Source organism: Choloepus didactylus, chromosome 12 (assembly GCF_015220235.1).
Source record: "Choloepus didactylus isolate mChoDid1 chromosome 12, mChoDid1.pri, whole genome shotgun sequence".
In the NCBI taxonomy this organism is placed as follows: Eukaryota; Metazoa; Chordata; class Mammalia; order Pilosa; family Megalonychidae; genus Choloepus; species Choloepus didactylus.
The window spans coordinates 90432408-90504496 of NC_051318.1; the positions used below are offsets into that span (position 1 = coordinate 90432408).

The 72089-nt window shown below is 39.0% G+C and overlaps 1 long non-coding RNA gene across 3 annotated transcripts; it reads right to left on the reverse strand.

The window, feature by feature from the left end:
- Positions 1–29594: 29594 nt before the first annotated feature.
- On the reverse strand, positions 29595–57788 carry LOC119507096. 3 transcript variants are annotated; one of them, XR_005211133.1, is made up of 8 exons: positions 57744–57788; positions 49864–50046; positions 49009–49115; positions 40886–41059; positions 35329–35424; positions 32865–33145; positions 32526–32660; positions 29595–30396 (listed from the first exon to the last, which is right to left on the reverse strand). It is a non-coding gene; the product is annotated as an uncharacterized LOC119507096 (long non-coding RNA). The 3 variants fall into 3 exon arrangements; XR_005211134.1 differs by having other exon boundaries at positions 35325–35424; XR_005211135.1 differs by lacking the exon at positions 49009–49115.
- Between the last annotated feature and the right edge of the window lie 14301 nt (positions 57789–72089).

Consider the following 72089-nt stretch of genomic DNA (forward strand, 5'->3'; position numbering starts at 1 on the left):
AAGACTTTCTAAGGAAGTAATATTTAAGCTCAGCTCTGAAATACAAACGAAATTGGCTCAAAAAGGTTGAGGAAGAGTTTCAGGCAGAACATGTGCAGACCATGTGTAGAAGCCTGGAGACAGAAGAGATTAAGCCTTTCCAGGAATAAGTCTTGTAGTATTAATCCTTTCCCAGGAGGTTCCCAGTCCTCAGGAAAACAGCCTGCTAGTGTGCTGGTCCCACCAGTCCCCCAGACCTGCAGGAGAGGCCATAAGGAAAAAAACAGCTTCCCCTCAAGGCAGGACTCATGCTACCCCATGTTTAAAAGATCAAGTTCATTCTTTCAGTCAGCATTTCCTGAGACCTTACTATGTACTGTGAGGCTCTAGATGGACTTCCTGCCTTCAAGAAACAACTTGTCATAAGGTGGAGGAGTGAAAAGTGTCATATGAAAATTATGTTTAATATACTATGTGGAGATTGAAGGAGTGACTAACTCCTCCTAGTGCCACTGAGAAAGAAGAGGAAGAAAAAAAAAGAAATGGCAAATGCAGACATAAGAGTTAGCACATGGAAAACGTAAGTGTGAAAGAAAGAATTACATGTTTGGAAAATGGCAAACAATTTGAGAGAGCAAACCATTTTTATGAACTTGGTTTACATGATGAACATAAATAATTTCCTCTCTTGAGCACACTCGCTTCTTCCTTAGTGCTCAGGAGACTTCTCTGTGTTTAGTGATAACTGTGATTTTGTAATTTGTGAGTTTCTCCAATGAGATACCCTAGTATTGAAGGCTAATGGGATGATCTAAAGCCTGGAGGTCATAACAGTAAAAGAGGGAGGGGCCCCTTACAGCCAAGGTGAACACAACAAAGTTTTACTCCCACTGCATTTTGGTCACCGTGACAGAGTCAGAAAGTCAACAGAATAGAGACTCCTTCTTTATCAGTAAATACAGGTCATCAGCCTAGCAGTCCGTTTGTCTCTATTCCCACAGAAAGACACCTGGCCCTTTGGAAACTCTCCATAATCCTCACCAATACCAATATTATAACATCTGCCATTTCTATTTAGAAACCTTCAAGCACAGCCCTCCCCATGACTGACTGGAAAAAAGCACTTTGCTTTTGGCCATTTCTTAATTAAAATGGCACTGCACAAAATATCTAAAAACCTTGATAACTCAAACCTGTTACAAAATGAGGAAAAAAGGAGTAAAAAAAGTAGGGGCAGGCAGAATTCTCCAAAGAGGAAGTAAAACTACGTGGAGAACTATTTCCCAACGATCCTCCTTAATCATGGCTTCCAGATGTCAGCATCAGAGACCACACCTGCGTGATAATTAGGACCCAAGCTAACTTTCTGAAAGGAGTACAAGATGGAACATTGCAAGGTAGCATTTTTTTTTTCCTTTAAGAAATGTGCTGCAGGTCCTTGATAGCTTTGTAAAGCAAGAACATTAGCATGAGGGCAGCGTGTCAGGAGCAGCAGGGGCTGGGGCAGCAAGAAAATAAGCATGGGCTTTCTCACGTCTGTCTTCAGAAGTCCAGTCACTTAAAATTAAAACACTCCAAAAGTTAATTGCTGAATTGGATCTCTCTCTTTTCCTTCGTTCAATATTCTATAACATTTATTGAATTTCTTCTATGCACTTTGCCTTATCCAATATTGAATGTGACAAAATCCTCACTCTCTTAGAGCTTTTCTTCTGGTAAGGAGACAGATGATGAATAAAAGAAACTCATAAAACCACAAATGATGTCAGTCAGTGTTATGGAGGACACTGAAATGGCATAATGCAGTGGTGGGGGAGAGGGCAGCAGGGCTGTTTAGCTGGGGGGGGTGTCAGTCAGAGAAGAGGAGACCCTGAGGAACCTGAGGCAGGAGCCAAGTGGACAACTTAGAGAGGATTCCTGGTGGAAGAGGAAACAGTGTGGGAGTGATGGAGGCTGGTGTGGCCGGAGTAGGATGAGGAGGAGATTACTAGGCAAGGAGGCCAAAGTGCTGGCTAGGACCTTGTAAGCCATTGCAAAGACTTCATATTTTATTCCAAGTGTGATGAAAAGCCACTGGAAAATTCTGAGCAGAGAGTGGCATGGTCTTACTGACACTTTAATAGAAACGTTTTGGCTGATATGCAGGAAACAGAGTGTCTAGAGGTGCGGGTGGCTTGCCCTGGTAGTAGCAGAGGAGAAATGTGGTCAGACTTTTTAGGTATAACCAAGAGAGTTTGCTTATTGAATGAATGCAGGGTATGAGAGAAAGAGAGGAATAAAGTCTAATTTCAAGTAGTAGGTCTAAACAACTGGGTAACTCCAGCTGCCATTTTCCAAGGGGGGAAAACAGAAGTAGTGGCAGGATTAGGTGATAAATTAAGAGACAGTCATGGGCATATTAAATTTGAGATGTCCATTAGGTATCCAAGTGGGGATACTGGGTAGGTGCTTGCACATGCAAGCCTAGAATTCAGTGGAATTTTGGAGAACAGAGATAGAATTTTGTAGCCTTGAGCACAGATTCACCATTATTTTATATTTCATTAAGAAATTTTAAAAATGTTGCCAGTTAAACTGACATTATGCTTTTTTATTACTTAGAATTTTTGTTTTAAATATACTAAAAGAGCCCTTTTAAGGTGAAGAATAGATTTTTATCATATAACTCTCCACCATACCTGAAAATATATGCAAAATAAATGGATTAAGGTACTCCCAAGACTTCTTAAATCCAGTCTCTTCTAATTTACTTTTTTGAACTCAAATCCACTGATGCCTGTGTTTTTACAATTAGCAGCCTCCTTTAAGCCATCAAGACCCATGGTGGGGCAATAGTCTTTAAAAAATGCTTCACTATTGTCTCCAGGGTTCATTTCAAGCTGCTGACACACATTCTGTAAGATCCTTTACTGGGAATTTTATGATATTACCAGAAATCAACAATGGAAAGTTTTCAAGAACAACTAGAACTCGCATTTCTTCCACAAATAGTCTTTAAATGGTTGGTTGATTGAGATGTCAAGGGTTTGCATTGTGTAGTCATGCCATTAGTAATAAGCGCCAATTTCCAGCATGCTCAGGCAGCAACGACTAAGTTACAATTTCTGCTGGCCTGAAAGCAATTGTAAGATGTTGTGATGGATTGAATTATGTACCCTAGTTTGGACATGTTCTTGGTCTTGTAAATAAGATCTCTTCAAGATGTGACTTCAGTTAAGGGGTGGCTCCACTGAATCAGGTTGGGCTTTAAACTGGATAACTGGAGTCCTTTAGAGACAGACTGAAAGTCTAACGGAGAGAGAAGATACAAGGAGCAACCAGAAGCTGGCAGTCAAGGAAACCCAGAAGAGAAAGAAGATGCTGCATGTGCACTGATATGTGACAGAAAAGCCAAAGAACCCCAAAAATTGCTGCCAGCCAGAAGATACTGACCCTACAAGGAACCAAGCTTTCTAGCCTCTGAAACTGTGAGCCAATAAATTCCTATTTTTAAGCCAACTCATTGAATGGTATTTACTTTAGTAGCCAGGAAACTAAAACGGATGCCATGGTTGTTAGATGCATCCTTATCTTAGATATTAAGATGTATGTGTGGGTGGGTGGGGGGGATAACGGGTGGGGGATGCATCTATTTACTAGTATTAGCTTCCTATGGCTGCTATAACAAATTACCACAAACTTGGTGGCTTAAAACAACTCAAATTTATTCTCTTACAGTTTGGGAGGCTGGAAGTCTAAAATGATTTCCTTGTGCCAAATCAAAGTGTCGGGTGGACTGTACTCCCTTTAGAGGATCGGGGGAAAATTCATTTCCTTGCCTTTTCCATCTCCTAGAGCTGGGTTCCTTGTGTTCATTGGTTTACAAACTCTTCCTCTATCTTCAAAGCCAACTTGGAGCATCTTCTTCAGTCAGTGCGTGACCTTTGTCTCTGAAGTAAAATCTCCCTCTTCTTCTCTCTTATTTGTGATTACATTTAGGACCCCTCTGCATAATCCAGATAATCTTTTCATCTCAATTCCTTAACTTAATTATATCTGAAAAACCTCTTTTGCCATTATGGTAAATTCACAGGTTCCAAGGATTAGGACGTGGAAGTCTTTGGGGGCCAACTTTCGGCCTATCACAGCATCATAAACGAAGGAATATGTAAGTATCATCTAAAACCATGAATGAGTCTGGATGACATCATCAAGGAAGTATGTCTAAAGACGGATGTGAAGACTAGCCCAGAGGCACCCCGATGTTCAGATGTCAAGGACAGGAGAGGGTCTATCAGAGGAGACTGAAGAGCAGCAGCCTGTAAAGTTTGAGACAAAACAAGCAATCATGTGTCCTTCTAGCCAATTAAGGAACATTTTTCAAAAAGGAGATGTGCTGGTTTGGAGCTGTTATGTACCCCACGGAAGACCATGCTCTTGTAATCCATCCCACCTATTGTGGGTGGGACCTTTTGGTTCAGGTGAGTTGTGACCCAGCCCATTCAAGGTAGGTTTTAATTCTTTATAGGAGTCCTTTGTGAAGAGGATAAAAGACAGTAAAAGCCCAGAGAGCAGAGAGAGAAATGCCCAGAGACATTTGGAGATGGCCATTGAAACCAGAACCAGGAGAGAAGGACCAGCAGACGTCACCATGTGCCTTCCCATGAGACAGAGGAACCCTGGATACCAGCAGCCTTTCTTCAAAGAAGCTTTAGCAAACCAAAAGAGTAGAAATATATCATTTGCATCAAGATGAAGATGTGGAATTGCCTACTGGATTTGGTGCCTTCAATGAGAACAATATAAGAGAAGTGGTGGGTACAAAAGCCTGATTCTGGTGGACTTATGAGAGAAGGAGTAGAAAAGGAGTTGCAAGAATAAGCAAAGAAACCTTGAGCTTTCTTTTTTTAATAAACATAAATGGGGAGGTGGTGGGAGGGTTGGTGTTTTGCCAGGCCTTCATAATGAAGGGACATGGGGCAAGGAACTTGAGCGTAAGAATGATAATAATTGTGGATCTAAACCTAGTAAGGAGATAAGTTGAAGACATGAAGGAGATGATAAACAGTGATGGTAGGCTGAATAAATCAGAGGTCTTAGTTATGAATAATTGTTAAAGTTACGGTGCCAGAAAGAGCATGCTTATCAGTATCATGGTCACTGTGCCAAAAATTAATTTTTGTGTTTTTAATCACTGATGTCAAGGAACTAAGACTACACTGAAGTCTCATTGTATTCAAATGATAAATTGGATACAAATCATCATTAACAACACTACATTAAGTTTGATTCCTTCTTTCTTAACATTATAGTGTTTCATTGTTTCATCTGTCCCTGAGAAATTACTAATAGCTCTTGATATGGGTACTATGAAGTCTTTTAGAGAAATCATTCTCTCACTCCTTGCTGGTTTCACAGGACTCTTCTAACATAAAATTTGTAAGTTCATTCTGAAAGAATCTCTGAGGCAAATTGTTTTCCAAATAAATGGTTACTTGACAGTAAGTAATGAGATATACATTTTTATCCTTTGAGGTTTTGAGAAAGATAACAAGAATATCAATTATTTATTAAGAAACTTTTTGTCAGTCATTTTGCAAGATAATTTCTGATCTGTGCAATAACATTACAAGAATGGCATTATTATCCTCATTTTACAAATGAAGAAGAGGCTTGGACAACATAGTCACATAGCTAAAAAGTTACAGAACCTGGGAATTTAAACTCTCTTTACTATGACTCCAAGATTCCATTTTGTTCCTGCACTCTGTCTCCGGATTTCTTCCATTTCCTCTCTGGTATCATCTGCTTGGTGGGTTGTAGCATCACTCTCTGGGATTTTAGCCTTTGTGTTGAGAGAGGACAAGCTAATAGCTTCCTATACATTAATTAACCTAATTAAAGAGCTCAGAGGTTATGTTTGTTCATTTCTTCCCTCATTCACTCATATAATATAACTGCCCTCACTACATATTATGCACAGAATAGCACTTTTCCACCAACTTTATCATGCTGTGCTCTCATCATAAATACTGCACCTCTGATATTTCAATAGCTGAAGGATTTACTCAGTTCTGTCACTTTACTTTCAAAATTTTAGCAGACACAAAGTGATTAGTATCACTTGCTTTCCAATTAACTTATCCTTTTACCAAATCACATGGAAAGATCATAGTATTACCTGATAAATGGTCATATTTTTAGAGTGACAAAGATATCTTCTAAAATTAAGTGGGATATTCATGGCTCTCTTTCTCCTACACATGTCCAAGCTGACATTGCAGGACTAGTTTTCTATTACCTTACTGTTTTAGTTTCTTAGGCTGCTCAAAGCAAATACCATGAAATGGCTTGACTTAAACAATGGGCATTTATTCACTCATGATTTTGAGGCTGGGAAAATGTCCAAATCAAGGCATCATCAGGGTGATTCTTTCTTCCCAAAGACTGGCTGCCAGTGATCCTTGGCCTCTCTGTCACATGGCAGTATCTGCTGGTCTCTTCCTTCTTTTCCGGATTTCATTAACTTCAACTTCTTGTTTCCATGGATTTTACTTTGCATTAGGTCTTTTTAGAAAGGACTCTAGTAATAGGACTAAGACCCTTCCTGAATGAGGTGGGTCACACCTTAACTGAAGTGATCTCATCAAAAGGTCTTACACATTATGGGTTCACACAGCACCGGAATGGATTGGATTTAAGATGTTTTTATTTAGGGTACTTACAGCTTCAAACCATCACACTTATCCTTCAGCATCATATAACATCTTACTAGTAATATGAGCTCATAGTTCTTTTCTTTCCCCCTATCACTTGGTTTCCAGCATGATCACATAGCAGTCATCTACTAAAAATGTGATTGTCAAGTAGTAGGTGCCCTGAATCCACGTTATTTTACATGGCAGAAGTAAAATTCTTCTTTGATATTTAAATGCAAGTTTTCATTAAAAATTACATTTAGAAAAGAAATATAAAGGTACAATTTATCTGCATTTTAAAGAATCATAGAGTAGGTTGTATCAAATCAACTGCTAACTTGAATGAAAAGTGGGCAAATAATAAAATGCAGCAATTTGAAAACATTAGGCAACAATCAAGGGAGAAAGGAATTAAGGGATAAATACCCTGGAAAGAAGAGAAATAGTATAAAGCAAGATGATGTTCTCTGCCGCGTTTCCCTTTGAGACATTTTGCCATTCCTAAGTTGTGCAGGGTGAAAGTATTAGAAGACAAACAGAAAGACATACAGAGAGGTGAAAAAGCTAAGCAAATATTGTTGGTATCATGCTAATGTGGAGAAAGAAATTAGATTTTAATATAAAACCAAGGATCAGAGGCAATGGTAGTCATTCTGTTCTTTGAGTTGAGACCCATAAAGAAATACACCCTAAAAGTAAAGGCAAGCTGGAAATAAACAAGCCCTCACAAAACCTGAAACTCAGCCTTGTTTCTCCAATTGCCAGTTGATGCAAGGTGATATGCCCCTATGCTAATTGCCTGTCAGAATAAAAATAAATCTGTTATGGAAGAAGACAACATATCAAAGCCTCTACAACTTTTCATAGATAATACCCATTATTCAATGAAAATTTCAAGGCATGCCTGGAGATGAGACCAAAGGACTGAAAACCAAAAGATCAGGAGTAAACAATATAAATATATCCACAGGTAACCCAGATAATAGAGTTATGAGAAAGAGACCTCAAATTAACTGTTATCAATACATTTAACAAAACAGATTAGTTGAAGAATTTCATTAGAAAAATGAACTCTTTAAATAAAGAATCAAATATAAATCATAGAATTGAAAAACACAGTATCTTAGATTAATAACTCAATAGATGTGTTTACTAGAAGGTCAGATAGAACTGTAGAGAGAATTAGTGAACTGGAAGCTAGACTACTGAAAAAAATTCAGAATAGAACACAGGGAGAAAAGAAGATAAACAATACAGAAAGAATGTAAAAGGTATAAGAAATAAAGTAAAAAAGACATAACATTTGTGACTGAACTTGCAGAAACAGAGGACAAAGAGAATGGGACAGAACCAACATCTGAAAAGATCATGGATGGGAATTTCTAAAATCTGATTAAACATGTCAACCCACAGATTCAAGAAGCTCTAAGAACCCTCAAAAGATTAAATACAAAGAAAAACACCCCCAGGTACAATGTAGTCAAACTGCTGAAAGCTAAAAACAAAGAAATATTTAAAGGCAGCCAGAGGAAAAAGTCCCATTACTTTCAAAGGAACAATTATAAATTTACAGGTGACTTCTAGACAGAAATAATGGAAGTCAGGAAACAATGGGATGGCATCTGTAAAGTGCTGAAATGATTGTCCACCTAGAATTCTATACTGTGAAGATATTTTTAAAAAATAAAGGGGAAATAAATATGCTTGCATACAAAGCTTAGAGAATTAATAGCAAATCTACACAATAATTCATATTTAAAATAATTCTTCCTGAAGTAGAAAAATTATCTTTTTATTTAATTTTATTTACACATAGTCCATATCCACCAAACATACACTCTTCTTTCTTCCTTCTCCCTATCTACCTCTAATCTACTTTCTGTCTCTGCGGATTCTGCTATTTCTAAGCATCATACAATATTTGTCCCTATGTGTTTTGCTTATTTTACTGAGTGTTGTGATTTCAAGGTTCTTCCACACTGCAGCATGTCTCAGAATTTGATAATTTCTTATGGCTGACTAATGTTCCATTGTGTGATTGTACCACATTTTATTTAGCCATTCATTTGGTAATGGACACTTGGGTTGATTGTGAGTAATGCTGCTATAAATACTGGATGTACAAGTATCTGTGTCCCTGTTTCCATTTTCTTTATGTATATACCTAGAAGTGGAATTGCTGGATCATGTGGTAATTCTGTATTTAACTTTTTGAGGAACCACCACATTGCTTTCCACAATGGCTACACTATTTTACATTCCCACCAAAATGCACTAAAATTTCAATTTATCTGTATCTATTCAGCACCTGTTATTTTCCATTTAAAAAATAGTAGCCATCCTTGTGGGTATGTAGTGGTATCTCATTGTGGTTTTTATTTGCATTTCCCAAATGATGTTAAGCATATTGTCAGTAGAAAGTTTACTGATCACTCCCTTCACCAGAGAAATGAATAAATTGGAAAAAGAAATTGGAATTAACTAGATGGTAACTGTGCCAGTTTGAATGTATTATGTCCCCCAAAACACCATTATCTTTGACGCAATCTTGTGTGGGCAGATGTATAAGTGTTGATTAGATTATAATTCTATGAGTGTTTCCATGGAGATGCAACCCACCCAACTGTAGGTGATAACTCTGATTAGACAATTTCCATGGATGCATGGCCCTGCCCTTTCAGCATGGACCTTCATTAGTTTATTAGAGCACTATATAAGCTCAGACAGAAGGAGCAAGCTTGCTACAGGCCAAAAGGGACACTGAAAAATGCGCAGGAGCAGCAGCTTACAGAGCAACATTTTTGGAGACAGCCTTTGAAAGCAGACTTTTGCTCCAGAGAAGCTAAGAGAGGACAAATGCCCCAAGAGCAACTAAGAGTGAGATTTTTAAGGAGCTGCAGCCTAGAGTGGAATGTCCTGGGAGAAAGACATTTTGAAACCAGAACTCTGGAGCAGACACCAGCCACATGTCTTCCCAGCTAAGAGAAGTTTTCTGGACGCCACTGGCCATCCTCCAGTGAAGGTACCCAATTGTTGACATGTTACCTTGGACACTTTATGGCCTTAAGACTGTTACTATGTAACCAAATAACCCCCCTTTGTAAAAGCCAATCCATTTCTGGTGTTTTGCAAAAAGGCAGCATTCGCAAACTAGAACAGTAACCTTGGAACCAGACTGGACATTTAGAATGACCACAGGAGGAACATACAAAGGGAGAGGCTGCTGAGAGTTCAGTGTTGGTCAGGCAAGCAAGAACCAGAGATCAGCCCTCATTCCTCAGCCCTGCAGCCCCAGCAGTGGAACCATGACCTGGAATCCAGGAGTGGTCGACTGGGCCAAGGATGGACAGAGGAAACTTGATCTTCCTAACGTTGGAGTTGAAGATCAAGAACACCACTTTCAATACTGGATAGTATATCTTGACAGAAGATCAAGAAATCTAGAGTATTTGAACAATATGAAACCAACTAGATCTAGCAGACATATACAGAACACTTCAACAACAGCAGAATACACATTCTTTTCAAGTACACATCGATCATTCTCCAGTATAAGCCATGTTAGGGCACAAGAGAAGTTTCAATAAATTTTAAAATATTGAAATCAGACAAAGTAACTTCTCTGACCACATGGAATAAAGCTAGATTTCAATAAGCTTTTCCTTCCAAGGAAGAAAACTGGGAAATTTACAAATATTTAGAACTTAAATGGCACACCTTTAAACAACCAATACGTTAAAGAAGAAATTACACTGGAAATTAGAAATTATTTAGAGTGAATGAAAATGAAAATGCAATATCCTAAAATTTATGGGATGTAGTGAAGGCAAAGCTTAGAGGGACATTTATAGCTATGAATCATTCATTTATACCTATTCATTTATTGTTATTAATAGTCTATATTGATGAAGAGAAAAGATCTCAAATCAATAACCCAACTTTGCATCTTGAGGAACTAGGAAACTAGGAAAAGAAGAGAAAAGTAAACCCAAAGTTAGCAGAAGGAAGGTAATAATTAATATTAGAGTGGAGATAAATGGAATAAAAAAATAGTAAAACAATTAGGAGAATCAACAAAATAAAAGTTGGTTGTTGGAAAAATCAGTAAAATTGGCAAGCCTTTCAATAAACTGACAAAGAGAAAAGAGAAAAGATGCAATTACTAAGATCAGAAATGAAAAAGAATTATGAGAGTATACTATGACTTATATGCCAACAAATTAGATACTGTTGATGAAGTGGAGAAATTGCTAGAATCATACAAATAACCTAAACTGACTTGAGAAAAATTAGAAAACCTCAATAAACTTGTAACAAGTACTGAGACTGAATCAATAATAATAATTAAAAAAAAAAAAAGCCTTCCACCAAAGAAAAGGCTAGGAGCAGATGTCTTCACTGGTGAATTCTACCAAATACTGAAAGAAGAATTAATACCAACCCTTCCTAAATTCTTCTAAAGAATTTAAGAGCAGAAACACTTCCTAATTCATTCTGCGAGGCCAGCATTATCCTGGTACCACAGCCAGCCAAAGACATCACTAGAAAAGAAATTATAGGCCAGTTTCCCTTATGAATATAGATGCAAAAATATTTAACAAAATACTAGCAAAATGAATGCAACAACATATTTAAAGCATTATACACCATGACCAACTGGGATTTATCCCCAGGGTACAAGGGTGGTTCAACATAAACAGAACAAAGGAAATATTTAGAAATGCAGAAAGGGCATTTGACAAAATCCAGAACCTTCATTTTATAAAAATATTCAGAAACAAGGAACAAAAGGGAACTTTCTAAATATGGAAAAGGTCTTTAATGAAAAATCCATAGCTAGCAGCATACTTAATGGTGAAAGACTTAAAAGCTTTCCCCCTAAGATCAGGAACAAGACAAGGATTCCTGCTCTCACCACTGCTATTCAGTGTTGTACTGGAAGATCTAGCCAGAGCAATTACACAAGGAAAAGAAATTAAGAATCTGCAAATTAGAAACAAAGAAGTAAAACTATTCCACAACTCCACCTCCCAGTATATTCCCAAAGAAACTATGAAAGCAGGGTTTCAAACTTGTATCCGCTGTTCATAGCAGCATAATTCACAATAACCAAAAGGTGGACATAACTTAAGTGGCTATCAACAAGTGAATGGATAGACAAAATGTGGTACATTTCCACAATGGGATATTATTTGGGCATAAGTAGGAGTGAGGTTCTTAGACATGCTGCAACAGGGAAGAACTTTGAAAGCATTATGCTGAGTGAAGTAAGCAGGGCACATAAGGACAAATATTGTATAATCTCATTTATAAGCGATACCTAGAAAGAGCAATTCTGCAGAGACAGAAAATAGATTAGAGGTTACCAGAAGATGGGGAAGTGGGGATGGGCAAGTTTTGCTTGATGGGTAATAAAAGCTAATATAAATAAAAATTAATTTAAAAAATAATAAAATACTTGAATAATTCAAAAAAAGTAAGAAAGGAGAAGCAAAGGAACAGATGGGATGATAAAAGTGAATAATAGGGTGGTAGTAGGAACTCAACAACTACAAGCAGAATAAACATAAAGAAAAAACACAAGTCATATCATAATTAAATTTCAGAACACCAAAGATAAAAGAAAATCTTAAAAGCAGCAAGAAGAAAAAGTTTCATTTATTTACAGACTCAAATAAAAGAATGTCAGCAGATTTCTTTTCAGAAGTTATGCAAGCCAGAAGACAATAAAGAAACAAAAGCTAACTTCTATATCCAGGAAAAGTATCTTTCAAAAATTAAGAGAAAATAAAGACCTTCCTAACAAGCCAAAGTTGGTATAATTCATTGCCAGCAGACCTGAAATACAAGAACAGCAGAAAGAAATGGTATTATTTGAAAATTTGTATGTTTATCAATAAATGAAGAATGTCACAAATGGTTAATATGTGGATAAATATAAAGGGATTTCTTTCATGTTTATTTAAAGATGATTGACATAAAATTGTAAACATGTGTGCCTCTACAGTAGAGTTTCAAAATATATAAGGAATAAACTGATAGCACTCAGAAAAAGAAATAGGGATAGCCACAATTATAGTTGGAGACTACAGATTTTTCTCTCACTAATCGGTCGAAAAAACTAGATGGAAAATCTTTAAGGGTAAAGAAAATTAAACAACACTATCAAGAAACTGATACAATTGATATTTATAGCACTTCAACCCAACTATAGTAGACTACACATTCTTTACAAATTGCTCATGAGTAACTAAGATGGGCCACATTAAGTGCCATAAAACAAATTTCAATATTTGTGACATAATGGAAATCATACAACATAGGTTATCTGCCAAACAGAATTAAAGTAGAAAACAATAACAGAACGGGTATCTAACAGTTCTCCTAAAGAGTTGAGAATTAAACCACATCCTAATAATTGACTGACATCATCAATGAAGTCTCACTGTATTGGCCAGGGAATCTTTAATAATTCCTTACAAGTGAATAAATCAAGGTAGAAATTATTGAAGCAATCTGTCTCTGTGCACATATTAAATTCTGGAGTTTATAATACCTGGAAAGAATTGTGAAATTTGAGGTAGATGGAGAAAACACAAAAGGAGAAGAACATCACCTAAAGTGAGACTTCTCTCCCAGAGCCAGACCCAGGTCTTCCTCTGTCAGCGAAAGAGCTTCTCTGGGCAGGATGGTTCTGGAGTATAAAGGCTGTCTCCACATTCAAGACACCCATTATCTTCTAATACTAAGTATTAAGTGTAAATTGCTCTTCTTTTAAGGGATAAGCTCTAGCCACATTAGCCTCCTTACTGCCACTCAAGCAAGCCACACATATTCTTTTTTTAAAATGCAATTTTATTGAGATATAATCACATAACATACAATCATTCAAAGTGTGCAATCAGTTGTTCACAGTATCATCATATAGCTGTACTTTCATCACCACAATCAAACTTGGAACATTTTCATTACTCCAAAAAATAAAATGAAAATTAAAATAAAAAAGAACATCCAAAACATCCCACTCCCCTCCTCCCCGCTTTGTTCATTTACTTTTTTTAATACAGTTTAATTGAGGTATAGTCACACACCCTACAGTCATCCACAGTGTACCATCAATTATTCACAGCACCATCGTGCGGTTGAAGCCACACGTATTCTTGCCTAAGGCCTTTGTACAGGTGGTTCGCTCTGCCTAGAACACTTGTCTTCCCCCATAAACCCACAAGGCTCATTCCCACGCCTCCCATGCTCAGATGCTACCTTCTCAGTGAGATCCTCCTGAACATTCACCATCACCTTCCCTGATAAACTTTGTAACTTAGTCCTTATTTATTTTTTCCACCCCCACTAAAGCAAAAGCTCCATGAGGGCAAGAATTTTGCCCAATTTGTTCACACTGTATCTCCACTACCTAGAGTGATGCCTGACACTTGGTATCAGATCAGCCTACCTTTCATTTGCTATTCCTGCCACATGGACACCTCCTTCTCTGCTTTCAGGTTGCAGGTTAAATGTCACCTCTTCAGAGAAGTCTCCCCAGACCACACTATTTAAAGTATCCCCATTCCATTTGACTTGTTCTCTCTCAATACCTTATGTTTTCTTCACATGCTTATACATATCTGAAATTATCTTATTTGTTTCCTTCTTTACTGTCAATTCCTTGCAGAGGACTGAGATCCTCTCTGCCTTGTTTCCAGCTGTAGCCTGGAAATGAACCAGGATATTGCCTGATATATACTAGGTAACCAATAAATATTTGATGCATGAATGAATGGGCCCGAGTTCTTTGTGCTTCTCCTTACCTTCTGTAATGCTCACACTAATCTACCTCTAAATCTTACTTTAGGCCTATTTGTTCTGCCTAATCCGAGCCGTAATTTCTACATAAAATATAAGCTCATATTGTGACCCGGTACCTTCTAATCTTGTAAAATAAAACGGCATTAATATAAACAGCAACAACAAAACCCTAATTTGATAATTTTACCAAAATACCCTCAGGCTAATAAAATAAGTTCCTCCTGCTCAATCTCTTCTGGTTCCTTCCACTCCTTCTCTTATATCTTTTACTTTTCCAAGTTGAGTTTCCTGAGCAGCAAAAGTGAAACCCTTTAATCTTCCATTTTGGGGCCTATGTTCGAAATGGATTAAAGAGCCAAACAAAATTAATTTTAAAACCTCCAATTTTCCAGGCCCATGGGCATTCTCCCTCTCTCTGAGAAATAAAGGTGGCTTTGAGCCATCTGCTATTTCCTATGAAACATTTCCCCTGGCTGTCACTGCCAATTGCTGTAATTCTTTTTCCTATAAGGAGAAAAAGAAAGAAAGGAAAAAGAGGACAAAAATAAAAAACAAAAAACACATCTCCTGGCCACCTGCATGTACAGTTTTGTTTCCCAGTCCTCTAGTTTCCTTAGGAGACACTGCCAAGAAGAAGCTCCATTTAGCTGACAATAGCCATTTCTCATTAAATCCCCAATTTAAACAAGACCCAGAGTGGAAAATTGCAAAACAGGATGCTTTCAAATTGCATCAAAGCAGTGTTATTAGACATGGAAGTACAAGACCCTTTATGATGATGACTCTTGGGATGAGACCTAGAATTCCACAGGAGGAATTCAGAGCTTTTGTTGCAGGACTCCTGTGGGGAGCTGGCTCCTCTTTGTTGAGTTACATATATCCTGGAGGTACGTGTGCCCACTGGCAGCAACCTGTGTCCTTCTGAGAGGTGGAAACATAGGGTGACCACATGTTCTAACGTGTCAGCAGGAAGAGTCCTATTGTTCCGGTTTGCTAATGCTGCCATTATGCAAAATACCAGAAATGGATTAGCTTTTATAAAGGGGATCTATTTGGTTACAAATTTACAGTCTGAACGCCATGAAAATGTCTTAATTAAGGCATCAGCACAAGTATACCTTAACCGAGGGATGGCCAATGGCATCCAGAAAACCTGTTAGCTGGGAAGGCACATGGCTGGCATCTGCTGATCCCAGGTTGTGTTCCAGCTCCTCTTTCAGCTCCTGTGCATTCTTCAAATTGTTGCTCTTGGGGCGTTTTGTCCTCTCTTAGCTTCTCTGGAGCAAACACTGCGCTAGCATCCCCAAAGCGTCAACAAAAGTCTGCTTTCAGCAGCTGTCTCCAAAATGTCCCTCTCAGCTGCTCTGAGGTCCTTCTGTTTGTGAGCTCTTTTATAGGGCTCCAGTGATTAAATCAAGACCCACCCTGAATGGGTAGGGTCCATATCTCCATGGAAATAATTTAATCAAACGGTTCACCCACAGTTGATTAAGTCACATCTCTATGGAAATACTCAAAGTTTTCCAACTTAATCAACACTAATACATCTGCCCCCACAAGACTGCATCAAAGAACATGGCATTTTGGGGGACATAATACATCCAAACCAGCCCACCTATATTATGTCTGTTGTCCCAGAGTAATCAACAATGTACCCCTTTCCCTCTCAACAGTGTCCCAGTTTGGATAATAAATTATACATCAATCCTAACTAAAGATTATTGTGGCTTATTGTCTTAGTCTTCCAGGCTGCTGGGATGAATACCACTGAATGGGATGGCTTTAACAATAAGCATTTACTGGCTTATGATTTTAGAGGCCAAAAATCCAGTATCAACACAGTGGCAAGGCTTGCTTTCTCCCTGAAGATTGTGGCATCTTGGTGCTGGCTGGCTGGCAATCCTTGGGGTTCCTTGGCTTGCATCTCTGCCTCACATCACATGGTGATATCTTCTTTCTCTTCTGGGCTCCTGCTGACTCCTTGCTTTTGGCTCCTCCCATTGATTTTTTCCTTTCTCTCTGAATTTTTTTTGCTTATAAAGGACTCCAGTAATCTGATTAAGGCCCACCCTCTTTGCATGGCTACAGCTTAACTAAAATAACATCTTAAGAGATATTATTTCTAATGGGTTCACACCCACAGAAATGTGGATCAAGACCAAGAACATGTCTAAACTGAGGTGCATAACTCAATTCACCACACCAATCTGTGGTAGACTGCAGACTTCTTTGGATGGCAAAAATAAATCTTGCCAAGTTTCAACCACATGCAACCAAGTATGCCCACTGATTGACCCTGGGCTAGCTGGAATCTTAGGCAACCCATCTCGGACACGTTTGGAACCGGGATTTCCAGCTTTGAGGATGTGGAAATTGGAGGCAACCAACTCCAGAGAGTAGTTTTCGATTTACTCATAAGCCTATGGGAGAACTGGACTCAGAACCTCTCTTATGTGGTTACTTCTTCCTCTTGCCTTATTATCTAGCCCATTTGTGGCTACTGAGCACTTGAATGTGGCTAGTTCAAACCGAGATTTGCTCTAAGTATAAAATGCACATCAGATTTAGTACATTTAGTACAGATTTAGTACAAAAATATACAATAGCTTTTATATTGATTATATATTAAAGTAGTAATTTGGATATATTGGGCTAAATAAAATATATTATTAAAATTAATTTCACCTGTTTCTTTTTAATTTCTCCCCCGGGAGACCCAGTGAACTGGAACTGGGGGGATAAATCAGTTCTATTTCATACTGTTGTTTGGCAATCTTTGTTTCCCTTCTATCAGGTATCTACAAATACTTCTACACTTAAGTCAGGTAACAAATATTAATTATCTGCCACAAGCAGACCCTCAACAAATGCTAGTGTCTTCTCCTTCCGTAGAGCAATTGATTTCATCTTTCTTAAACAATGATGGTTTTTGCACATTGCTAAAGTGCACTAAAGCACACTTTTTCTCAGATAATCAGTGAGGAAAGAATGCCTAACATGATTTTGTTTTATAAATCATTTATCAATATCCCTTATCTCAGTGAATACTACTAGAGGTATTTTCAGGTGATTTATTTTAACCTTTATTTATATTATTGGCATGTATGAGTGAGATACACAAATGTTCTGTTAGTAACAAAGGTTGCTGAAATTATCAAGTTGAGAAAGCTGTTATGTAAAATATGATTCATAGTCAATGATTTAGGTGGAATTAGTGAAGTAAAGAGGACAAACAAGGTTTAAGCTGTTTTTCAGGAAATACAATGATGAATTTTAGGAGAAATGGGAAATGCCTTTAAATGTGTACCCAATAAATATAGGATCAGATAAAATACAGTCAGATCAAGCAGGCTGTGGTTAACCCAGTTAAAGAAAGTGTATTTTATTATAATTGGATAATGGAAAATGCATGCAGTGATGAAAGTGGGGAAGTCAGTTAGGGGGCTGTTACAAAAAGTAAAAACAAAACAAAAATAAAAAACAAAATGTGAAGAGAAAAAAAAGTCCCCATAATTTCAGCACTCAAACACAACCATACATAACACTGAATTATACTTCTACCCAATAAATTTTCAATGCATAATTTTTGGCCTGGTTGGATTTATGTCATGTAAGAAATATTGTATGGTGCTTTTAAAACTTAATACTATTTTCAGTTATAAAATATTTCATAAATACAGTCTTTAATAGATGCATAATATTTTGTCAATAGTTGCCATTGACTACTTAGTCTCCTACTCTTGGTCATTTTAATTGCATAAAACATTTTGGTATTTTAAGTTACATTAGTTTTCTAGTACTACATTCTCAGAGTTGCATGCCAGAAGTGTAATTACTAAGTTAGAGGTTATGAACGTTTTAGGTCTTTAAGTATGTTGCCAAATTGGTTTGATTCAGAGGATATTTTTAAAGACATGCATTTTTATTACTGTAAGATGCAAGCCATAGGATGAGTAAGCTAACAAAACGTTTTCAAGTAAAATGCTTTTGGGGGACTTTATTAAATAAATGAGTTGTAAACATATGAATTATTTCACCCATTCAACTATTATCTACTTAACACCCATATCTATACCAGGAACTCTCTAGATGTGAGAAGACAAAGACTACCTGCCCTCAGGTGAAGATGTAAATCAATAATTCCAAAGCAGAAGATGTTTGAAAATGACTTGTTTCTGCAAATGTTTTAAATATTTACTTAAATTCTTACATTTTTACTTAGTAAATTATCTCTAATAAATAATCATTAGATACACTTTAGCCCTTGGTAGAATTAGGACATATTACATATGTTCCAACCCAGCTTAGCCCTAAGACTGCAGAACACACCCAGCACAGAAATGGACATGGGTTTAATTGGGACTTACGAACAGGAGATAATCCCACATTGACAGTGACCATAAATAGTGAAGTGGCCGAGAGAGAGAGCCAGGAACGCTCTTACAAAGGCTTAAGTTCACGGGGTGAGGTGACGGAGTTCCAGCAGGTCTCGCGAGATTTGGCTATTGACAGGTTCAGCACGTCTCGCGAGATTTGGATATTGACAGTGATCAGGGGAGGGAAGGGGAGTTTTAAGGCTTTGATGATGTATTCTTTCCCCTCTGAGGGGGTTTGTTGATGTTCATCGTCTGTCCCAGTCACATAGGCTGCTGCATGCAGTGACTTGCTCTCAAAATGGGAGAGGAGGCAGGATCCTGGGTTCTTTCAACATATTAGTAGAGTCAAAATTAATACAATTTACTTCTGTAAGTGAAAGTGCATAAGCTTCTGGTTCGGTCTAGATGTAGCTAGTGTCAATTTAATGAAATATGTGGATGGAAAATTAAGATTCTATGGACTTTGCATATCTAAAACCTGAGTAAACAGACAGTAGCCAACATGTGAAGGTGCTTTAGGACATCAACAGACACTGTGTAGCAAACACTATATTCAATCAACAGGAATGAAATCTTAATGCAAAAATAGATCATTTTCTCCCTTTGTGTCTTACACTCTCTTCATTTCCCTCACTTTAATTTCTCTAAGAAGAAAGATAGATTTTTAGTAGAGATTGTTATTAGAGACTAAACAACTTATGACATCCAAGTGTCTTTTTTTTTTTTTTAATTGTAATTGAAATCTTGAATTTGGTCAAGATCTAATTTACAAAAGATTATAATCTAGAAGTTTGCAAATGCATTGTTTAGGGAGGAGAACCCAGACTACCCACATCCGCACACCACCCAGCTTCCAGAAAAGCCAGGCTTTGCTGTGTAACCTGGGGTAGGGAGGAAGTAAATGTTTTCCAAGGGCTTTTTACTGATAAAAGATAAGCCCTTTCCTCTGCACACAATCCCACCTTGGGGCCACAAACTGAAAAATGAACTATTCCTCGACTTAGAAGAGCCAGCAGAAACAGGAGGAAGTAGACAAGACTAGACCTTCTTTGTACAATACGGACTGTAAAATTTATAAGCTATTAGTGGACTAGGAGTTGATCATTTATGTAAGGTCAAGTAGCATGTTCAAGGAAATCAGGAAAGCAGGGATACCAGGAAAGGAAAGGGGTAGAAAGAGGCCTTCAGGAAGAAAGGGTTGGGGTCTGGGAAGAAGATAGAGGAAGAATCCTTATGGGAAATTCCTAAAAATCTAGGACTTGTTGTGTGTTGTGAAGGAAAGACATTACCAAACCCCCAACCCCTCATTTGCTTCTTGGCAACTTTAAACCAGTGGTTTTCAAATGGGGTTGGTGGGGGGAGGGGGACGGGCTACCTCTGTTATAGATTGAGTTATATACCCCATATACCCCAACATAGACATGTTCTTAATCTTAATCCCCTTTCCTGTGGGTGTGAATCCACTGTAAATAAGGACTCCTTGAAGATGTTGCTTTTAGTTAAAGTGTGGCCAACTAAACCAGGGTGGGCCTTAAACTGTGTTACTGGAGGCCTTATAAAGAGGAAGCCACAGTGAGGATCCAGAAGCACGGAGTCAGTAGGAACCGAAAGAGAAAGGAGAGGACATCACCATGTGATGGGAAAGCCAAAGAACCCAAGGATTGCCTGCAGCCAGCACCAGTCTTCAGGGAGAAAGAACATTTAGCCAATATCTAGAATTTGGACTTCTACCCTATTGCTAAAGCCAATCCATTGTGTAGTATTTGTGATAGTAGTTCTGGCAAACTAAGATAGTTTCCCAGGGGGTGGTGGGTGGCATTTGGCAATGTCTGAAAACATTTTTGGTTGTCACAACTAATGGGTGGATGTCAGGGGTGCTACCTAAACATCCTTCAATGCATAGACCAGTCACCCACAATAAAGAAGCCTCTAGCCCAATGTCAATAGTGCCTCAGCTGAGTTGAGCTATCAACTGAACCCTTGAGTAAAGAACTGATTATGTTATTCTAAGATCTAGTGATTTATCATTTCAGGGGAAGGCAGATGAGGTAGTATTCTGGAAAGGGAGGACTCTCCTCCATGGTTATTGGCACAACCCAGTTGGAAGATAAGTTTGCTTCCCCTGACAACCTCACTGTGTACCCCACTCCTCCATTCAGCATCTAGGTGAGTAATTAGATGGATATACTCACTGTGGTTCAAAAGAAGCAGGGGGCCTACCAGGCCAGTTAAATTTCATAACACTCAGAACATATTTTCTCATCATAAAATCTGCTTAATTTATTAAGTGGTTTGGAGCTGTATGTAGCCCCAGAAAAACATGTTCTTAAACTGAATCCATTCCTACATTCCTGAGGGTGTGAACCTATTTTAAGTCGGACCTTCTGAAGAGGTTACTTCAGTTAAGGTGTGACCCAGGATGAGTCTTAGTCCTATTACTAGAGTCCTTTATAAGCAGAATGAAACTCAGACAGATAGAAAGAGCAGGCTATGGGAAGTAAAAAGCTGAAATTCAATGGAACCTGGAACAGAACTGAGAGGCCAGGAGATGCCAACATGTATGTTGCCATATGACAGATTCGCCAAGGACCAAAGACAGCCACCCCCAGAACACCACCACCTTTGGAAAATATCACCTTCATGATGCCTTGATTTGGACTTTTTCCTGGCCTCAAAACTGTAAGCCATTAAATTCCTGTTGTTTAACCAACCCATTGCATGGCATTTGCTCAAGCAGCCAAGGAAACAAAAACAGATATGGGTTAAATAGCTATGGTATAGTTTAAACAACCCTGAGAGATAGCTGAACACCCTAAGCATCACAATGTGGCCACTATGGAGAAATGTATTCCCAGTTAGCTATGGCATAAGTACCACTACCCTGAGGCTTCAGAAACCATTGGGTACCACACAACCATACTCCCTCTTCAAAGACTGATGTCACACACACCTCAAAGTCCATGACTGTTTGGTGCAGTGGTTTCCAAATGTAGCCCAGGAGTGTGCATAACAAGCTCCTATTTATATTTTTTATCTTAAAATATTAGGAAGGGATTAAATTTTTCCATTAACATATGGGTTGATGCTGGTTCCTTCACGTGGTCCACGTGTGTACATCTCACAGCAGGCAGGGCTTTCACAGCACAGAAGTGTTATTAGCAGAACCTTCATGCATTAGTGCATTTCCAGCATATTCTGAAAGTTTTCAGTTTACTTCTGCATAAAATTTTTTTGTAAGAGGAAGAGATGGTTTCTGGCTTTTTCATGGCAAGGTACTTAAAAAGAGCTGTTAAATTTCAAGATGGGTTACTTGTTTGTATAAAAAGATGAGTGGTCCAAAGTTGCTGGTCATTTCTGCCATGACAATTGGCTGAAAGTAAGCTAGTGGATGTTTTTTAAAATAGCAACATATTTATTTTAACAATGAGGGAAAACAACTGCTTTTGAAAGAAATGTATGCTGCAGAGAGAGATTTTGAAAACAGATGTTTGGAAATGTTCCCTACTTACATGATCTTGATGCCAGAAACATTGTAGACCAGCTATTAAAAATTATGTTATCTATACCTTAATAAAAATCAGAGACATACTTTTCTAATCTGTTTTAAAATCTTTCAGACAGAGAGTTCAGTGGATTTTTAAGCCCATCTCTTAAAAAAAAGTGCAGTAATTTCCAATTTATTTGTGGGAGAAAATTGACTAATCTCAGGGAAGATGGAAATTTATAGCCAAATTCCAACCCCAAACCCTTTATATAATTGTAAATGAAACTGAAAGATCATAAAGGATCCTGCAGGAGCGCAGCACATGAACCATCCTGATAAGCCCAGCCCAAATTGCCAACTGTTTTAGTTTCCTAGCTGCTAAAACAAATACCATACAATGCATTGGCCTACCAACAGGAATGCATTGACTCATGGCTTCAGAGGCTGGAAAGCTTGCTTCCTCCCAGGGTCAGAATCTTCTGGCTGGTGGCAATCTTTGGGGCTCCTTGGCTTTTCCATCACATGACAATGCACATGGCCATGTCTTCTTCCTTCTCTTCTGGTTCCGTTGACTTCCAGCTTCTGGCTGCTCCCTGTGGCTTCTCTATTCTAGCCAATCTCCTCTGCTTATGAGGACTTCAGCCACATTGTATTAAGGCCATCCGCATTCAGCTTGGGCACACCTCAGATCATAACATCTTCAAAGGTCTCCTTGACAAATGGGTTCACACCCACAGGACCAGGGGCTGGAACCTGAACATGCCTTTTGTGGGGGACAGCATTCAATCCCCAACACTGACCCACAGAATTATGGGCTTATAAATGATAGTTGTTCTAAGCTGCTGGTTTGCTATATAGGAAAGGCTAATTGATAAAAAAGTATATTCAATAATAATGTTCATAGTAAGAGCAAATGGCATCTTTTCCATTCAGAAAATTTACATGTATTATAAAAGTATGACTTAATTTATCTACATTTCATCTTTTAAAAAACTATTCCATTTGAACATAATATATGTGCAACATATAAATTCATAATATATAATAATAAATAAATAAATTAGTGTACCATATAAAGTTAATGATGGGAGTAAGCAATCAAAACATTTGGAGAATACCCTATGCTGGTGATAAGGGGCTCTGGAAGCTCAGGAAGTGGTTCCCATTCTTTATATTCTCCCAGTGCTCCTCCTCCCAACTGATCATACCAATTGTCCAGCAATTTCTTAAATATGAGATAATAAGACAGGAGTATATCATTCAGGGTGGTCAGCAATTATTTTATGCCAGAGAGAATTTCAGCTAAAAAATAAACGTGAAATCTATAAATGTCTACTTACATTTTCATTTTAAAAAAAAACCTCCTTGAGCTATCATTGTCTTTTTATTTGTAAATCTGCTACTAATTCTCATCCCATGTAAGAATTAGAATTAAGCCTTTGTATGTGAATTGCAATTCCTTCAAGCTCAGTCCCCAAAGCAGCAAAAAGTAGTCAGCCCCAATTACATCAATTTTCATATCCAATTAACATCAGTATTCTTCTAAGGAGCTCCTATTTGCTTGGCTGTTTCTTCTCTTCCAGAAATACATTTTGAATTTAAAAAAATCGGTCTCTGCATATTTGTGTTAATCATATCGTTAAATAAGCTATGAGCCATCATCTTCCAACACTAGTTGTAAATTACTCTAGTTTTTTCTAGCAAAAATGCTCATCTTGCTGTAATATTTTTAGTGTATTTCAAGCAAAGACTTTTGGAATATTGTTGTTTTAATACCAATGTACTTCATTTATATTAGTGGGCATCTACTTCTCCAATCTTATGTTACATATGAAAAAACAGAAATGTTCTGGTGATAAATGATTTATCCAAACTCCACAATGAATGAATAGCAGATTTCACAGATGGAAACTGGGCTGCTATTCCATGAAGACTTCCCTCATGTATAATTCCTTCCATATTCTGAATTTTAGCAACAAGGATTTGTAAAATATTGTTTTATTTAACTACTTTTAAGATTTAATTTCTATACAGAAGGAAGAATATTGGATTATAATCCAGAAATAACAAAAGTCAGTAATGAGTGGTTGCTGTAGCTTGTAAATAATGGCTATTTTGATAACCTTGACTCAAGGTGTGACAAATATTATAATGAAGGTTATGCTAGGTTAATTATATTTCATTTTGCAGGCATTATAAATTAGATTGCTTATTTACAGCCATTTATTACAGTTAGGAAGTACTGTCATAAAATTTGATTTAGATGGATTTTATTGACCAGGAGGGAATTGGTTTAATTGGAAAAGTTTCTATTTTAAAACACACTAACTAGAATTTTCTCTGGGTTTGGGCATATAAGGCTTGTATCTGTTATTCTTCCAATAGTTACTGCATGTACTTGATTTAATTAAATTGAGTAATGGAACACATACCCAGAATAGAAATTTCAAATTAGAAAGGCACATGAATACATGAATCACATTTGAAGACACATAATTGTAGCAGTTAGATATCAGCCTATCCTCAGACAATACAGTCGCCCACATTTAGTGATCTCATGTCTTTGAGCAAAGGCCTGAATACTGAACTATCTCAAGGGACCAAAAGAACATATTTGTATTAGAAAGACTAAAATCTTTGACTTCACTAAAGCGTGCCCAGCCATATAACTCTCATCATTTTGCATTGAGTATACAGCTCCATAGTTCCCTCAGTAGCTATTTGTTCAACAAGATGTGCTTGGCAAGGTCTAGGTACTCTTAAGAGTATTGTTTCTGCTGGTTTTCACTCATTGTGTCTTAGTCCCTTACTGTTTTGTGAATTTTATCTTCAGCTGCTCATTTTTATTATACCTTTATCAATGGAATTCTTTGAGGCTCGGGTTGAAAATCCTTTAAGAAGAATTTGGATTTGTTTTGCTTGCATCGTATACCTAGGGGCAACACTAACTTGACACCACTTTAAATTTGTTTTGTTTTTTTTTTTTTTCAACACAAAGGCATCATGAACTAGATTGCAAACTTACATACTGTAAGGCAGGCTTGTGGCTTTGAATTCTCAGGAGAGATTCCTTTCATTCCCTATTCAGTACACTCACTGAGACAGGCAGATTTCCCGGTTCCCTTCTGTATGGTGGGGTCATTCCTTATACACCTTTACAATGAAGGCGTAGCTCTTTGCATCTCAGCTTTACATTGTGTATTTCCTACTGGCTTCAGCTCCTTGTGTGGACCTTCCTGCTTTACTTCCTGTGTCCTGCATTTCACCAAGCAGTAGCTCAGGTTTCCCAGGGTTCAGCAGAAAACCTCAGAAAGAAAGGTGGCTTTGGCAATCTCTTATTCCATGGAATCCCTGCTTTCACTTTGCTTTTGGCCTCTAAGCATTCCTTCTTTATGTACCAGTTGATATATTCTATGTTTTACCCAACATTCCGATTGTTTCAATTAGGAAATCTGTCATAGTATACGTATGAAGGGAGAACCAGAAATACAAGTATTTGCTGCCATTGGTGGAAAAATTGAAAATACCCGAATATCACTTAAAAAATTATGGTACATATATAACCATGAAATGCCTCTAAGCCATTAAAAGGGATATGGTAGATGCACATATACTGACATAGAAATATCTAACACACTATTTTAAAGGAAAAGGTAGCTGACTGAATAAAAATCTGCATAATATGATTCTATTTATGTAAAAAAAAAAGGAGAAATGAATATATTTTTGAAAGGGCATGTCTTTCTATTTAAATGCGTAGAAAAAGATCTAGATTGTTTACAAAAAATTAAAGAAATTTCCTTCTTATCTATTTTTGACATTTTATAATGAGAATGTACTCCTACATTACTTGAGTGATTTTAAAAAATAAACACAAGTTTAAAGGAATAACTGCAATAAGGCACATAAAGTATAATGCCTGGCATATTATAAGAACTTAATAAATTTTCACTTGTATTATTATCTTCATTTACAAGAAAAGGTTGTTGGTGCATAGCAGTGTAGAGCAGGATGTGACATTGGTTTGTGCAGCACTACAAATCAGTAGCAGACCTCAGGTTGCAGATCTGCTCCCAAACTGTAGTTTATGGATACTTTTCCTGTTGCTACTTTCAGATATTGATAGGTACTATTCCAAAAATAATTATCCAAAAATAAATAAATAAATAAATAAATAAAAATCTGTCATTAAATGAGTTTTTAAAATGCTGAGTTACACAAAATATAACAGATTTTTGTCTGTTTTTTTAACAGTAGTACTTGTCAAAGGTATAAAATTCTATTATGCATTGTGAATCTCAAAGGAGGGCGATCTTGTATGAAGCACTCGCTAAACTTACTGAACCTCAAAATCCCTTCTCTTAAGCATCTCCAGGGAGTTTTCTTCTACTTTAGGAAATATTTCACTAAACCATAATACATGTAACAGACACAACATCCAATTTCTGACTCTGATCAAACTCTGAGTTTTTATAGCCAGGTTGTCATGATGTTTAATGGATAGAACATTCTTTTGTGTCTTTTAATTTGTCTAGAATAGATTCCAAATATAAACACTGACTTGTTTTGTACGTAAAGCAAGAGACCTTCCTTGAATGTGTCTCAGCATACAGAATGCTTCTTTGAATGAGCATTGATTAATGGGTGGAAAATATGATGTGTCTAGAGCTGTTTCACGGCATCAAATAACCTAAAGCCAAACAACAAAGGGCAGGCATGGAAAATAAGAGGAGACAAACACAAGATCCCTGATGTCCTTGTTCTTGCTGATTGTTACCACATAACGAAGGGCCCTGATGATTGGGAAAAAATAAACTGTCATCTGTAATTGGATGGAAACATACTTGTTGCACATGCTTGGATTGCATAAAGGAAAACTCAGTGAGAGCAGAAAATATCAAACAAAATATGCAATTTGTTAGCAATAAGCTAAATAATGAGTGTATACATGCTAAATACCTCCTTCCGCTGACAGTTGCACCATGTTTGGTGCAGAGAGCTTTGTCTTGACATTCTTCACCCTTTTGGAAATATGCCATTTTAACTTGTAAGCTTGTTCTCACAGCATGAACGAACCAAAGGGCAGACATGGCAAAAAAGAGGAACAAGAACAAGTCTTCTTTCATCCTTGTTTTTGCTGTTACCACCTTCAGAAAGAACTATCTCCAGGACACAAACATTTTTGCTATGGATAGTAGACTAGGAAGAGAGAGCAATTACAAACTGGGAGTGTAGAATGGGGACTTGTGATTTAGATAGAAGGAATCACTTCCATTTGTAACATTGAGGTTTAGCATAGTTTTGCTCCTATGATATGTTCGACTGGATCTGATTTAGAATATTCAGACTACGGAGGGCAGGGGGTGTTTACCTCCAAGACTCATCTGCAAAGCAGAGGACACTCTATGAGACATGATTTTTTTTTTTAAACCTTCTAGAAGGAGATGTCTTTGTTGACATCAAAAAGACTTCTTCACTCCAATCCATAGAGAAATTGAATTAAAGTGGCTAAGAAGCTTCTCCTTGGTCTGAAATTATACTATGATTTTTTCTTCTCAATTATCTAGAAATCAAAGATATGGAGATTTGGATTATTTAATTCTTTAAACATAACTAAATACTATGTTTTCCTAACTCTTGCCTCTGAGAGGTGTGATGTAGTGAAGGTACTGGTAAGAAGGAGATACAGTATATGGGTCACTGCCAGTATCCAGGAAATTTTCAGTTCTTATTAAGCTCAATTTGATCATTCAATTAATAAGTGACAGAGCCTTGCATATTTCTTCTACTGCCCTACATTTTAGCAAATATAGGAACTCATTTCATTTGTGCTTTTTTTGCAACAAATGAAAGCAACAGTGAAAAATGGCTGTCCATTAATGCAGAAGGAAAATGTAATGCAGTAATGATACTTGAAGCTTCCTGCAATGCTGGAGATTTTAGAAATCATTAATAATAAATGACCAGCAATGCTATGGGCAGCTGATAGCTCACTCCTCTCTTTGAAAGGAAAACTCCCCATTATAAAATAATGCACTAGGTCATATGTCGCAGCCTTCACAATATTCTTAGAGCTATTTTACTTTAAGACCAGTGTCACCAAAATTGAATTCAATTTACAGATGGGAAACTGAGGCTCTTCTACCAACTACCAAATGATTTGAGTCAGAATGAATCAGAATACTGCAACAGAGATTTCGATTTAGTGGATGAAGACCTCTGGCTTATTTGTTAACATGACAAGCACAAGTAGAAATCATTGGTTAATGAGTTGGGGTTGGAATGGAGAAGGGGTCCCATTAATCACTAACTCTAGGTCATCTGTTTCATTTGTCAAATTCAAGAACAAGCAACATCATGATAAATTATTAAGAGGCAGACTTGGTCCATATTTCTCAATGTGTGGTTTGAGACCACATGGGAAGTAAGCAAGTGCTCTCTTAGAGGAAAGGAAACAAATGCAAAGCTTGCTAACAGGAAGGCAAAGCACTCTCAAGTCCAAGGTCCTTATTCAACCTCTCAAGAGCTGGATACTCAGGTCATCGGTGTGTAGGAGGGTCCAAAACAAGAGCAAGTTCAAATATGCTCTGAGATGTTGCCCTCAACTGATTTCCCTCGTTTTCACTCAGCAGTTGTTCGTGAACCTGATGGCTTTCTCCTAATTACAGAGTCTGTAGGAATCCACAGCAGACATACAAATGGCCTAAAAATAGACAAAGCTCAAAGCCCATGGAAAAGGATTTTATAAAGGGCTATCATCTAGGGCTTTCTCCTTGTAATATGCCAAATTAGTATGTTAAAATAAAGACTAGCTGAAGCTCTTGGCTCCTTTCTCTCAAGAAAATTCACAATAGCCAAAAGGTGGAAGCAACCCAAGTGCCTATCAACAGATGAATGGATCAACAACATGTAGTATATCCATACAACAGATATTATTCTGCTATGAAAAAAGTGACATGCTGCTACATGCTACAACATGGATGAACCATGAAGACATCATGTGGAGTGAAGTAAGCCAGGCACAAAAGGACAAATATCGTATGCTTTCTCTTATATGAAATACTTAAAATAAGCAAATTCATAGAGACAGAAAGCAGAATAGTGGTTACCAGGAGTGAGGGGAGGGAGGAATGGGGTGTTACTGCTACATGAGAATGAATTTTGGTTTGAGATGATGAAAATAGTCTGGAAACAGTGGTGAAAGTTACACACTATTTTCAATGTACTTAATGCCAAAGAATCATCCACTTAAAATGGTTAAAATGATTTTGAAGTTATGTATATTTTACCACAATAAGAAATAAATAATTTTTGAAAAAGAAAACAGATAGAAAGGTGAAGCTCTTGGCTCTTTTCTCTAAAGCAAATTCATAGGAAGGTGAATTTCTAGATACAAGCTGTGTGACTTCTGGCAAGACATTTTCATTCTGGGCCTTTGTTTTCTTATGTTTTCTTATGGGTCAAGGCAAGGCAGGAGTGAGGACGTCATGGTAAAAATGCAAACAGTTTGAGATCTCAAATCCCAGGGCCTCCAGCAAGCGCTGGGTTATATAGCGGCTTAAGTATTTCCCTTTCCTGCTTCAATATTCTATGGTGCTTTTGTGTTAAACGGCGTTAGTGTTAAACAAAGTCATGGCTCATTGACCCATCCAGTTCCAGGCTGGAAGTACACAGCCTGTTAAGTTATAAATTCCTAAGACAAAAAGTACCACATAAAATAACAAGCTCTTGAACATCTATCAACTTTCTTCCTTTTGACAATCAAATTACAGTTAATAGCTTGTAAAAGATTTGTAGTGGTCTCTCTCCTTTTCAAGTTGTACAGTTACAGAACCCAGGACTCTATTCAAAGAAAGGAAGCAAATCTTCTCTCCAATTCTCCAACTGTTGAAACTTTAGGCAGACTCAAGAATAAGGGTTTGGGGCAAATTTTAAAATTCAAGCCCTCTTAAAAAAGAAACACATCATTTAAACCACATATAATCTCCAAATTGCATTCCAGCCAGAAAACAGAACCAAATTTCTTATCAGACCGCAAGAGAAATGAATCCAATTTCTTCTTTTGAGTTAAGCCCTATAGGAAGAAATGGACAATATGGGTCAGAAGGAGGGAAAAAATGTGTTGAACCAAAGGGACTATGTTACTGGTGAGTGTCAAAAAAATACAGAAAGAGCTGTGGATTTGTGTTTCCTTTCAATTTTCCTTTCATACTAGATGTGAATTCACTTTGCACAGGTTGTCATCTTCCTTGCGTTCTTTCTGATGAAAAGGATTTCAAAATAGTCTGCCAATAGGATCTCAACTGCTCTGAAACAAGGGAAATAGCATCTCCCTTCCTTGAGCTCTAACAGGAAATTGCTTTGGAAGACTTGATTGGCCTTTCTTTTCACATGACCTCTGATTCATATGCTTGACAGGTTTAATTTTCAGTGAAAGGAAAGCTCTTACTGCTTCTCTGGAATAGCCCTGTTTTTTGCAAACCACGTCTCTTAAGTTTGGCTTGCCCATCCTTGTGTGGCACCTCCCAAGAAAGAAATCCTGCCACCCAAATGGCCTTTGACCACCGGAGCCAGGAAAGTTTCCTGAAACATTTGGACTCTGCCTGGGTTCAGTGTCCAACATCCTGCAAGCGCTCCTGGGGATCTCAACAAATTTTCCATCTTCTCTCTTGTTTGCATTACTTCCTGGGAAGGTTCAAATTAGGCAAGTGTCAATATTTTGATGCTGCAACATGATAAATATGAACAGCCAAGGTTTGCAATTGCATTTTTGAAATGTTAGACTGGAGGGGGTAAAACAAGCAAATAAAGCAAACCAAACATCATGAAGAGAAAATCAATTAGGAGCCTTGAGAAGACATCCCATGGAATAACATCTGATAGAAAAAAACCCCTGCAATTCTAACATGTCCAAGACTGAATTCTGATCTTCCCTCCGAAACCTGGTCCTCTTCCTGTGTTTCTTCTCTCAAACAGTGTTACCACTGTTGGATCCAACTGCACAATCAAGGAACTGAAAAGACAGCCTAGTGCTCCCTCATTGACAGTCACCATGTGGAATCTTTCACCAAGTCCTGTCGATTTTACTGCACCATCTCCACTGTCACCACCTCCATTCCTCATCTCTAGTTCACTTGTAACAACTGCCAATTGACTCTGGCCTTCTATGATTCATTCTCCACGCCACAGCTAGAAAAAATCTTTTCAAAAGAGAAATTTAATAATAACATACACCTGCTTTTCCACTCCTTGGCTTCCCATTTCTTTGGATAAAGTTCAATATCCTTAACAAGGCCTGCAAAGTTCTGAAGGTTCTGGCTGTGCCCACTTCTCCAGCTTGATTTTGAGCTGCTCTCTTTCATACATACCCTGTGCTTCAGTCATCTGGCTGCCTCCCAGTTCCTCAGATCCATACCCTCTCTCCTACCACAGGCCTTTGCAGATGCCAAGCCATGCACTTACGTGGCTCTTTGCTCCACACTTCCACATCCTCTCACCTAATGAACCATTATTCATCCTTCAGATCTGAGAGCACTTGCTCAGAAAAGTCTCTCATGATCCCTCAGCCCAGGACATGATCATTATATAACACTGCCTTCCTTTTCTTTCACAGCACTCAGACAGATTGCAATTTTACATTCATTAGTGAGCTTATTTGATTACTATCTGTCTCTCTTGCTGAATGCATATTCGATACAGGCAGGGACCATGTCAGATTTTGCTCAACATTGTATTTTCTGTTTGCTTGTTCCATCATTTCATTGAGAAATATATTTAAAAGCTTTCACTGTGATCACAGATTTGCTGATTTCTCTTAATACTATCATTTTCTTTTTGCTTTATATATATTCTGAAGCTACATTATTAAACACTACAAATATAAGATTATATTTTAGTGGACTGACCCTTGTTTTCATCATAAAGGATGCCTCCTTGCCTTACAGTTTAGTTTGTCTGGTATTAGAATAGTTATGCTGACTTCCTCTTGGTTGAGTGTCTGTATGATGTATATTTCATCATTCTTTTACTTTTATTTTTCTGCCCCCCATGTATTTAGATGCTTCTCTTATAAGCATTGCATTGTTGGGTCTTTTTAGTTTGCAATACAGTCTGACAATATACATGCTAAAAATTGTTTCCATTTAATGTCATTGCTGAAATACTTGAGTTTAAATCTACCATCTTACTGTTTTTTTTTCTTACCTGTCACATGTGTCCTGTGCTCCTTATTTTCTTTTTCTATCTTCTTTTGGGTTGCTCAAGAAGGTTTTGCTATTCCATTTTTCACATCTTGATAGTTATACAATCTTTTAGCATCTCAAAGATTTAACATGTATCCTGAATTTATTAAAGTATAATATAAATTAGTATTTAAATCAATTCTTGTATAATGAAAGGATTTTTGAGCACTATGCTATTAATTGCCCTCTTTCAGATGTTTATGCTATCATTGTCATGTATTTTAATTCTACATATATTTTAAGCCCCCATAAAACATTATTATTATTGTTTTATCATCAATATTAATTTATATTTACTTACATGTATACCTTTCTTTTCCTCATCATTCTTTCCTACAATTTTACCCTTAGCATCACTTTTCTTCTGCATGAAGACCTCCCTTATATATTTCCTTTGTGGCAGATACTGGTGCCAAATTCTTCCAGAAATGGTAGCTTTCATGGCTCTGGATTCAGCTGAAGTTTTACGAAAAAACACAGAGAAGAGAGGGCATATTGAAGAGTACCCCCATGATTATGAGATTAACAAAACATGTCTGGGGAAACTCTCCAGTTCAAGCAGCCCAGGATCTTCAACAAAGTCTAAGGAAAAGAAAAGAAGGGAACACTTGTGGATTAAGAGACTTAAATGACATATCATTTTAATGGGCAAGTCTATAGTGTCTAGGGATGCAAATTTGGATGGTAAAACTATTTTAAAAACACAAGAGAGACATTAATAAAAGGGTAAGGATTACTTTTAGGGGAGGTGGTGACTTGTAACCAGGAAAACACAATCTTGGGCTTCTGGGTGGCTGGTCAAGTTCTGTTTCCCTATATTGGCTATAAGGGTGTTTGCCTTAAAATATTGTATTAAGCTATACTTGGATTTGGGTATTTTCTGAATCTGCATTTTATTTTACAATAAAAATGCAAAATAAAAAATTGGTAAATTTTATCTTCAATATCGAAGAAAATTCTTTCTAGTCATATAATCCTAGTCTGGCAGGGTTATATTGCACCTTAGGATGTATACAGTTGTCTTTGGCATCAACAATTTTTCTTAAGACATTAGCTCTTAGCCTTATTGTTCTCTTTGAAGATAATGTTCTCTCTTTTCCTCTAACTACTTTCAACATTTTTTTTTAATCTCTATCTTTGGTCTTCAATAGTTTTATTATTTTGTGTCTGGCTTTTCTTTTCCTTGTATTGTTCATTCACAGGGTTTCTTGTGTCTGTGGCTTGATAGGTTACATTAGTTTTGGTAAAGACTCTTCAAACCTTGCCTCTGCCCATTCTCTTTTTCCTTTCTTTCTGACACTACAATTACATATATGTTAGATCTTTTTACAATGTCCCATATATCTCTTACCCTCTTTTTCTCTATTTTGTATCCCTTTGACTTTTTGTGGTTCAATCTGGGTATTTTAAACTGGTTCACTATTTTTCTGCTGTAAATTTATTTAGTGAGCTTTTAATTTCAGTTACTGGATTTTTCAGTTCTAGAATTTCCTTCTGGTTCTTTTTTGTTATAAATTTCAGTTGTCTGTTGAAAGTCTTCATCTCATCATCTATTTTCTTAAGTATATTTAACATGGTATTTGAAGTCCAAGTCTGATAACTCCAGTATCTGCATAGTATCTGAATCCTCAATTTTTTTTTTTTTGGTCATTTGGCTTGCCTCCTGGTATAGTAGGATTTTAAAAAACTGAATGCTGGACATTATTATATGAAAAATGTTACAAAGATTACTTGAGGCTTTGGATGATGTTATCTTTCTTCTTAAAGGATAACTGTCAGCCAGTTCAATTACACAAATCACCTTAATCCAATTTGAACTTTAGCTGCTTAGAAGATGGGTTTTAGTTCGGTCAGAGTTGGTCTATACCCAGTTTGCCTTTACCCTTAGAGTATCACCCTTGAAGGGTTCCAACTGAAAGCCTAGTTTATTTCTAAGGGCCCCCTTCCTTGCGAGGCCATGAATTCCAACTTTGTCCTTTCAGCCCCATAAGACTGCTGAAAACATCTTCAGCCACTTATGAACTGGCAAATATTTTGAGGAGAAATCAGAACTGTATTTGGGTCTCACCTCTGTATTTACTCTGGAATTCTATCTACTAATGCCTTTACTGTCTTGGTAGGTCTCATATTCTTTCAAACAAAGTTATTTTTAAAGTATTTTATCAATACATATTGTAAGTATAATGGACAAAGCTGAATATGAATATGGTTGAAAGCTAGGGACATGTATGACACCAGAAGGAAAGCTAGAGGATAAAAACTGGGACTTTATAACATAGTAAAACATGGGGTAAACGATGATGGTGATTAAATATACAACTATAAGAAAGTGTTTACTTGAGGGAGAACAATTGAATGTCACCATTGCAAGGTGTTAAAAATGGGATGGTATGTAGGAAAAAATACAATTAATGCAAACTAAGGTCTATGGTTAGCAGTAATATTGTACTATTCTTTCATTAATTATAACAAAGCAATTTAACAAAGCCAAATGTCAGTGAGAGGGGATTTAAGGGAGGAGTATGGGATTTCTGTTGTTATTTCTCTCTGCTTTTTCTTTTCTCTTCTTCTTCTTTCTTTACAGAAGATACGGAAATATTCTTACATAGATTGTGGTGGTCAATGCATAACTATATGATTATACTGGGATCCATTGATTGTACAATTAGGATGGGTGATATTGTGCCTGAATAAAACTGTTCAAAAAAGAAACAAAGGGATACAAGTACTGGAGAAAATGTTGAGAGAGGGATGTACATACTCACTGTTGGTGCGGAAGTAAAATGGCACAACCCCTCTGGAGCGTGGTGTCATGGTTCCAGAAGTGGCTAGGTGTAGGGTTGCCACAGGATCCTGTAACCCTGTTATTAGACAAAGACTTGGAAGAACTGAAAGCAGAGACATGAACAGGCATTTGCACACTGGTGTTTATGGCAGCATTATTAATGATTTTCAATGGATGGAGGTGTCGACTGACAAATGGAAGGGCAAGCTGTGGTGTAAACATACGACAGAATATTGAGCAACTGCAGAAAGGAATGAAGTTGTGTGGCATGCAACTAGGTGAATGAACATTGTGGACATTATGTTGAGTGAAATAAGCCATAAACAAATAATGTATTGTCTCACTAATATAAACTAACTATAATGAGCACGCTCCAGGAATTGAATTCATGTGCATAGGCTATCAGGGGATAGAAAGTGGGCAGAGATTGGGCAATTGACAATTAAGGAGTACAGAATGTTCAAATAAAGCTCATTGTAAAGGTTCCTAGATTGTAAGCTCTTAAAGCAGTTATATCCATTCCTGAGTTTTAACTGTTATTTTTAACTTCTAAGATGTTGTGCTCTCTGTGTATAACCTGGTAGTTTCCTGGAACACTGGGTATCTGTGCGACACCTGAGACTCAGAGTTAGAATTCTGCAGCTCTGAAAGTCAGCATTACTCCATACAGCAGCTGTTAAAGAAACTGCATAAGAGATCAGATTCCAATTAGAGATATGAATGAAATGGACCTGGTTAGGACAAAGGTAAATCAGAATACAGGATAAAGGATGATATTGTCTATATTTTAAAACTTCAACTTCTGTATGAGACCAAAGGAAAAGATGTTTATTTGATCCAAAATTTAAATTTTCTGTATCACACTATCTAATCTAACCTGTCTGGTCAGTCTATTTAAAACAACCTAATCCATGGAACCTAGAATAGGAAATGAAATCCTGTTATTCTATACAGGTTAATGTAGTAGCCGGATACATTCCAGAGTATTTGGAGCAGAAAATTAAAAAAAATATTTGCAAAGTCCCTTTGAGGGACTGGGGGGAAATGTGGAGCTATTAAACTTCCCCACCTGGGGAATTCTTGATATTCTCTCGGGCACTAGGGACTTGGAATTTAATGAGCCAAGCCCTCAATCTTGAGGCTTTCCCTTATGAAAGTTATTTCTGCAATGGCAAAGTTAGGCCTACATGTAATTATGCCTAAGAGTCACCCCCAGAGAGCTTCTTTTGTTTCTCAGATGTGGCCTCTCTCTTTAAGCCAACTCTGCAAATGAACTCACTAAACTTCCACCTGCATAAGATATGACTCTCAGAGGTGTCAGTCTCCCTGGCAACGTGGGACATGACTCCCAAGGTGAGCCTGGCCCTGGCATCATGGGATTGAGTATGCCTTCTGGACCAAAAGGGGGAAAAGAAATGAAGCAAAATAAAGTTTCAGTGTCTAAGAGATTTCAAATAGAGTCGAGAGGTCATTCTGGAGGTTATTCTTAAGCAAGCTTTAGCCAGATACTGCTAACTACCACAGTATGCCAAGCCCCAGCCAATAGTACTTTTGAAAACCCTAGGGAGTGCACTGGGCTCTATTTAAGTTTCTATACAACTTTTTCTTAGTAAGTTTATTTTTTCAGAAATTTAAGTCCTCCAGATTGACCCTATGCCAGATAAGTCCTGAAACCCAGAGGTGCCAGTCTCTCCCAGAACATCAGCCAGTTTCATTCCTCTATCCCATAAGGTCAACACCCCTTTCCAGAAAAAAAAGTTAAAATGGTCATTGCCCAAATATCCCTGAAGATTGAGAGAAAGATCAAATGAGCAGGAGGGAGTATAACTGAGAAATTAGGATTTAACAAATGACTTACAGATATTTGTTTTTATTGTCTAGTGTTTTAGAACAGCCAGAAGGAAATACCTGAGGTTGTTGATCTGTAATCCAGTGGCCTTGATCTTTGATAATGATTGAATAAAAATATAGCAAAAAAAAAAAGTTGCCTGTGTCTGTATGGATCTTCTGGATGTTTTGTTCTGTTCCACTGATCTATATACATCTATTTCTAACAATAGTACATCGTCTTAGTTAACCTGCTTCTATTGAGAGTCTTGAACCTGGGTAGAGTACAATACTAGTGATCAATAAGAAGGAGGGGTTAGGGGTTTGGGATGTTTGGGTTCTTCTTTTTTCTTTTTCTGGAGTAATGCAAATGTTCTAAAACTGATCAGCCCACTGTATGACGCTCCCTGGGATGGTGCGTTTGTCCAGTTTCCTCTACCTCGTATTGAGTTCTCTTTTGACCTGAAGTTAAAATAAAAAAAAATCTCTGCTTCTTTGTCAGCATTTACTCTGTACTTAATATGCTGTAGTAAAGTGTGCTTGCTCCCGAACTTTGGCCCTCCTGGCACACCTCAGTGTGTGCATGCTCAAATCCAGGCAATCAACAACAATTTTGCATTTTTAAAGGAAATCAGGTACAATCTCTGGAAGGCGTAAAAGATCACATTGTCACTTTGAGTCCAAAGTATTTGTTATGCTGCTCACACTCAGAGCACTTTCTCCCCTGCTCACCAGACCAAGCTCTGGCTCAGATCCCACCACATCTGCGAGCCTGCTCTAACAAACTCCATCTCACAACATTTTTTTTTCCTCTGGCACCATATCCAGCATCAACCATCCGTAGCAAAGTTATTAAACTTCTCTGAGCTTCAGTTCTCTCATTTAAAAGTGTGGATAAAAACACTTCCTAATAGGTTTCATGGTAAATTTCAGTGTGTCCCTGTCCAACACATAACAGATAAACAGTAGATGGTGGTGCTCCCTCTCTTCTTTCTTGCTCAGGCAAATCTGCCTGGAGGATGGGCACAAGATGTGGGAGACAAAACTATAAAAATTTGCTTGGACATAGATTGTAGGAAAGAGGGCAACATTTCAGTGATATCAGTAAAGAAAGGGGGCTGAAAAGTAGCTGGAACAGGGCAGCTGAAGGATAGCGGAGCTGCCAGTAAAGAGTAAATAGAAAAGGGGGTGGAGGGTAGGAGACACACCTTGTCCAGGGGTATCTTATTAATCTCCGTAAAGATATGAACAAAGGGAAATGGAGCCCAAAATGACTGCTCGTCAGTATAGGCAGTCACGTTTCCTTAAGCAGAAACTGTGCTTCCATCTGTAGTAATTAGAGGACGTGGGTAGGATTTGGACACACATCAAGGTGGAGGGGAAGGATTTCTGAGAGGGAGAATGAAGAGGGGCCCATAACTCTAAGCACAGATGGAGGGTATTTCAGCACCATCAGAAGACAGTGGGTGAACCCTTTTGACTGTCGTTAGAAAGTCAGGTGTCTGATGGCAAATCTGTAATGCCTGCTTGAGAAGTATTGAATTTATGCTGCAAGCAGTGAGGAGCTCTGGGAGACTTTGAGCTGGCATTTAATGTGAGGATTGAGATAGCTGAGCAGCACAGAGCACAGAGGAAAGAGCCTGGAGGCTGAAGAAGAAATAGGAAGTTCTTAGAACGGTGCTGATACAAGCTGATGAAGGCCTCCCCTTACGTGACAGCAATGGGGACAGAAAGGAAAGGATCTGAGCCCAAGCACTGTCTTCTACAATATATCTGTGGCCACCACTTCTTTTGGATGCTATTCCACTGCCATTATGTGCAGACCACATGTGTTTAAATATGCTTTTAAACTTGATGAATGTTTTTAAAAGTCAGTTAAAAAAGAAAAAAAGACAATAAATTGGACTTAATTCTGAGGGCTTATTAACAAAACATTGTGAGGGAATGAATAAATAAGTTCTTCTCAAAGAGAGATCCAGAATATAATTTAATTAATGGGAATTAGAACATCAGAACTGGTGATATTTTACTCAAGAAGCAAAGAGCATAACTATGGCAACCCTTGTGATTTCTCTTGTAAAGTAGGTAGGCTGAGAACAGGCAGAAAGAAACAAATGCTTCTTAATTTTAGTAAGTATATGGTTCCACAAAGGACAAGAGAAATAAGCAAAGAGAAATAAAGGGACATAGGAAGGGAATAAGCCATGGCTCTCTCAGTTGAGGAGACAGAAATGGAACTGGGAGATCTACACTCACCTCCTCTCCTGGAACCACAGCTTTCCCCTCTCTCCCCTCCTCCCCAACACAAACTGACCAAACACACAAGAGATGATCTAACCGAAGAGCTTGAGCTGGAATATGTTGGGATGGTTCAAGATACACAGAAGAATTAAGTGGTGAACCATCACTTTTGGGGAAAGATCACTGAACTTAGAGATTCCAAGAGGGGATGTTATGGTGAAGGTACTAGAAATGGAGGGGTCAGGTCACCAGTGCAGGAAGTTTCCATGAGGACCCTCTCCCTGAAAAGCCTGATTCTAGAAATTTCCTTTCATTGTGCTTTCATGGAGACGGCTCTATTAGTAGCCTTTCTTTTATCCACTAGAGCTGGGCCAGAGGGTGCTAGAGGACTGATCTCATCCTCCCCCGCCAGTTCCTTAGACTAGACAGAGCACTGGAGGAAAGTTATCAGAAAGAAGACTGACAAACGACGCCAACCCCACACCGACCTGGGCTTGATTATGATACGCAACCCCCAATACAGCAGGAACTTAAGGAAGAAAATGGGCTACTTTTGGTGTTCTTCATGGTGTTCCTTTTGAGATCTCAATGAGCAATGATTTACAATCTGAGAAAATCAGCATTTGGGGCTGGTGGGAAGATAGTGACCCCTGAACTCCATCCAGGACTGCTTCAAAAACCCCTTAAAATGTGGGAGGCCAGGATGGTATAGAATTAAAGGGGGGAGTAGAAGAAGTTATAAGTGTTAGGTGGCTACAAACCAGGTTTTCATAGTTGCCAACACATAATTAAAGACAAGGAGGAAAATAAGGAAATGCCAAATGTCAGGAAAAATCTCAGAAAAGTAGCAAAGCTGCAGAGTGAACCATTCTAATATATCTGAGGTTTCCCCTTACCCTGGAAGTTCCCGCCCTTCTCAAGAATTGCCAAGGACAGGATGGCACCCACCCTGATCCCACATCAATGTCACATTTTGGAATTCATTATGTTTCTGAGTGGTTGTTGATATAGCATGAGATTGGGGCTCTTTTCTGAGAAGTGGTAATGGGCTTGCATTGAACACCCCACTGTCTGATGCCACAACTGAGGCTTATCACAGACATTTCTGAGAAGGTGAGGGAAGTTCCATTAATCGAAAGCCTATTTTGGACTTAGCCCATGACATTTCTCTCTTTAGTCCCAAAAGCCAGTTCTCAAGAGGAACATTAGAAAGTTACCATTTGCTGGGATCTCCTCCGTACCAAGCCCTGAGCACTCCCTGGCTATCATCTCACCTAATTCTCACCGCCGTCCTACATGGATGTTGCAGGTGCCTATTGCCCTATTTTATACCTAAATACCTTGAAGCTCAGAGACCCACAGTAATTAGTCCAGAGTCCAAAGGGGAAGAGCCAGGATTGAAATCCAGATCCAAAGCTCTATTTATTTGCCCTGCTATAACACTTAATATTACGAAACATAATGCTTACCAAGGCAGAAAAAAGACACCTTTATGCAGTTCCCGTGCTTTATGCATCGTTGGCCTTCTTTGAGTCTTTTCTTATCCACACTCCTCCTACTGTGCAGCTGGCTCTACCCAGACCCTGCCTTCTTGGGAAAAGCTTTTGGTGTGGCTGGCAGGCCCTCTGAATGGCATGTTTTTGCTGGAAAAATAAAAAAATCTGAGTTAGGAATTCAGTCGTACTTTGGACTCAGTCTTTGGCATGAACGTTGAGAAGGGAGTCCAAGTCTCTAAAACCTAGAGAGGGAAAGGTTTCTGCAGCCAAAGTCAATGTGACCTTTCAACAAGAAATGCCCCTTTACTGGAGCAAGGAGACAGAACCTCTGCTCTTTGCCTTAGCTGCCCCTTTCACTTGGAAAACATTTCTTCCTCCTTTCCCTGGCCTACTCCTGCTAGGCATTCAGCAAGTCTCAAGGTGAGGATTTCTCCTTCCAGAAAACCTACCCTCTGCACCTCCTGACTGGGTGCAGGGCCTCTCCCCGTGTTGCCATCACACCCCATGCTTTCTTCTGTCATTGCACTTGTTCTTTATGTGGCTTTCCCACTGCTAAACGGTGAGCTACTTAAGTTCAGGAATGGGTCTTATTTCTCTAACAATCCCCAGGGCCCTAAATCCATAATAAATGTTGAGTAAATACATGAATGAAGGCGGCCAGCCCAAGCCTTTGTGTGGAATGCAAGAGTAGGGGCTAGGTGTGGAGTATAGAGAGGGCCAGACGCTGCCCACCTCAGATTCCAGAAACTTCTCCCCTGCTTCCCTCATCCTCAGAGTTTGATGCTTCCACAGCCTCTTCCAGTAGTGATACCAGAAATGCCTTCACCTATGTCCTAGGAGGCCTCAAAGAAGTTCAACTCCTTGATATATGTGGGTGCTTTATTCCAGACTGAGAACAGAGGGCCTTGTCTTGGTGGATTCCCAACAGGAGGAAAGAAAATTGCAGCTTCATAATCCTTCTTAATTATATTGATTTCAGGCAGTTATGCTTAAAGGTGCTCATGGTCGGGAAACAAGTATCATAGATGCCTCCCTTCCATTCGATAGTTGACTCAGTACCAATGATCTTCTTGAGTAAACACCAATGTTTCAGATGTAGAGTTTCGAGGTAGCCGAAAGAAACTTGGCACCAGCCTGAGCTGACACTGCACAGAATGAGAAGGTAGGAACTGGGGAAGGAAATCCCATCTCCCTACAGCAACCTAGAACATTAAATGAGTGGGGGCGGGGCTGCCTGCCCCTCTGAGCCATGCCCTATTCCATTCCCTGCCAGGTGTCTGGTGTGTGCACACTCTGGCACTTGGATGGAGGCCAGGAGCTGCTGGGGCCATGAAGCCTGGTTATTTACCCACTAGGACCACTCTTCTGTGTTAATCCTTACCCCCCAGGCAACCTCCATGTTGCACAGCTGGCTTGGGGCAGTGGTGCAGCATCCTCCTCACCAAGTTCCGGGGAACCCACACGCTGCTGCTGTCCCAGTCTCCCTTTTCTCCCTCTGTTTGCTTTCCCTGTTTACTCAGGAATTCACTAAAAAGTATGTGAAGCAATCAGGAGGGAGGGTTGATGGCCAGACGGGCTCTGGGTTGAAACTGCTGTTCTTGCGCTTAGGAAAGTTGTTTACTCTCTCCAGGCCCTATTTTCCTTACTTACAAAATGAAGCAAAAAACCCCTATGTCACAGGTTGTTGTGATGATAAAAGCTGTGGTTCTCAAGCCTGGCTGCACATTCTAATTCCCTGTGGAGGCCTAAAATGCCGAAGCCCAGGCCCAACCCAGATTAAATAAGTAAGTTTGAAGCTTTGGAGGATGGGCCCAGGCACCAGGTGATGCAGATGAGAACACAGGGTTGTGGCCCCTGGGTTACAGGTAACATGAGTAACGTCAGTGACATAGCCCCCTCAGAACGTCATACGCCATTAGCAAATGATACCAATATTACTTTTATATTATTGCTGTCCATAACCTTACTTCTGCCAAGATAGTAAATATGGCTATGGTGCCAAAATATCCAAATGGTAAAATCAACACCTCTACGGGATGATAACTAGCCACTAAGCTGCTCAGCAAGACAATGAACATGACTTGAAACGGCTCATCAGCTGTGATGATCCAATTTGTTAAACTCCAGGCATGGATTCACTCACGTCCCATGCCGTGACCTCTGTGCCAATGAAAACATTTCCAGTTGAAGCCCAGTGCACTTGTTTCCAAGTAGCGCTGGTCTCCTAGGAGGCAGCTGTCACTATGTCATCCCAAGTTACCTTTGCCCTGCGGTAAAGAGATGAGTCAGGTTGGTCTGGGAGGGTCAGCTAACAGGCGGTGGTGCCAAGCCATTCTGTCTGGTGGCTTTGGCTTTTGAGACAATGCCCTTGGTGCCTATGAAGTAATCATAAAGTTGGGCTTGACACTCTTTAAGGTTATCTTTGTTTGTTCATTATTTTTGGCTAAAGGGAGTGGTGTTGAGTTATTTCTGGATACTTCATAGGCCCTATGATAAGCATAATTAGGGTGAAAGGAGTGCAAGCAGTCCTTCATTATCTGAAGCAGTGAATCAAGATTAGTGCAGATAATTGACATCAGTAGACAATCCCTGGGCTCCATTTTAGATATCCATTCCCTCCTTCTTCCAAACTAAATATGTTCTGTGTGTTGTAACAGAAGGACAGACTAAAGGTTTTGTCCCAATCTGTCCTGTCCCTACTTTGATTATTTTTGTGGAGGGAGGGCAGGGAGCAGGCAGGGAAACCAATTTAGTTGGAAGCCAAGAATTTAAATATCTCTGAAATGGATCCACTTCTTTGCCTCCCTACCATCCAAGCCTGGGCCAGAATCATCGATGATGCTCCAGTGCCTTGGTGATTGCCACAGCATCCTACCAGGCTCCCCACATTCCCTCTTGCCTCACAGAGCAGCCAGAATGACCCTTCCCAATCTCAGATGTGCTCAATTCGTTCCTCAACTTGACATCCTTCCGTCACTCCTGCCATTCTCAGGATCAAGCTTTGCCTCTTGACACGGCTGCCATCTTGCTACAGACAGGTGGAGATGACTCAGCAACTCTAATCTCCAAGCTGCTTTCCCTTTCAGTTCTTGGAACCACATTTTTCCTTCCACCTGGAGCACTTCCTCAGGTGTAGAAAACTGCCTTTTTTTTGTTTAAACTTTACTTACCTCAAGAAGCCTTTCCTTCTTCCCCGCCTATGAGTTCCTAACATGGGAACCCCCTACACTAAAATTTTCCAGTTCTAACACTTCTTAGGTTTTATTGTTACCACTGTTTAACCAGAATTTCAGTGCCATGAAGGAACAACCCCATCTATACTTCTTTCCCATTGTATTCTCAGTGCCTAGCCAGTGAATGCATTTTGAATACTTGCCAAAACCACACATTTATGAGCCTTTCAATGGGTTTACTAGGAAAGCCTCAAAGCAGTGGGGTTAACAAAGGAGGAGAACAATGTTCAGATTAGAAGCAAGACAGGACAACTCTTCACAGAGCAATCAAAAAGTCAATAGTTCCTGAGTGTCTATAATCTGTAAGGTACAACACTGGATATTTTATCTATATTAGATACACAATTTGTTGTTGATTCTTTGCTAGACTAGCTAAAAGAAGACACTATTGTTAAGGGCTCAGAAGAATGGGTCTACTAGTGAATATGTACTTAGCAGCTACAGTGGGCCAGGCACAACAACCTTTTTGGATAGGCACTATCATTTCTCCCGTTTTGTGGATGAAGAAACTGAGAATTAATTGGCCTGATGCCATGGAGCTGATACGTTGAGACCATATTTGAAACAAGGCACTGTTTTCCAGAGTATGCATCATGTTATACTGTTTCCCTGTGGAATGCCCGGCAGAAGAGTTTTTCTGTTCTGTTCTGTTCTACCTGGCAGAACAATTTGGACAGGGTCTCCAATATTTGAAGGAAAATTCCATGCACTTAGGTTGTGCAATAGGTTTTACTCTGCCCACCCCCAGGAGGTGGAAAAATTGCTAACACCTCAGAACATAAAAGGGTGGGGCTTGATTTCTCACCTTCATGAAATATTTCTGAGCAGTTTGTTGTATTATCAGTGACTGACTAATTGTGGACATGAGGCAATATAAAGGTGTTTCATAAGAGGTGGTATAATCTTTAACTTCATTGTAAGGAGCTGGAGACATATGTCTTCCCAATTGTTCTGTGATGCAGAATTGTGCTGAACTGAAATAGCTCTGTGACTTTGGGGAAGTTATCATCCATATAAGCGGCCATAAGTCTCCTTGACAAATAGATTCAAGGAGGCTGAGAGCGTTTATCTGTTTCCATGCCAGCTTCTGGATTTCCACATGGGAATTCACAGGATGCTCTGACTCTCCAATTTAAGTGAAGAGTACAATGGGAACATTATTGCAGGCCCTTCCACTTTAATTAAATTTCATACAAGGGGCATCTGCTGGCTTCTCCTAGTTTTGCATGGTGTCTTTTGTATTATTAGTTGGAGCTACTGAGCAGGGTCATTAGCCTACTAATTGTTAAAGACATGTAGAAGGTCTGAGGCAAAGCTATCAATGATATTATAATTATTACTATTTATTGGCTAGATGCCCTCCCCCTCATGCTTTTTAAGCCTATATTCCCGAGTTATTGAGGTCATATTGATTTCCAGTAATAAAATCCCTTTTTCTATTTCCATGCCTGGAGACAGTTCTTGTGATTAACTCTTTCCAAAGATCTTGAATTTGAGAAATAGATTCTTTTACTACAGGCAGCTCAAAAGTGCCACAGATATATCCTCCCTTTGCAATGACAAACTTTCATGATGTGTCAGGTTCTTTATATGCACTTTCTCATTTAATCCTCATAGCATCCTCATGAGTACTTACTATTATTGTGCCATTTTACAGGCAGGTATACAGAACATGGAGAGTGTGTTTGCTTTTTGTTTTCTTGTTCTGAAGTGACCTACCAAATGTTACATAACTAGTGGGAAGTGGAACTGGGATATAAACTCAGACCACGGACTGTCAGAGCTCTTGTGCTTAACCACTGTTCTGCTTTCCTTCCCTGTATTGTCTTTTAGTTCTTTTATCTGTTATACTTGTAGCCATGTCTGCTTGTTTATCAAAAAAGATGGTCCTGAGTAATTAGAATGTATTTTTAGCATTATTCAATTTCTGTTTTGACTCCCCGCTCCCCAAACACACAACATTGCCCACAGATAGCCCAAATTCACCATATTCAGACATAGGAACTTTGATGCATTTTTCCTTCTCATAGGATCAAATTGTTCTCTTTCTCATATACAAACATCTTACCAATTCTTACCAAGGTGCTCTAGAACTTATCAGTTACAAGCCTCTTTGGAAATTAAGGAGACCTTTTTGGAAAGGAGGTAGTATCCCTGATAAATGTTGAATCCAGGGAAGGTATAGGGGCTCTACAGCTGGACAGATGGTGCTTGTCTCTCCAAACATCTGAAACCTTGTAGGATTTCATTTCACCTTGGAAATTAGCCATGTGAAAAATTGGGATGGATAAAGGCATCCTATATATCTTTTGGAGAAGAAGCAGTGCAGACTTCCCCTTCTAAAAATGATGGCAGTCTGTGACAATAACCAGACAGGTCCATATAATGTGACAGGCAGAGGGCGTGGAGACAAGAGACCAGGGCCAAGCCGAGGTTTCGGTCTTTCCCAGTCTTGTGACCCTGGGCACATGATGACCTTGTTGAGTCTCGGTCTTTTCTTTCTCTAAAATGAGCTTAACAATACCTACCCTCCATCTAAACTCCTCAGAGGGTTCAATGAAATAACATGGGAAAGCAGGGCTAGCACAGCATAAATATGGGATCTAAACCTGACATGCTAACACGGCTGATGCAAGATTACGAGGTGTCTAACATTTTTTCCTGTGAGATAATTTGCTAAAAATGAGCACACTGCTAGATCTCAGATCCCCAAACTTCCAGAGGTGTAACAGAAGTGAAGTTTCAGTCACTTCATAATGAAACAACAAAGAAACTAAATGGAAAATAAGTGATTTGAAGACTGTAAGACAAAGAGGAGGTTGTCTCTAAGAATCATTTTCTTTCTTCTAGATTCTGGATTTGGAGGATAGATTATTCTGTGGATATTTATTTTTTAGGTTAATTCAGTTATTTTTTTTTTGCATTTGGAATATTTACAGTTAAAAGATGTGAGGATAGATAAAGGTTAACAATTATTCAATGACAGAACAAAAAAATGTATAAACCATTGTAAGTATAGCAAGATAAAATCTATTTTCCACCACTCAGAACCATGAATTTTACATGGGCAGAACCCTGAGAAAACACTTTAACAGCATTGTTTGCTGAAAAAAATTCCTGTAACTAAATCAAAAACATTATTTTCGTGGGCCATCTCCCAGGGCATAGAAATAATTCTGTTATTACAGGCTTACTTTCCAAGAGAAGATTTTGTGAGAGGATTTTATGAATGGTCATGTTTGTCTTTCAAAGATAAATGTGGATAAATACATTGAGGAATGGACTATAATCTTCAGGGCGTGTTTTCATCTCAGAGTCCACAGCTCCCTGATCTGTTCCTGTTTCCCCTGAGAAATGGGAATCTCTTTTCTAGGTCTGTGCTAGTCACAAAAACAAGATTTTACTACTGTCAAGCTGAGTTGTGTAGTCAGGAGGCTCAGACCTCATTAAGTTTGGTTTTTCTGCCCTTTGCCTTCTTCCTCTCCCTGGAAGCATGGAGCCTCCCTGCAGAAACCATCAACAGACCCTTGGGCCTTGTATTCTGGGACTTCCAAAGAGGTTATTTCTGTTGTTCGTGGCTTTCAACTCACTGGAAGATGAGTCTGTGTCCGGCAGCTTTTGAGTTTCTTGAGTTTTGTTTATAAAATACAGACGAACTACAGGGCTTGATCTGTGAGAGTTAAAGAGGCCCAGGCTCTATTTTAATTGGCAAAAGCAATGCTGACTGTTACCCCAGGGAAAAAAGCACCTAAAATGTCTCTGCTGGTTTTTAGTCCTTGATTCATGAAGTATCATTTGAGTGCGTCTCTATGGGCAAAGTCCCATGTTAGCTGCTATGGGGATCGGGGGCAGGGCTAGGGTAAGGCAAATGAGGCATTTGCCTCGGATGCAAAATTTTAAGGGGACTCAAAAAAGCTCAGTAACTAAGCTAAATAATATTTTGATGCAATATTTTTTAAAACTAAAAATTAATTTAAAAACTACGATGAATAAGATATCAAAATGTTCAATAAAGTCAGGGTCACTAGTAGTGCTGTGTCCAGCCACGTTGGAGCCTGAGACAAAAGGAAAAATCTGAAAGGAAAAGGGACTGTCAAAGGACAAAAACTGAGCTGGCCTTTATTTAAAATATCGTCCATTTCATTCATTATAGATTTTTTTTTCTTTTTTAAAATATTGCATTAAAATATTTTTCTTGGCTGAGTTTTTTTTGGGGGGGGGAGGGGGTGGGCTCTTAAATTTTGCACTGGAGACAAGTAAGTGCCTTAAATCACCCCCTTCTAGTCCTGATGGGGATATAGAAACCCTGCCCTTCAGGAGATTATAGAAATAATAAGAATACTAAGTGCTCTGGGAAAATTACTGTGATACCAGATAAAATGTGATAAATGCAAGGAGAGAGGCTACCGATAAAAGGTCACAGGGGCTTACAGAAAGAAGCACTTATTTTCAGCAGTGGGAGTCACTAAACGCTTTGAAAAAGGTTGGGTTTAAACAGTTCCTAGCTATTTTCTGGCTGGAGATTAACAGAGGGAAGAGGACAGAAACCCAGTCAAGCTTAAGTGAAGAAAGAAGCACCAGTAGGTGGGTATGATAAGGGAAGGAAATTCATGGGGCTATATATGGAGAAGGTTGCCAGGTGTTTATGAAAGTGTATGTTTATCCAGAGCAGAACTTATCCCTGAGTCTTTGCCGTAGCAAAGGAGAAAGTCCTGCAAGGGACTGATTGGTTTTACAACCACCACATGTAAGCAAGACCCTTCTTTCCAGTTCTGTGGATAGAGACAGAAGCCAGTGTGTGGACATGCGTGAATAAATCACATTCGTGAATAGTAAAGGAGTTGCCTTGTACTTAAAAGATACCTTCATTCACCAAGTTAACTCTCTCCTCAAGGCCTGCTTTCTGGCTTGGCTAGCAGTGTTCTGCAGTGGTCAAAATCTGTGTAAACGCCCATGCCAACGATGAAATCCTAATGTGGAAAACCAAACTATTAAAAGCCACAAGGATTGGAAACAGAGGAGAAAGCATGAATTCAGAGTCTCCCAACAAATACCTGAGACGGACTCAGGACTCAGACAGATGTTTTGGTTCTGAATCCTGTAATTCATACAGCCTCCCCCCACCCCCAACCTTTAGTTACTATTAACCGCCTTTGATTTATTGGGCTTAGAAACAGAGACTTAAGGGGGTAGCTTTGACCCAGTTCCCTGTTTTGAACATGCTGAGTCATTTGTGAATCTACAACAGCCCAGCCTGTTAGAGAGAAGTGCTTGCTATGCAAGGACCACATATGCTTTCATGAAGGAAAGGAGAAGTTAAATATAACTCATGGTGATCACCTGACCCGCAACACGGGTATACGGCTACCATAAGCAATTATTTGTTAAATTATCAAATGAATATCAAAAAACCTACAGTTTATATTTTTCTAAAATTAGCTCATCATCATATAATTCTTAATTGGGAGGGAGAGAAATAAACTATATGAAGTTTAAATCTATGGCATTTTATTCCCCCAAAGATATCACATTCCTTTTCAGGGAGGAACCAGCATTCTCACCATCAACTGGCTGGATTTGTCACCCATATCATGAAAATTTTTACCTTACTCAGAGGCTCTACTTTCTCAGAAAACCAAATGGTCAAGTTACCACACCAGTAGACAATCTCTTTTAAGAATGAAAAAGTTTAGACCTGAAGTGTATTGATTTACTTACTTTAAACAAAGTGACAGGAAATAATTTATCATGGACTCAGAGGAGGGGAGCGTTGGAAGGGGATATGGACATCACCTGGTCCAGTGGCTTTAGGACACTTCTCAGGGGTGGAATTCTTTCTCCAGTGGAGTGTCCAGTGGAAAGCAAAGGGAGCTGCTTTGACTAACCCTAAATGAAGCCAGCCTAAAAAAAAAAAAAAACAAACTTTGAAGAAAAAATAAAATACCTGAGGAAATAGAAGCCCAGAAAGTTTAAATGATGTAAGGGGTGGATTTGGGATGCAGTGCCTAACTCCAGGTTCCCAACTGTTCCTGTGGGTGCCCACAGATTACATGTCAAATCTAAACAGCTGTCTCCCATTGTGGACTGTGTGTACCCACATGTTTGTGGCGTTGACCTACTTTGACTAAGGCTGGTGCTCCCCAACCTTTGCCATCACAGGACCCACATATAGTATCTGTAAGGTACTCTGGGGTAATGGCAGAGGCCACTGGCCCTGGGGCTCTGCTGGTTCCAAGCCTGGCCCAGCCATCCCTTGGGATGACAGCTATCTCTCTGTCCATTCATCTGTAATCCCTTCCTCTGCGGAACACAGGCTGGGAAGCTCTGGTCTATGCAGTCCAGCTCACTACCCCTCCAGAGGACATTAAGAAAAGAAAACACTTCGGCCTGACCCTGTTCTATCTATGCCCCGAGCACCTGTCATGTACTGTTTCCTCGCACTTGCTCAGTAGCAAGACCTGTACACCTGGGACAGGGGACACATTATGTGTACTTGGTAAAATTGGCAGAGGCCTACTCTAGTAGGCATGCCGCCATATTATTTCAACTCTACAAAATCTTCTTGGCACCATTGGCTAAGACCCCCTTCTAAGGCAGTGGTGGAAATAAAACTGAATGAAGTTATGGATGAAGTATTGGATAAATTTTGTAAAGGACAGATCAGACAGGTGCTACCAGAGCTCTGGCAGGCTTTATGGAAAAGGGAGCTAGCTCTACATTGTCTCTTGAAAAACGAGTAGGGTTTCAATGGAGAAGGGCTCTCCAGGTGAAAGCAACAGACGGGGCAGAACCAGCAAAGTGGGGAAATTCAAGACTTGTTAAGAGAAAGGTTTGCTCTGTGGTTTGCAAGGAACAGTGACCATGACGAGGCACATTGGAGAAATGGGGTGTGGCAAGAACACAAGCAAGACCAAGGAGCCTTGACTTTCCCTGTAGCCAATCCTAAAACAAGATCTTATTCACCTACCACATACTGGGCACTACAGCACCTGTTGGGGATAAAAATGTCTTAGAGTAGGGAGAGAGATGTAAAGAAATAAAGTGTCTAAGTACTATGATTAAAATCCATATCAGAAATAATGGATGAAAAATGGAGGTGATTGACTATCCATGGAGCGTAAGAAAGCCTTCCGGGAGGAGGAGGGAGGTGGCATTGAAGGTTTTGGAAAACAGGATTACTGGGCCAGAAACATGATTAGAGCTGCATTTTAGAAAGATGACTGTCACTGTACTCTGTGGTATGGTTTGGAGAAGGGGGCAATTCGAGATGAGGATCCCAGTGGGGAAGTCAGTGCCATGTTCCTGGAGAGACACAGTGAGGGAGAGAAGAAGGGCAAATAGCAGCAAGGATAGAAAGAAGACATTGATGAACTTGGCCTGTCTGGTGTTTGGTCAGGTCATATGTTGCCCAGCAACTACACACAGCAAAAGCCTAACTCATGTAATTCACCTATGAGGTCAAAGTCACATCTTTTCCTCTGAAGGAGTACTACCAAGAACTGATATAATCCAGACCCTCTGACTCAGAAGACTTTCTCCATCCCTGCAATAATGAACTGTCTTATTATCCACTCAGTCCTAAACAATGACTCCTCTTTCCAATTACACCCTTTTTAAATTCACCTTCTGACATTTTGATGAAGAACTTTTACTAATCCTTCCACTCTTTGTTTCCAAGGTATTTAAGACTTTCCAAAGATGTCTGAGGGGTGATGGGGTAGTAATCTTCAAATATTTGAAGATTTAATCATAAGGCTTAGATATAGTCTTTATGAAAATGGAAAAAGAAACTTCCTGCTTTTGGCCCTCAGGGGTTTTCTATACATAGGATAACAAACAAAATAAATCTTTGAACTACCCTATATGCACCACCCACACATCTCAAAGATTAGTGAGAAAAGATATTTTTAAGAAATTAACTCAGAGAGAGAAGCTCAAGGTAGAGGCCAGAGAAGCTTGGAGAAGTGGTGAAAACTGGATGGGTTTAGAAGCACACATTTTCCTCCTTCTATGTAAGATGAAGGTGATTTCTGGTGATGAGTGGTGCTGAGAACAGGCAGGTAGCTGTAATTGGATCAGTGAATGGGATTTGTGCCTCAAATGGTTGTCTTAGTTTGCCAGGGCTGTTATAACAAATACCACTGACTGGCAGGCTAAAATGACAGGAATGGATTGCCTCACAGTTTGAAGGCTAGACATCCAAAATCTAGGTAATGGCAGGCCAAGGTTTCTCTGAGATCTGTGGTGTTTGGGTGGCAGCTTGCTGGCAATCCATCACTCAGTCTCTGACTTTCTGTCTTCTATTCCCTCATCTTATTATTGTGCCAATTTGCCCTGCTTATAAGGTATCCAGTCATACAGGATTAAGACCCATCCTGATTCAGTTTGGTCTCATCTTACCAGAATCTTCAAAGATCCCATTTACAAATAGCTTCACATCCACGGGACAGGGAGTTGGGGTGGGTGGGAGGGGTTTAGGACCTGAACACGTCTTTGTGGGGGACATGATTCAATGCATAACAATGGTACATTTGCTCCCAGTAGTTACACAATCACTGTCAATAGGACTGAATTTTAAGAAGCAGATTTCCAATGAATATAGGAAAAACTTTCTAACCATTAGAGCTGTCCAACCATGAAGACTGGAGAAGAAAAGAGCTCTTTAACCATCTTTTTCTTCTTCAGCATCACCATTATCAACAACGGCAAGATCATAATCATGGTTATCACTTCTCGAGAGAGACCATACTGTAACTACAGGGAATAAGACATCCCAACTGCCAAGGGAGTTACAGAGTTATGGTTTAGTGTGTTTGCATGTGTGTGTGTGTATGTGTCCATAGCGGGGGTAGGGGAGGGGTAAGAGACCAGAGAACAAGTGATAATAATGGAAATTAGAGGCACAGCCATTTCTTCTCATTTGATTACAGATGGGTTAAAAGACATCAATTACATTCGATTGAGATAATCAGGGGAGACTTTTTGGAGAAGGAGGAAAAAAGACCTCAAAGGATGGATGGAATTTCAACGAATAAAGATGAGGAATGGATGAGCAAAGGGAAATACAGGCAACAATTATTTATTCTTCTTTGGCTGGAGTAGAGGGTACGTACGGTAGAAGATGGGATTGGAAAGCTTGTTGGGATCCTATGGCAAAGAGCCTCGGGAGCTGCCGTAAAATGTTTGCACTGAGTCTGGGTAGTGATTTAAGGTTTTGTTGCAATAATATGTTAGGGTACAAACTGTATTTGTGAAGACTCACCTGGCAACAATGAAATGAAAAGAATATACGGGAAAGAGAAAAGAGTCAGGGAAACAAGTTAATAGACAGCAGCCCAGAAATAAGATAATGACTATCTGAACATAGAATGGAGAAAAAGGAACAGAGCTGAGGGAAATCGCCAAGTGTGAGCGAGGCATTGAAACAGCCCTGAGAGGTCCAGTCCAGACAACCTGAGGTAAAATAGTTCTACTGATAGAAATAGAACAAGGAAAGGATAGTCACACAAAAAAGGAAAAGGGTGCAAAAGAGAGGAAAATGCAGAGGAGTTGAGATTTTGGACATGCATTGACATGTATACTCAGAATGCCTGCTTCATTTAGACTTTAAACATGCTTCAACATTAGCTCTTTGTTATCTTGTACATGGTTTATTACAAATAATGGTGGAAGTACTGAAGTTAGCAGATGATATATTATTGTATATCAATGAGTATGGATTCAAAGTTATAGCTCTGATAACCACATAGTATTCACTTGCATTCTGATAGGTGTTCTTAAGTGGGAGAGAAAGGAGTGGATGCCTAGCAAATTTATGATATGCTGTGTATGCCCGTGGGAGTGAATCATGCAAAAGAACAAAACATGCCATTTATTTCATATGTGAAAAGCCAGAGAACCACTGGTTTAGATAATTAGGACCTGTGTGCTTTTATGAATAATGTCAAAGAGTGTTTAAATGAACCCACAAGAAATAATCTGAAATTATTTCAGGCCACTCTCAGCTGTTTGTCTGCTTGGCAATAACTTGGAGGTACCTAACTTCTGTGTCTTTCTTGTGCATGCATAAATGAATGGCTAGGGTCTCATAACACAATTCATTTCACCCTGGCCTGGAATTTCATTTCATCTGGGTGCCTCTTCAACCGATGGGAGTGAAATACTAATACCAGGAACATGGGTTTTGGAGTCCAGCAGTCCTAGATTTGAAGCCTGGTGCCATACTTAGCACCTATGAAAACATGAATAAGTTACCTTCTTCTCGTGCCTCAGTTTCCTTATCTCTAAAAAGAGGATGGCGGTAACATCCTCAGAAGATGTCTGTGAGAATTGAAAGGGAAGATGTGTGCCAGGTGTCTTGAATGGTGTTGACCATGACAAAGAATGAATCTCTCAGACCATCTCCAACCTGCCCCCACCCCACCCCCATATTCTACATGGAAAATGTCAAAGAGCTGATGCTAAAACATGCTTAAAAGCTACATGAATGAAGCTGGCATTCTGGATACACATGTAAGGAAGAGCAATTCTGCATTTTCCTCTCTTTTCCAACCTTTTCTCTTTATGTGATGGGCCTTCCCCTGTTGTTTCCCTCAGTGGAACTATCTTACTTTGAGTTATTCCAGGCTCAGCCTCTCACGATCAACACAGAACTGAGATCAATAGCAGCCTCTCAGCAGGAGCCACAAGGGTGACAGGAAAGCTAACCCCCAGAGAACCAGGCTGGCCCAAACTGCTCAATCAGAGAAAAAGAAACTTTTGCTTTAGACATAGCCATGGGAGAATTTTCTTTTTTTTTTTTTTTTCTTAAAATCCACTGTTCATGTTTTCAAAAATGCAAGCAGTAACAGACAGGAAATTGAGAAATAAAGACTTCTTTAGACATAGTAATTCAACCCCAATACTTATCCTGTGTACTTTCTGCTCAGAGGTGAGCTCTTATACTATAGAAAGTAGAGTACTAATCCCTGAATGAGCTATAATCGATAACTATAATTTTGTTGTATGGATTACATAACAACCCACACATCGGCTACCAACCAGTGGTGTGACCTTGGGCAATTTACTTGTCTTCCTTGGTCTCAGGTCTTCAGCTGAGAAAATAAGTTCAATGACAGCATAATTGTTATGAAAATTAATTGTAAGGAGGTGTGCCGGTTTGGATGCATTATGTCCCCTAAAACGCCATGTTCTTTAATGTTGTGGAGGCAGACATATTAGTGTTGACTAGTTTGGAATCTTTGGATTAGGTTGTTTCCTTGGAGATGTAAACCACCCAACTGTGGGTAATACCTCTAAGTAGATGATTTCCATGGAGATGTGGCCCCACCCATTCAGCATGGGTCTTGATTAGTTTATTGCAACCCTCCAAGAGCTCAGACAGAAGGAGCTCGTTGCTGCAGCTTAGAGAGACATTTTGAAGACAGCATTGAAAGCTGACATGGACAGTCTGGCAAATGCCAGTTTTGAAATGCAACCTGAGAGCAAGGAGATGCCAGCCACGTGCCTTCCCAGCTAACAAAGCTTTTCTGGACAACAGTGGCCTTTCTCCAGTGAAGGTATATTGTGTTGATGCCTTAATTTGGATGCTTTTATGGCCTTTGGACTGTAAATTTGTAACCATATAAATCCTCTTTATAAAAGCCAATCCATTTCTGGTATTTTGCATAATGGCAGCATTAGCAAACCAGAACAGGAGGATCAAGATAATGTAGGGAAGTTTCCTGGCTTATAGTCCCCTTCACAGCTTCCTGTGGTAAGGCAAGATAATAATAATTCATATTCTGGATGTGCCAGAATTATTCTAATGCTGAAAGCACATTATCTCACTGTGCTGGTTTGGAGCTGTTATGTACCTCAGGAAAGACGATGTTCTTTTAATCCATTCTTGTGGGGGCAGACCGATTGTGGGTGGGACCTCCTGATTAGGTTGCTTCCACGGATATGTGACCCTGTTCATTCAAGGTAGGTCTTAATCCCCTTGTTGGGGTTCTTTATGAGAGGATAAAAGGCAGATGAAACTCAGAGAGCACAGAGAGACATTTTTGGAGAGACATTTTGGAGACAGCCATTGAAACCAGAAGCAGTAGAGAAGCTAAGAGATGAAATCCAGAGTTTGTCCTGGAGAAGCTAAGAGAGGACCCACAGATGCTTAGGGAGAAAATGCCCCAGGAGAAGCAAGAAGGACCCACAGGAGCTGAAAGAGAAAGCCAAGGAAACCAGAACCCAGGAGAGAAGGACCAGCAGACATCGCCATGAGCCTTCCCATGTGACAGAGGAAACCCAGATGCCAGCAGCCTTTCCTCTGAGAAGGTTTCTTCCTCTTGATGCCTTAATTTGGGCATTGTCATGGCCTTAGAATTGTAACTTGTAACGTAATAAATCCCCATTGTTAAGAGCCAACCCTTTTCTGGTATATTGTATTCTGGCAGCTTCAGCAAAGCAAAACACTCAATCTTCTCAAGAACCTATGAGATAGGAACTATGCATACCCCTATTTTACAGAAAAGGAAACGGCAGCACAGAGAAGTTAAGGAACTTGCACAAGGGGACTTACCTAATAAGTGAGCTCAAGCCCAGGTAGTTGGTTCCAGAGGCTGGGTTCCTGTGTTCTATGGCACTTGTTACATTTGGGGTTATAACCTTAAGATTTTTAGATGATTCTGTATATCCTTGTCTATAAGTTTTTGTGAAAGGCGGCCAGAATCTCTTTCAACAAAGTGGTGGACAAAAGTTTAAAAGTTCTTTTGGTTTGGTCTGTTTTCCCAGATAATGATAATAGACCCAAACCAAGTTAGATAAATGGCTGTGAAGTCATTTTACCATATTTACTAAACCTCTTAATTTAATCAATATACAAGAAAGGAAAAAAAAAATCTGTTCTTTGAGTCTCAGATGATTCTGCCTCTCTCCCCATCCTAACTTCTGGGAAAGTCTTGTATCCCTCCTGCCTCTTTGGATTCTGGGTAGATAAGGTATATGTACCTTTTGATATTGCTGTTCAAGTTCCAGTTTCTTCTTTTGAAATATTTTGAAATATATTTTATATATTTGTATCAAAATATATATTCGTTCAATGTCCACTACGGGCTTTCGCTATCATGTTGATCTGGATGTAGAAAACCCAGCCCCTTCCCTTGATTTCATACATAAATACATACCATCCACCCATCCACACACACACATTCAAAGTCTTTATATATACTTACCAACATTTTATATCTATTTTATGTCCTTTACTGAAGAATTAGATAAACAGAGGGGTTTACATTATAGTAGTGCAAACAAATGAAAACAATTTAAAATTGAATATCATATAATTTTTTTTCCATCAACCGAGGCTACCACCACCCTCACTAGCAAAAAGTATGAAACTTCCATTTTCTATATGGAATAATTCAACCATCTCTTTGTTCTCCCTTTCCTTCCTTCCATAACTTTCCTGGGACCTAACCTTCCTGCCTCACTCTTCACATCAGGCTTGTTTATCAAAGTAGGAGAAATTCTGAAGCCAGTTGCTCAACCTCTTTTCACCCCATTACGTTACATTAAAATTGCCCACAATTGCAGGGAGTAAAGCATTTCTGTGAATTACCAACCTTGACAATTAGAAGGCAAGTTCTAACACCTCACCTTAATTTTCCTTCATGTAATTGGAGGCATTGCCTCTTGTCTTACTTTCAGAAACCCAGACTGCAGGATTCATGAACCCTTAAATAATATTCTACCCCCAGAGATTGCCTACTTCTTGGTGAGGAAGCTGTTTTTTTTAATTTTCCCTAACTCTTGAGGACAGTGGTTAAAGGTGAAGAAACAGGAGGTGAGGCAAGAGAGGCAGTCAACTGGGAAGGCTCTCAACAAAGCACGGGTGGGAAAGAAAGAGTGCTGGTAGAAGGACAAACAGGCAGCACTGAGGTGGCACCACTGGAAGAAAATCAGACAAAAGATCATGGCAAAGAAAGACCCAGGAAGTTTCACACAGCTGGGAGTCCTACTGAGGAAAATGTGGAGACTAAAAATTAGGTCCATGTCTCTACTTTAGTAGTGATCACCCCTCTTTTATCCTTTGCCAATGAGCAGCAAGCTGTCATTTTTCTCTTCCCTATTTCTTCTGTGTCATGATCAGCAGTTCTTACAAAGATTTAATTTCAAGCATGGAGTAGGTGTTTGGAGAATAGACCAAGGAGAAAAGGCTGGACCCTGACCTGGAAAACCTTTGTGGTGTTTTCCAGAGGTGCCTGCAGATGCTCCCAGAGCTGCTCTGCTACATAACTTTAAAGCAAGTGTTAAATCTATTTATCCCTTCAAACTGGGATAATGAAAGCAATAAAAATTAGTGACATTGCAGTTATTCCAGATACATAGACATTTCTTTGGCACATTAAAGAAATGTATTTGTGAAAGTTAATAAGGGCCCAGGAGGCATGCATTCACTAAAGGAGGATGCCTTTCAGCCCTACAAGTGCTGCCAGGCCTGGAGGAGGGTCCAAGGCACCGTGAAGCCTTCCAGCAACCCTTCAGAGTAGACGCCATTGGCCAGTTTCTCCTCATGGAAACCATTTAGCCATCAGAGAAAAATTAGATTTTCCCCTCATTTAATTATGTGGATTTTTTTTTTTTAATTAAATGTGCTAAGAGGCTGGGAGCCAATATCTACAAAGGAGAAATCTCAAGACTCCACTGTTTTCTGCCAGCCGGTACTTCCTTGAAAACAGACACTGGGTGATGGAAAATGTGGTCAAGTTTTGAATGTTTGTGCTAAAAGGAAAAACACCTTTTCTTTCCTTTACATTGGCCAGCCACACCTGGCAAGGCAAAGGCCAGCTGAGTGAAAAGTCGCTTGTGCAGAATCCAGCTGAGCTGTCCGTTGAGCTCAGCAAGCAGGGACTTGGAACCAAAACAACAGGGGAAAGAATCTCCAGATTAAGATATATTTCTGGTGTTAGATTATAAATTCCCATTTTTTTTTTTTTTTGAACTGACAAGAAGTAGGTCATTCACCTTCAAAGAAATGTTTTCAAGAACTTATCACAACGTATACAATTTTATCTTATATTATATTAATGTCTGGTCCACAATGGGAGAAAATTAAATGTTGTGAAAAACATTCTCTATAAAGTAGCGAATATTTGCTCTGAAATTTCCAAGGTGATGCTAGTTCTTCGTGAAGCTTAGTAGGAAAGGAGCCAGGAAAATAGGGACACCTAATAATTCCTATACCTTCTCTCCACTTGGCCAAAAAGGAGTTTACATGTAGTTCTTTGCTAGATCCTGGAACAGGTGTCCCCCAGTGAGAAACAAAGTCTGATTGTGGGAAGGAGAGGACGTTCTACTCTTAGGTTTTCTACATGGCTTTTTTCCAAAATTGTTTAACTTCTTTCGAAACAATGTTCTATTAAAAAAACAGAAATGCAGATGCTTCCTAACAGACCCTCATTGTCATGTCTTGAAATTGTATTCTGAAAGGTGAAGAAAATAGAAGTTTTTCTACCTGCCCCGGACGGCTCACCCCGCTTTGCTAGCACCCAGGCCAACTTGAGACGCTTCAAAGTCTGCACATTACATTAAAGAAGTCTCCACCAACGGCTTCCTTAACTCTAAATTCCCTAGTTAACTTCTGCGCCCCTTTAAACTCCTAACAAGATGACCCTTGTTCTGTAAAACCTATCGCCTCTTGCCAACACACACACACGCATATACAAAAACACAACTGTAGGGCAAATAAATCTTTCCAGAGAAAATAGATCCGTTTCCAAGTCACTCAACTGTACTAAGCAGGAAAGGGAGAAATGTTATTTTTCTAGGATGAAGGGAAAACAAGATCTCTCCTTGTTTACCCTGCCTAGCCCATTTCAAAAAAAGGTCAGTTTAATGCCTTCATTTAAAAAAAAGAAAAAAACAAAAACTGAAGCGTTGTTTATCAGAAGATACTTGGTTTCATTCAGGCTGAGAATCACACATCAGAGCTCTGTGCTTTTTTGTCTTTGACCTAAGATGCACATGGCAGGGCTGAATTCCCCGCTGCTCTGGAGATGTTGAAGTGTTGGGAATGGGAAGGATGGAAGGTGGAGACGGAATCTGGTGATGTGGGATTCTGTGCTATTGGCCAGTTCCCTATGGCCAGCCTGAGACCCGCCCAAATCACTGAGCATGAAAGACTGAGCTTATGAATCGATCCAACTTCATTCCAGGCCACACACACTTTCCATGCTTCCTTTTGTCTATATTCCCCATAATTGGAGGACCTGGGCCATCCCCCAGGTGAGCGAGAAAACATGCTGTATTGAAGGCTTGGCTGAGGAGCGCGGATAGAATCTAAATTGGGATGCAATACACATCTCCTGGTTTCATTCTTTTGTTTTCTGTCATGTTCTTTAGAATTTATCAGAACAAATCTCAAGAGAGTCCTAATTACGACTACATTACCTTGAGACTGAGGAGTCCAGCTTTCTAGCTCCTTAACATGAAAATAGTGAGAGAAACCAGCATTATTATTGCTCAGTAAAAATTTGATGGAAAAAAAAAAACCCAATCAAATGTGTTTCTAAAAATGCTAAATCTGAGAAATTAAACTTTTTGAAGAATTTTATTATAAAAAAAATGTTCCCTATATAATTACTTCAGGAACTAGAGAAGACTAGCCTTGGAGGGAATCTGAGAGTATTTTTCTGGCCACCCTCCCACCCAAAGCAGGAATTCTTTTGCATGTGGACACATTATTCCACTAGAGATTGGGGAGAAAAGTAATAATTTCATATACTTTGATTTGTTCCAAGTATTGTTAATTCTTGTCTTACTCAATTTGTGGTTGCCATGAGCTTGTCCAATTTTATTTAGTTCTTCTTGGTCTCATTTCAAACAGATTCCAAACAGAATAGTCTCAGGCATAGCTGCCTGAATGCAGTGGGATGTGAGCTGGCTCCTAAAAGAAAAAGATGCTCCTCTCCTTCCCATTCATTTAAGAGCTGTTGTGTTTTTGGAGCTCCCCAGGTGCTGGGAGGGTATCTTATCTTGCCAAGCTGCTATGACACATACCACACACTGACTGGCTTCACAACAGGAATGTATTGTATCACAGACATTTATTGTATCACAGTTTCAGGTGATAAAATACACAGTTTCAGGATTTTGAAAGTCCAAATCAAGGTACAAGTGAGACTAGGCTTTCTCCCCAAAGTCTGGAGCATTCTGGTGCTGGCTTGCTGCCATCCTTGGTTGCCTTGGCTTTCATCTCTACTTCCTGTCCCATGGGCATCTGTCTCTCCTTGTGTCTCCTCTTCTAGTTTCCACTGACTTTGGGCTTCTTGCCCCTCCTTGTTGCTTTCTCTGACTTCTCTTTAAAAGGCCTCTGTAATGTGATTTGAGGCCCACCCTGATTGAGTTGACCTCACTTTAACTAAAACAACATCTTCAAAGGGTCCTGTTTACACATGAGTTCACACCCAGGAATTCAGAGTAAGATTGAGAGCATGTCCTTTATTGGGGTACACAATTCAACCTACTATTGAGGGCTCATGATTTATTTTAGAATTATATTCTGAACTCTACTGGGAAGAGTCAGAAAATCTGCAGACCCCTCAAGGTGCACCCAAAACTGTCCCATGAGGGCCAAGTTCAAGGCAGATCTCTGAGGCCCTATTCATCCTTGTTCCAGACTGTTTTTCCAAGGCAGAAATGGGAGGGAGAAGGAGAAAGCCTTTGAAAAGACCTCTTGGTAGAAGCACTAATGGCCTAACCGCTGTCCCTAAGAAGTCTTCATTTAGAGTGGGAAGAAAAAAAAATGTCACGTTGTTTCTTAGTCAAATTCTTATTATTTGAGAATGCTTAATAATGCAGAAGCTCAAAAGCTCTGTCTAGCCCTGAGTTTTTCAGTGAGCAGATACAAGCCACAGGTGGCTACTAAGCCCTTGAAATGTGACTTTTCTGAATCGAGATGTGCTGTAATTGTCAAACACACACCAGAATCTGAAAACTCAGTACAAAAACAGAATGCAAAATAGCTCACTAAGAACTTTCATATTGGGTACAGGCTGAAATGATAGTGTTTTGGATATATTACATTAAATAAAATATGTCATTAAAAATAAATTTCATCTGCTTCTTTTTAAATTTTAATATAACTACTAGAAAATTTAAATTCACGTATGTGGCTTGCTTTATGCTCCTATCGGACCGTGCTGATTTAGGCTCTTCTGTGAAGTTTAGAATTAATAAGGTAAGAATTGAAGGTAAGGACCTATGATAACAATAATCATAGTTAGCCTTTATGGCACATTTGCTATGTGTCTGGCACTTTATGTGATTTTATTAAATCCTAATTCTATTCTTGAAAGGTAATTATCGTTAGTCCCATTTTACTGAAAGGCTAACTATCCAGCCCAAACTGCATTGCTTGCTAGTGGCAGCGCTGGTATTTAAATTCAGGGTTTCTAGCAACAAAATCCATGAGACTTCCAGTCTGAAACGGTGTCTCTTAAGCATTCCTCATCTCACTTTTTAAAAAATATGCCCAAGAATGTTGACATCAGATGACCTAGTAAAAGTAGGGGTTTCCATACTCTCAGTTCCTAACTACAGTTTAGAAGCTTTTATAAGCTGAAAAATCATTATCATCTATTAATTCTTTTAATACTGGGAATGGGTTAATAGAAATATTAGCCTTTAATCTGTGAAAACTAACAATTTAAGTTGAAGATAATTACAAATTAAGAACCCATCTTTCCTAAACACCAAAGAAAGAGGGAATTTATTTGATGGAGGAGAAACAAACATTTACTGAGTTCCTATTTCTATCAGGCTGTCCCATAAATTCATAACTGTCAACATGTCCAAAATGGAGCACATCATCGTTATCCTCTAATCAGCTCCATCTCCTTCTCTGTTCTCTTTATTGGACATGGTCATCTGCATTTACCCAGTCACCTAAGCCAAAACCTTCATTGTTTTCTAGGCTCCTCTCTTTTCCTTAATTTCCTTTAACTTTTGCCAGATTATAGATAAAGGTTTACTTACTAAGTGCTTCTGACTGCACTTCTCAAAGGTTTCTAGGCCTTGCTCTCACCAGCAAGATTTATCACACATCGCAGCCAACACATGGAATTATACAGCTTTCTATTTTTTCCAGTCAAATAGATGCAAAATGATATGCCATTGTTATGTTAGTTTGCTGGTTTACTTATGATTTGTTAACTTTTTAGGCTTATCGTTTTATAAATTGCCCTGTCCTGGTTTGCTAGAGTTGCCATTAACGCAAAATACCAGAAATGGACTGGCTTTTATAAAGGGGATTTATTAGGTCACAAATTTACAGTTCTAAGGCCATAAAAGTGTCCATACTAAGGCATCAACAAGAGGATACCTTCACTGAAGGAAGATCAATGGCATCTGGAATGCCTCTGTCAGAAGGGAAGTCATGTGACTGGTGTCTGCTGCTCCTTTGCTACTGGGTTGTGTTTCTGCTGCTTCTTTGCTCCTGGGTTGTGTTCCAAAGTGTCTCTGGGCTTCTGTCTTCCCTGCTGTCTCTTAGCTTCTGTGCATTCTTGCTTGTTCTCCCAGAGCATCCCAGGGCGTTTCTCTCTAAGCAGCTAGGATCCTCTCTTAGCTTCTCTAGGGCAAACTCTGGACTTCAATCTCTTAGATTAGCATCTCCAAACGTCCTTCTGTCTGCATCTCCAAGTGTCTCCAAGCATCTGTGTTGGTTCCTGAGCTCTCTTAAGTAGTCCAGTGAACCAATCAAGGCCCACCCTGAATGGGTGGGGTCCACACCTCCATAGAAATAACCCAATCAAAGGTTTCACCCACAGTTGGGTGAGTCAGATCTCCCTGGAAACAGCCTAATCCAAATATCCCACAAGATTGGATTAAAAGAACATGTATTTGTGGGGGATATAATATATTCAAACAGGCACATGCCCCTTCTTCTGCTCTGCCCATTTTTCTATTATGGCAGCTGTCATTTTCTTGTTCATTGTCAGCTTCTCCTGTCATTTTGAAACACTATAAATCTCTCCTCACATTTTGAAATACGTTTCTAACTTTGTCCCTGTGTCTGTTGTATAACAGAAACCCTTAATTTGGATGGATCTAGTTAATCCATTTTATACTGCAGAATTTTTCATTTTGAAGTTTTGTTTAAGATGTCCTCTACTAAAACCTTCTTGACCAAAAGGGGGAAGAGAAATGAAACAAAATAAAGTTTCAGTGGCTGAGACATTTCAAATGGAGTTGAGAGGTCATTCTGGAGGTTATTCTTATGCAGTATGTAGAATATCCCTTTGTAGTTTTTAGTGTATTGGAATAGCTAGAAGGAAATACTTGAAACTGTTGAACTGTAACCCAGTAGCCTTCACTCTTCTTTTTTTAATTCAGTTTTATTGAGGTATATAGCCTTGATTCTTGAAGACGATTGTACAATTACATAATTTACAAGGTGTGCCTGTGTGATTGTGAAAACCTTGTGGCTCATACACACTTTACAATGTATGGACAGAAGAGTGAAAATGGGGACAAAAATTAAATGAATGATGGGGGGGATAGAGGGATGGGATGTTTGGGTGTTCTTTTTTACTTCAATTTTTATTCTTATATATATATATATATATTGGAGCAATGAAAATGTTCAAATATTGATTGCGGTGATCAATGCACAACTATATGATGATATTGTGAAGAATTGATTGTACACTTTAGATGACTGTATAGTATATGAATATATATCAATAAAAAATTGAAAAAAAAATTAAAAAAGAAGACCTCTACTGCTCCAATGTCACATGCATTTTAGAATGAATTCATCATGGATCTCATAAATCCAATGGAATTTTGGTAGGATTGCATTGTATTTATTAGATAAATGTGAGGAAGACGATGTCTTTATAATACTAAATATTTTCATCCAATAACAAGGAATGTCTCTCATTCATTACAATTTTTTCTCTGTCCTTTATTAGAAGGTTTGTCTCAAGGAGGTCTCATACATTCTTGGGTAAGCTAATTATCAGATATTTTTAGTTGCAGTTGCTATTGTGAATAGTATCTTGCATTTTAGTAATATCTCATGGTTGTTTGCTGTTGGAAAATGTTCTTATAGTTTGATCATATATCCAGCAAGTTCTCAGTTTGCCTGCTGATTCTTGTTTATTCTGACCGGATGATTATATCATCTGCAAAAACTGATGCAAAAACTTTCCAGTTCTTATACTTCTCTTTCTCTTTCTTTTCTTCATGTTTGGCCAGGATTTCTAACACTGTAGCATTGGTAGTAATATACAGTGACAATGAAGATATTTGTCTTGTTTCCAGTCTTAATGCACTTAAAATTTCTCTATTAAGTATAACATTTCCTAAGGGTTTTGGAATATTACCATCATCTATTTAAGGGAATTAAAGAAATCCTTTTCTACTCTTAGTTCACTAATAGTTTTTATCATAGATAAATAAAGAACTTTATTAAATGTTTTTTCTTTATCAACTGAAAACATGAGATTTTAAAAATGTAATCTATTAATGCTCTGAATTATCTTGGCAGAATCCCTGATGTTGAACCATTTATTATCAAGCTGTATTATTTTAAAATATACTGTTGATTAAATTAGATAATATTTTTAAAAGATTCTTCCTTCCTACCTCCCTCCCTTCCTTCCATTCTTTCTTTTTTTAATTAACTTTATTTATCAAAAAATAAAAAAAAAATTTCCAAACAAAACAAAACAAAGGAATAGGAAAAACAAATTCGTTCTTTGTTCATTCTTTCTTTCAATAGCTAAAAACATAAGATGGAAATTTATTGTTCCTCAAGAGTTCAATAGAATTGCTCTGTAAAACCATTTGGGCCTATAGTTTTTTGAGAGGGGAGGTCTTTGATTGCAATTTACTTTCTTTAAAACTTTGGGCTATTTAAGTTGTCTCTTTCTTATGTCACTTTTGACACTTACTATTTTTTCCCATTTTGTCCAGGTTTTCAAATTTATTGGTTCATAAAAATCTTTTAGCATTTTAATGGTTTTTTTTTTAAGTGATACTTGCTCCTAAAGAATTCAAACAATATAGAAAAGTTTAAAGAAGAAATAAAAAACCTACTCCAAATCTTTTACCCCAGAAATAATCATAAGGTAAATACCTCTCTATATAAATATAGTTATAATTATTGTGGCATAGCAGACATCTGTCTGCATGTATATAGTTATAACAATAATATTAATAATGATAATACTGGCAAACATAAATAGTACTTACTATTATTATATGGCATATACAGATAGAAGAATGGATGGCTGGACAGCTTAATGAGGGATAGATAGATAACCCTGCATATATTTCTTTCATAATACCCATAACATACTCTTTTGTATTTATTGATTACAAATACATCCCTGCACACAATGAGAGTGGGAATCCTGTTTTATGCGTCACTGCAGCTAACTCAGTGTCTGGCATCTGTTCCAAACTTATCAATGTTTATCAAATGAGTGAATGTTTAACTAATAAGTGAATGAGTGAATGAATGCTCTGCACAAACACTGTTCCAGGAGCTACCTACCTTTTGCTTATATAATCCTTCCCAGCCCCTTGCAAGGAAGATAGTGTCATCCCCATTTTACAGGTGAGGAAACTAAAACCAGAGGTAAATAATTTGCCCAGGGCTTGACAAGTGACAGGTGGCACCCAGGCCTGGAGTCTGTCTGACTCTGACACCTGTTCTCTTTACACTAAACCACACCGATCATCAGTATTGGTCAAAGGGGTCAAATGCAAAGGGGTCAAAAGAAATACCAAGAATTTACAATTCCTTCATTGAACAAATTTTTCATTAGGTTGTTCCTTGACCCCAGGTATTAGGAGAGAAATTGGGCTTCAATGACTCATAAGCATGGCTCCCACTTTATCCTAATGAAGCATTACGGTTCTGCTCTGCTCTGGAGTGTGGGGTAGGAGGGAAGGGAGAAATACAAGAAAGACGGTTACCAAGGGGTTCCCTATAGAAAGGTGGGGGTGGGGGTGTGGGAGGGGCAGCAGCTGGAGGAAGGAGGGGCAGTACTCCCCAGCAACCGAGAGCAGGCAGTGGAAGCGGTGAGCAGAAGAAAGGGCCCTGGAGGTGACAGAAGCAAGAATGCCATCTTTGGGCAAACCAATTAGGAAAAAATGCCTTCTCTTAGAAAAATGTTCCCCTTCTTGGTCATACAGGCACCACAGGGGTTGCTGATCATGGGCAGATTTCAGCCTACACTACACCCAACTTGGGTGCTTCTGTCAGTGCAAATCTGCACCACCATCCTGTCCACTGTGGGGGTCAGTGGAGGGGGTGTTGCTCACCCTAGGCAGTCCTCATCCTCCCTTTATTTAAGGTCATTTTAACAAGTTATCAGAACAGATCATGGTTAGTTTCTATATATGCCATTTAAGATGCACAAATATGTCAACAAATAGGATTATCATCCAATGAGGGATGGGGTACTGGGATGGATTATCTTCTGGTAATTTCCATGTTATCAGAAATCCCAGTTAAGAATTTCAGATTTCTTACCATTATTTTTCGAATATCACCAGGTGTCTAAGAAGGTCATATACTCTGGAGAAAGATGTGTTAACAAAATATTTTGGTGCCCTTTTCGTGTCTGGGTTTTTTTTGTTTGTTTGTTTGTTTTTAATGTTTATAGAAGTATAACATACCCAGAGAAAAGTACCCAATTTGTATAACTCGATAAATGTCAATAAAATGAATAACCCTGAGTAACCAGTACCCAAGTCAAGAAACAGAATACTACTAGCACCCCAGGAGGCCCCTCATGTCCTCTTTCAGGCACACCTTTTTACCCATAGGTAACCACTGCTCTGACTTCTAAAGCCACAAGTACATTTTGTCTGTTTGTGATCTTTATATAAACGGAATCATTCGGTGCACATTCTTTTCTGTCTGGCTTCCTTCCCTCAATCTTATGCTTGTGAGATTGATACAGGTTGCTGGAAGTAGCAATAGTTCATTCATTCTCATTTCTATATAGTACACCATTGTAGGACTATACCACAATTCATTGAATTCATCCTACTGTTGATGGATGTTTGGGTCAGTTCCAGTCTGGGGCTAATACAAATAGGTGCCACCCTGTTTTTAATATATGATCATTATGGACATATGCCACAACTCTTACCAAATATGAATGTGAACTTCAAGGGCTGATAAATTGCTGTGGCTGTAGAAAGCAAAAATAACTACAAAAGACCTTTTTCCCATTTGGAAAACATAAAGTTCTGGTCACTGTATGAGGCAATTATATGCTGCAGGCATCACTGCATAATGCTAATAGTCAGTAGCCAGTGAGAAGCAAACAAGATTGATGAATTTTGTGTTATAAAATGTGGGTCTATGTAATCTCTGCAACAGCTGATTATTTTTATCTTCTGCCTTTAGCAAAGCTTGGTAACTTTTTCATGATAGGATAATGTAACACTCCTAGGATTTAGCATGTAAACCATGCTGATTGGACTTAAAGCTCTATGAGGTAGGTGGCAAGTGGCATTGCTCCCATTTTCCAATTGCTGTACCCTCCTCTGGCTGTGTTCGTGACAGTGAGTCCCCATCGTGGCCACAGAGCATGTGGAGCCTCTGCCTATGAGCTGAGAGCTCTCGCCAACAGTCCGCCCCACACAGTCAGCCATGCAGGATGCCCAATATGTTGCTGGGAAGGCAGTGGGAGGCACTGCAGCCTTGAGGTGGGAGGGATTCTAATAATATCTTCAATTTTTATAGTAGTCTGCCTCTAAAGTACGTTGAGCACCCTTTCGGGATAGCAGGCCAAAGTTTGTGACTCAAGAGGCAGCATTAGGAGAGATACAGCTTTGGAGATGGGCCTTCACTTGGCTCTTGCAATTTCCAGGGCTCCATTATAGGGGCTGATTTCTCACTCTGGTTTCTACGTTCAGGGCTCAAGAAATTGATGAGTCAGTCAATGGGTAATCCTCTTTTCTCCCCTAAATACCATAGCATCTCAGCTATTAGGCATTCTGGACATCTTAAAACAGGCTGCCCCGATCCCAGGGGTTCTTCACGTTTTGTGCCATAGATTCCTGTAGCCATCTGGTGAAATCTATGGCCTCTTTCTCAGAGGATAATTTTTTTTTAATTCATAAAATAAAATATGTAGGATTACAAAGGAAAGCAAGCATACTGAAATACAGTTATACAAATAGTAAAAAAAAAAAAAGCCAAATTTGTGATATAGTAATATATGTGCTTCTTTAATTGACATATTATATAACAAGATCTAGAGATGGGAAAATAACTCACATAATTTTGAAGTAATGGTGAGTATTCACAATATTTTAAGATATCTGCAACAACTGTAATGTGATATTACAATATTTTCATTTCTATCAGTGACAAAGTCACAGATACTGCCAATAATTCTATAGTTTACTGCCTGAATTCATAGTTGAAAGAAATGCAAAATTTCCAGTAGAAGCTAGTAAACACTTAACATGTGCTTTATTTTTCCCAGGTAAATTCCCAGACCCCAAAATTCCATCAAAACCCCCTGAAATCGACACCCCCAAGATGGTCCCTAGGCAGGCGCGCGCACGCGCGCGCACGCGCACACGCACAAACGCACACACACACACACACGCACACACACACTCTGGTCCTCTGAGCAACCTGTCTCCAGAAAGCTGGACTTCAGGCCAGAGAGTGATCAGCTGTGAGCTCGTGACTGAATGTAGACTTAGCTACCACAGCCAAAGGAGGACTGACCTTGAATTTAATCACTACCCTCTCTTTAGTCAGTTCCCAGCAGTGCTCCCTGTGACAGGGTTTAGTGGCAGACCTTCTTTTAGATGATATTCTTACTCTTTTAAACAATTGGGGAAGTCTGGATGATACCAAGGAATTACTTTCATTTTAACTTTTAAACAATTGGGGAAGTCTGGATGATACCAAGGAATTACTTTCATTTTAAGTTGATGTTAGTTGGGTCAAGTACAACATTACGGTTATGAAAGAAAATGTTCATATTTTTTCAGAGATGCATACTGAAGTAACTGTGTGAATGACATATCTGGGATTTGGGATTAAAGTGTTTTAATAAGTCTGTGTAAAAAGGGGGATGAATGAAGCAAGAGTAGTGAAAACCTGAAAATTCTGAATCCTGAGTGGTAGTTATAGCGTATGTTTTAAATGTTTACTATATTTTATTTTAATGTATGTTTTAAGTGTTTATTATAAAACCTTCAAAATAAATTGGACTCAGAAATTAGAAAGGGAATGCTCTTTTACAGTGTTGGTTTGCTTTTTCATAATTATTTATTTATTTCAATGCACAACAAATGACTTAATTGTACTGTCTCTTAAGTTAAATATACGCGTTCCGAAAATTGGTTTCATTCTGACCTTTTGCCAGTTGTAGGCATGGTCTTGCCCTCCAGGAGTTTATACTTAAGTTATGAAGAGATAATGTATACACATGAGACTACAGTTGGGAAACAGCATAAGGCAGGGTATGGTGTAAATGCTAAAATAAGGAATAAAGATGGAAAATGTGCTAAGAGTTCAGGAAAGTCAGTGAGAGCTGGAAGGCAGGACTGGTGGCCTTGAGTTGGATATTGTCACTTGTCTGTTGGTGTCAGAGTTTGGGATGCAGTACATCTTTCTAGTTTAGGCTTCTCTCTTTACATTCATTTCTCCATGGCGGAATTCCTTCTGGATTCTTAAAACTCCTCAGCAACAACTCAGGGTGGTGAACTGCAGCCCCCATTCCCAGTACTACCACAAACACTCTTATCCACTCAACCGAGTGTGGCCCCTGGCCTTGGTGGCAGTAATGCTGGTCAGGCAGGCAGCCAGGGTATACTGTGCCCCAAACCACTGGTTGCCTCAAAGGAGAGCCCCTTTCCGCCAAGCCCTAGGGAAGTGGACTCTTGCCAGTAGAAAAGCTTCACAAAGACCTTCCATGAGGGGGCCATGAAAGCAAAGGGGTGGATGCCAGTGTGCAACTGTGGATCCCATTTGGCAGCAGCTGCCAAGGCTGAAATTACAGCACTCAGAATGAGCTGGAATGATCACTCAGGACAGTAGAAAAGAAAATCCCTACAGGTCACTCACAGAAGATTTAAATCCTAGATGACCTAAGTGAAAATAAAAAAATTATGTTCTTACATTGTGTAGGTCATCTAAAGCAAAGCTAGTTTTTCTTTGATTTTTTTTTTCTCTTCATTTATTCTCATTCTGAATTATCTGAGGCATTGTGACCAGGTTAACTGGACAGGCTTGTTTGCAAACAGATGAAATGGTGTGGGAGAGAAGGTAGGATGCACATGTATAGCCATTCACAAAACAAACTGGGAGATGCTGATATTACAGTACCCATTTGATCCTATTATGACTACTTTCTAGGCTTAGAATCACCTGGAAAGTCTGAAATAAAAGAGAAAACATAAAATCCAGGTACTTAAAGAAAGGTAGGATTCAAGGCAATCTGCTCAGGACATACTACTTGTCTTATGGGCTGCTATGATAAATACCGCAGACTGGTTGGTTTAAACAGGAATTCATTGACTCACAGTTTTGGAGGTTAGAAGTCCAAACTCAAGGTTGCAAATCATCAATCACGTCCAAAACCGGCAAGCTATGGTTTCTCCTCTGGCTTCTACTCCTCCTGCTCAGTCATCTGTATCTCTGTCTGGATTTCCTGTCCTTATAAGGACTCCAGTCACTGGATCGAGGCCCACCCTTACTCAATTTGGACTCATCTAAATAGGATCTTTGAAGATCTTATTTACAAATGAGTCTACACCCACAGACCCAGCGTTTAGGACTTGAAGATCCCATTTTCAAATGAGTTTACACCCATACAACCAGGATTTAGGACTTCAACAGTCTTTGTGGGGGACAGAGTTCAATCTACCATGCCACATGACCAGCGGACAAGCAATACTTCAACCCAACCCGCCATGCC